The 70,863-nt window shown below is 42.4% G+C and overlaps 4 protein-coding genes across 4 annotated transcripts; 1 reads left to right on the top strand and 3 right to left on the bottom strand.

The window, feature by feature from the left end:
* The first annotated feature begins 41,832 nt into the window (after positions 1-41,832).
* Positions 41,833-48,748, top strand: MPHOSPH6 (M-phase phosphoprotein 6). Its single transcript, XM_088529066.1, has 5 exons — positions 41,833-41,967; positions 45,174-45,286; positions 46,827-46,917; positions 47,723-47,820; positions 48,276-48,748. The coding sequence occupies exons 1-5, from the start codon at positions 41,917-41,919 to the stop codon at positions 48,415-48,417; spliced, it is 495 nt and encodes a 164-aa protein (XP_088385192.1). The 5' UTR covers positions 41,833-41,916; the 3' UTR covers positions 48,418-48,748.
* Positions 48,749-54,831: 6,083 nt separating this feature from the next.
* LOC104567368 (arylamine N-acetyltransferase, pineal gland isozyme NAT-10) lies at positions 54,832-59,426 on the bottom strand. The gene is made up of 2 exons (XM_088529056.1): positions 58,871-59,426; positions 54,832-56,293 (listed from the first exon to the last, which is right to left on the bottom strand). Exon 2 carries the CDS (start codon positions 56,286-56,288, stop codon positions 55,416-55,418), a length of 873 nt encoding a protein of 290 aa, XP_088385182.1. The 5' UTR covers positions 56,289-56,293; positions 58,871-59,426; the 3' UTR covers positions 54,832-55,415.
* Positions 59,427-60,534: 1,108 nt separating this feature from the next.
* Positions 60,535-61,893, bottom strand: LOC104567369 (arylamine N-acetyltransferase, liver isozyme). The gene is made up of 2 exons (XM_010214178.2): positions 61,860-61,893; positions 60,535-61,444 (listed from the first exon to the last, which is right to left on the bottom strand). The coding sequence occupies exon 2, from the start codon at positions 61,437-61,439 to the stop codon at positions 60,555-60,557; it is 885 nt and encodes a 294-aa protein (XP_010212480.1). The 5' UTR covers positions 61,440-61,444; positions 61,860-61,893; the 3' UTR covers positions 60,535-60,554.
* Positions 61,894-65,420: 3,527 nt separating this feature from the next.
* LOC104567370 (arylamine N-acetyltransferase, pineal gland isozyme NAT-3) lies at positions 65,421-66,359 on the bottom strand. Its single transcript, XM_010214180.2, has one exon. The coding sequence runs from the start codon at positions 66,345-66,347 to the stop codon at positions 65,475-65,477; it is 873 nt and encodes a 290-aa protein (XP_010212482.2). The 5' UTR covers positions 66,348-66,359; the 3' UTR covers positions 65,421-65,474.
* Positions 66,360-70,863: the final 4,504 nt, after the last annotated feature.

Below are 70,863 nucleotides of genomic sequence, written 5' to 3'. Positions count from 1 at the left end.
GTGCAGTCTGTCCAAAAATGCTGTCCCTCATATTCACGCAAGACAGCAGTACTGCCCCAAGGATGGATTTGGCCCTTGGAGAGGAAATATTAGCACTGGACAAAGGCACTGATTTATTTTCCCCCTGTGCCAAAATTAGAGAACCCCCTAGCGCTAAATAATTTTGTTCCGCCTCGCTGTGAAAATTCCCAGTGTTCAATAGCCCTCTGCAAGTTCTCATTTTGTCCCCGTAGCGCAGTGCTCCTGCGGTTATATGTCAGCTGCAGGAGTGGTAAACATGTACACACTACTCATTTAAGACCTTTTAAAAGACTTCTTACTGTGCCTAGAAATTACACCTGTGCTTTCTTACTTACTCATGCTGTTGTCTTTGTTTCTGAGGCTATATTAAGTGAGGGGATTTTTTTTTTCCCCTCCTTTAAAAGAGTGGGAAAACATAAACATCTTTACGTCCTGGTTTTCTCTTTGTCAAAAAAACTTGTGCAGAGGGGTAAGAGCCAGTTAATCAAAGCAGGGAACAAACATATAGGTGCATTGCACTGGAGATGGCAGTGCCCTTCCTGAAGGTACTTGACTTTTCTGGAGTTTTCCTGATTCTAGCTGAAATCTCCAGCAGCTGCAGGCACTTGACTTCTCTGAGAAGGAGACCTGAGATATCCTTAATGTGTTTTCTGTATCCAGAAAGGATGAGGAGAACCGGAGCGTGTGGTATCTGGAGGAGCTGCTTTGGTGGAGGGGAAGGTACCTGGAGATGGCTCAGGAACAGGCTGTGATGAGACATTGGCTTCTTATCACCTTCTCCATTGCGGGAAGATCTTTATTTAGAAAAGATTATGTGATAGAAGTAAGAATGGGAGGAGATGGAATAAATAATGTAAAATACCAGGTGTAAAGGGCTGTTAGATTTGTTTGCCTTATACCCCAAGAACAAGGGAATCAAAAGTACTTCCCATAAACTAAAGAAATGCTCCTTTTTCTGGCTATCACTGTTTGGATATTTGGCTCAGAAAAAGTTTGAAGCACAGTAGGCAAGAAAGCTCCCAATCCAACCTAGAGCTTCACTGAGCTGATCTAATTCAGCTCACCTTAGTGGCTGTCCTGTACAAATACCTGTGAGTATTAACTGTCCATATTAACTGACTGCTCTCAGTCAGTTCAGGACAGGATCATAAGACTGTCATTTGCCATTGCTTTTAACATGTTTTTTGATGACCCAGCTTTTTCTCAATGCAACCCGTTTGTGAAGCCATTCTTACATTTTGCTGTTAAACATCTGCTTCTTCAACTCTGCTGAGAATTTAGTCCTAGTAGCTTGTCTAGTGTATTTGAAAATAACAGAACTCTTGACCTGTGTTTCCTAAATGTTAGAACCAAGCCTCAATGGCACCTGCAATAAGGATGTTTAAATCCTAAGGAATGCCTTATGAATGCCACCTTCACTGCAATTTCTGAACGTTCTCACTGATCACATCTGGGATGTATTAGCACGTCTCCTCTTGAGCCAAGACCCAGCCTCTCCACACAGGGATTGCAAATTATCCTTCAATTTGTGTTTCTCGTGGCCTAGCAGAGACAACACGTCCTCTGTCGCATCCCTGAGAGGCTCCTTCACGTTGCTCTGCAGTAGCGTGTCTGTGTTGAGTTCCCCCTTCTCTTCTGGTGCTTTCCCACATTCAATGGTCAGTCTTGCTTCCATGGGTAGCAGCCAGAGTCCTGCTACTCTGCAGGCTACAACAGGCAGGTCTAGCACAAGCAATGAGAGCAGAACCAGCTTGCTGCTTCTTGGCGTTGTCAAACTCCAGTAAGATCTTGGCCAATGGGAAATGCAAGAAGGATGCGAAGTAAGAAAAAAAAAGTTATTGAAGTGCTGCTGTTGCCAGTCCATTCGCATGATCAGAGAGCCAAGTTCATAGGAGCAGTGCAGCGGCTTGTCTGATACTAGACTGATGTTTAAATCAGGCACAAACTCAGCGATAACTCTGATTCCACCTGGGACTTGTGAGTGCAGGGCCGGGCAAACAAGTAATGATGTCTGTAGCAGTAGATAGAGATGCTGTTACTAACTTTGATAGAGCAATGTGAAGCACTGGGTGAAACATTACAACAGGCTGACAGATGAAAGATCTCATGGGCTTCAGAGACAAGAATAAAGCAATTATACCTGAAATGAACTTTCTTTGATAAAAGTAGCAGTGGCGAAGCTTCCAAACATCCTTAAAACCACTATATGGTTGACCGAACCCTGTGTACTTTATGGCAGAAATATGAACTGTAGCAATTGAGCTAAAGCTCCTAATTTTGATAAACCCGGATTTTTATGGATCTGGAATACTATAGAATCTGAATGCTTTGGGAAGAATAGTGCCAAGTTGTTGATCTTATGTTGACCCACTGCATACAGGGCCCTACATTTTGGGGACAATAGGTAGTCACAACTGTTTGTGGTAGCACCTCCTAATTACAGGCAAGACAAAGCTCCATCCATCAGTGCTTTGGAAAGGGAAGCAAAACACGGGGATGAGAGAGACACCAATGCAGGAAGGAAAATAGAGAAGAGCCACAAGGACTCGTTTTCTTCTGAGGTGCCTCCCTTCCTCATCTCTCTTTCCACACATTCCTTTGTATTTTTACCTCTGCCCATCCAGCATCTTTTCTACAAGAAGTGACCTTTTCTGTCAGTTCGACATCATTGTACATCTTGTTTTTTCCACTGGCCGCTTTTGCCTGTCCTTTTTAAGTGATTCCCACACTTTGCAAAGGGGGACACTGGTGTCTTCCCATCTTGAGAGATGATTTTGGTGTTTTTGATTTTGATGTGGCTGCTTACTTCCTTAGGAGCAGGACTTGCTACATAGCATATGCTCATTACCACTTCTTCCTGATGATTTGATGCTGATTTTGACACAACGTACACAGGTTTAAGTCAGAACTGAGTTATATCGAAATAACACTGGCTTGTGCTAGGGGAAGAAAACAGGTTTAGTTGGGCCTAAATCAATCCTTGCTTTAGTGAACATCAGTGCCCCTTCTCAGGGAGCAGGAATTCTCCAGGGCGTTAGCTGTTTTCTGTCGTGAATGAGATGTATTTGCTGCAAACTGTTACGTGTTTTTGGAGGCCTCTATCAAGAGGCTGGTTCACAAAATCGAGTGCAGGACAGTCTCCTTCCCCCACAGTATGTTAGGGTTGAACTTATAGAAATAAAACAGTTCTCAATAAACACTTGATGAGTCTACATAATTAAAAATCTTTCCTGCTGGGGGTTAATGATTTGGGTAGATTAACTTGATAATGTAATGTAAAAAGTCGAAATCAGGAGCATGCATCCAGAAATACTGGTACAGCTCTGCAGTAGGAGACAATTTTAAGTAAATAACCAGAGAAGCTATTTTGCAATTAAACATGTTTCCAAACTACTGTACTTGGCTATAAAAAAAACATCATCTTGAAAAGTCAAGTTTCATTTATTTTAATTAGCACTGTCATGAAGTATTCCATTTGGCATGCACTGACTAACGAGCCCTTTTCTAGACACAGATTTGAAGTGTATGTGCACAGAAACTGGTCACAGACTGTTTACCTGGTGTCTTGGGCCCAGTTCTCAGGTAGCTGAGCTTGGTCTTGCTCCTGATTTACATCAGGTAAAAATGAATCTCCTGAATATGCATTTTGGGGGGTGGCAAGTAGTCTGCTGACATCAGTTGGAAGGATCCTGTTGCCTTCAGGGTTCAAAGATGTGTGAGCTGGGCCTCAGTCTCCACTCTGTTTTGCTTTTCTTACATGCAAGTTATTTAACTGGAGTGGCATCAGTATCAAATTGATGGAAAGCCAAAGTGATCTTGATCCTCCTTTGAGACTTACCGTTGAATTGCATTATATATAAGCAGAGAAGCTTCTTTATTATTTATGGGTTAGAAAATCAGAACCATCAGGGAAAATGATATAAGTCCTATTAAGATGGATGAGTTGGAGTTAAGTCCATGTATTCATAACAGGATTATTCTTTGCAACTCCTGTAAAAGTGTATTATCCTCTCAGGAGGAAAAACTAGCCGGGGTGGGAGGAAGCCAGGACAAATGGCAGGACTTTCTCTTCCGAGGTTCTGCATCCCAGCCTGGTTTGTGGTTGTGCTGGCAATGCCCAGCCTGCGGGATGGCTCCCTTGGTTGGATGGGCAACTCCAGGTTGTGGTAAAGCAGCACATCCTCCCTGCTTTAGGATTTCTGCCCGAGTCCCCTTCTCTCTTGTCCAACTTGCTCTTGAATCTGCCGAGATCTGAAGTTTGCTCTGCAGGTCCAGTGACTTCACAGGCTTAAATCTCACTACTAAAAAAAGTTATACTGATAAACACCTACACGGGGAGCCTACTGAAGAAGGAAGTAGAGTGTATGAAGGGCACTATCAATTCAGTACTAATGCCTCTTATTTCGCACTGCTACAATCGCAGCCAGAGTGCTTAGTGCACTCACAGAGCCACACAAAAGCACTCTTTGTGCAGAAAGAGGTATCCTCTGGGGAGCAGCTATTCTGGGCTACCCCTTATTTGGATAAGCCCTCTCATAAGAGATCTGAGCATTTCGTCCTAGTGCCCATAGCTAAAACTCCCTGTTCCCCCTTAATTTACTCCTCCTCTGTGTTAACACCCTTCAAATATTTCTAGACTCTTTCCCCTTCCTTGCCATTTAGCTGAGCTTTAATTTTATTTATTCCTTCATCAGAAGTCCATCTCTCCTGCTCCTCAGCTTCTTGTGCAGCAGCTCCTCGGAGTCCTCCTTCCAGTTCTTGCATGTCCACTGATGAGGTGAGCAGGACCCAGCGTGGGAGCCTTGGGAGCTGCATGGAAGTCACTCAGGTGGGATCCTTCATGCCTGACCCCATGGTATCATGTTTTCATTTGCTGCCCACACCTGCACTTCTGTCACAGCCTAATGCAAAACCAAGGTCTGTTTTTCTCCTGCTGGCAGCGCTACCTATCTTTATCCTGTTACTATCATTTCAGGAAGTATATTGGCATTTTGGAATGGCTTTGTCTAGATAATAATACTTTTCATATCCCCGTTCAGGATCTCCTCTTATCTCCTGCCTGTGCGTAACTGATTGAGCGATAACAATGTTCCCTCTTTCCTCCTTACCTTATAATAAGCACCAGCAAATCTCTGCCAGTTCTGAACTCAGCAAGCGTGCACTCTGCACCTTCAAGTGGATCCTAATCCAAACATTATGTGAGCGAAAGCAGTTTAGTGTTTAATGGATCTATAACTTTTCTCTCCACTCCCCAGGCATAATGCTCGCAGACCTACCTTGCAGCAGCTCCATCCCTTGAATCTTGTTCCACAGCAGCATGACCTCTCAGTAGTCTCCATCTAAGCAGACTCCCTCATTTGATGTCCTCTCCATTGTTAATCTGAGGTCTTTGTAAAAATTATTACTATTAGGTTGTCTTTCGCTGTGTCATTCCCATGCTTGAATGCTTCTAACATTCTCAACAGCTTTCATCTTGGCACCCTAGAGACAGCTCTGTAGCCCCTTGACTTTCAACTATGCTCGTCCGTAAAATCCTCACTGAAAGGGTGTCTTTATCTGCCTAAGTGTTTGCATTCGCTGCGGGTGGTGGTTGAGCTGATGTCTGCTTGGCTGCCTTCACACACCCAGGAGGGAGCAAAGTGCTGGGTCTGGAGCTGGGAGGAAAGTGAGGATGGCACTCCTCGTGAGGATGGCAAGGTTTTGGTCAAGTTTATCCTCTTGCCTGAGCATTCAGAAAATGGGACAACATCTTTTTGTTATGTCATGGACTTAGCATCCAGACAAGAGATCTCTCCTGCCGTCTTTTTGTGGTACATTACAGTTGTGCCTTTTCATCCTCCTTTGAAAGTCTTCGTTCATTAAAGAGTGATTCATTCATTCCCTTCATTCATTAACAGAATTTATAGTGGAAGTTATGGAATATATGTTATGGGGTCTCCTCTGAATCCAACATCCACATTCTGATCATCTGCATTTACAGGAGGCTGATCATGATGATTATTCTGGTGTCTCCCAATCCTGTGTTTTTACCCTCTCTGTTTGATTTGCCTATGTTTTGCAATCACTGGGCTATTTTGAATATCTATTTTTTTTCCTACGCCCAGTTTCCCTCAATGGTACTTTCCTTTCATATTTTTACTATCTAGGAAGACCTGACCTTCACTTGAATATTTTCTACTGGTGGCTTCAACTTGCTTTGTCGCAGCCTTTCAGATGAGAATGCAGCTCCCCCTTATTCATAAGCATAATGCTATGTATGTTCTTCATCTGTTGAGAAGCCCCAAAACCGCTGTGTACCATATATGTCTTTTTTGTTGTTTTTTTTTTTCTTTTTTTTTGCCATGAAACCACTCATTTGACTTGGTGTTTCTGAAATTCCTCTGTCCTCGAAAAGCCCTTGTTTGCAGTGCCCTGCAGTGCAATGCTGAATCTCACATGTGTAATGAACTAGTTTTATTTTTAGTACCCCCTCTAACGTGCTCTGCCTGTTTAGACACACTGTGTTGCTGGTTGTTCCCTCTCTGGACCATGCTGAGCATGAGGACTGGGCTGCTCCCTGCTTGGCAGCTCCCCAGCAAATTTTTGAACCTCTCCTGCCTATACCCTGTTTTTCAAGCTGATAAAACCAGTGCAATAAAGTCAGCTCACTCGCCGGTTCATCTCGCATTCAGTTTAGTTTAATGAAATGAGAATCAGATGAAGTCAGAAACAATTACTGCAACTGATGTTTCCCCAGTTTCTCGCACAAATTTGAAAAATGTACTGGGTCAGATACTCATGCCCTACACTTAAAATGAGTTGTTTCTCAGTATGTATCTGTACTGTTCTCAATGCCGGGATGTCCGAAGCTGATTTCTTTTTTGGAGGAAGGATGGACTGTTCTGAACTATTCATGACGCTGTCAGAGATCAGAGGGAGGAGAGCTAAAATGATCATGAGAGCAGGAGCAGGGTAGTGGGAAGAAGGGTTAGCAATCAAAGAAATTGATGAGATGGGAGTGAGACGAGCTGTGATCTAAGCACTTTTCATACTTGCATTTATATATATATATATATATATATATATATATTCAAAAGATATTGCAGGCATGGAGAGTGTTTGTTCCTTTTTGGAGATCTGTTTCATCTTTACCCTGGCTGACAGCGATTAGGGAGAGCGAAACACTTTGGGTAGCCTCAAACAACTTGCTAAGTTCTTCCAGGTTGAAGCACAGCAATGTTTTTTTATAGCTGACACCAATCAAGGCGAGCAGACAAAAGTGAAAGTTTTGATTTGGAATCTATAAAATGAAGATGTGAAGCACGTTTTCACTCTCAGTACAGAGAAAGACATGGGCAAGACACAGGAAAGGGTTTATTCTATCAATACCATTTGTTTTGGCTTTTTCTAGGCAGTTCTGCACCCTCTGTAGAGCTGCTGTGGCACGATTGGTGTGTTTGGTACTGGCTCTGCTACTGGGATTTTGTGATGCAGCCAAGGTCAGGAAAAAGCGATGCTATGGAAGCAAAAAGGAAGAAACAGCAAAGCTGTCTATCATAAAAGATTGAACACTTATTACTCTGGCCCAAGAAGGATTAAATTATTGTGTGTTTGTTCTGAGATAGCACCTAAGGTCCCCAGCTAGATAGCCTTTGCCCCATCGTACTAAGTACCGTGCGATGAACGGTGTCACTAAGACACAACCCGCAGGTGAAGATAAATCCCTTGTCCTTTCAGTGGGGCTGATGTCACCTCTGAGCATCCTCACGTGGCACTAAGCAAGAGGAAAATAACACTCCTGTAATCAGCAATTGACCTCTGTGGAGAACCAGACAGCATCGTGTCACACCAGCTATTCAGCCAAAAGGCTTTTAGAGGCACCACGGAGCAGGGGGATTTTAAATAAGAGGTGGCAAACTGGAGCCGAGCTCAGTTACACCATGAATCTGCACTGCTGGGGAGCTCCCCCAGGCTGGCACTGGTGCAGCTGGCACGGGAGCTGGCCTGGCATCACGTGTGACACAACAAGGTGAGTTATCAGGACACTGGAGCAAATAGCCACGCTGGCTTAGCGGGGAGAGAAGCGAGAAATGTTTGCAGTGAGATGTGAAACTGCTTGAGATTCACAGTTTGTCACAGTCCACTGTGATTTCATGAACAGGCTTTTTTTTTTTTTTCCCAAAGGAAATTTTTGTGATGATATATTAAGGAAAAATAGGCCGCTTTCCATAAAAATTGCCTGCAAGCAAGCCTGCTTCAGTGCACGTACAGGAGAACAGGAGCCCATTTTCTGTGGCTTTGGCATTAAAAACACAGGGAAGTGAACGCTGCCCAAAGTTTGCACAGAAAATGGGCATGTTGTCAAAGCCACAAAAGAGTGACAATAGGAAAAACCTGGAGAAACACAGTAGATCCTCCTTTAGGAGAACATTATCTAAGCATTTGCTTAAGTGAGCGTGTGTGTTAAGCGCTGTGATATCGAAGGATGCGATCCAGATATCCCTGTGTTGTGGATGAAATTCCTGAGGACTACACCCAGGTGGAAATGAGATTCATTGCTCTGATTACATTTTAAGCCTTCTGTTACATAACACTTTGTTTGTGCCAACATACTCCACCTCTTTTCTTTTTCGCTCCTGTGGGAATTATAGCAGTAAAATCAAGTTGCCCACAAATCCCCACAGCAAAACCAAACAAGACTCATGTCCTAAGCTTGGTCTTATTAGGGTGATTTCAGTGCTGAGATTTGTTTGAAAGAAAGGATAAAAGGATTGTTTGAAAGAAAGGATTAAAAAAAAATCTTGCGTTGTTTTCCTGCTGCCCTACATTTCATTCTGGATATGAATAGCTTTGCCTCTGTGCTTTGAACATCACCCAACCCTTAAAAATAATAATAATAAAAAGAACTTTTGCCCTGCTCAGTTAACTGCAAAAGCATGATCCCTCCTTGATCCTGTTTGCTGCATCCATGTAGAGCATCCCTCAAAGTTTGGTGCATGGGAGCAGAGAGCTGGGGCAGAGCGGTGCGTTTCATGGTCTTCTCCTGATGTTTGTGTGACTTAATAGTGACATCCAGCGGTCACTGAGGTGCTGTCTGTCACAGGTATGATGGGGAGAACATGCAAAAGGTCCTTTTATCTAAAGGTAGTGCCATTTGTGTCCTTGGTGTGTTTGCAATGCTCGCTTGCTCATGAAACCCCCATGCAAGCTCAGCTATCATCTGGCTAAAAGGCACATTAGAGCAAGTCATGTAACTTTTGTTTCATATCTCAGAATATAAAATCTTAAAATCATCCTGATTTTTCTCAATTTTATAACCCTCATGTGTTTGCAGAATCATGAATATTATTCATAATTAAGCTGCTATAAATGTAAAAATAAATCAAAACCTTATTAAACATTAATGCACAGAAACTTCCTTCTACTAGTTATAACAGTAAACACAAAAATAAGCAGTTTTCATCTTAAGTTTAACATTACAGGCATATTTTTACATGATAATTTAGCTTTCAAAAAAAAAGTCTAACTGTGGAGTTTAATGATACCACATGAAGCAGCTTGTCAGTTCATATTTATATTCAAATCTGAATGTTCCCAGTTCCTAGTGTGTTTCTTTGGTATTTTACTGAAGATTTCCTGACAGTTTTTTTGCAAACTGTCTCCAGGAGAAGCAGCCTGCAAACCTGCACAGAAACAAAAAGCTTCCTACACTGCTGCCTCAGAGGTTCGATGCTTCAGAAGGGGACTTGTATTTCCTATGTGCACGCAAGGCTAAGGCTTGAAGGCTGCAATGCAGTACCCCAGGTGAGGGCTGGTTGGGCCAAATCCTCAAGATTTTCCTGAGAACTAGAGATGTTTGAGCTGAAGCCTGATCATGGGAACATGCAGCTGCCTGAGCACCTCTGGATCCTTCTTCCAGCTCAGGAACCAGTTTGGGGATCTCCTCTGATCCTGACCTCTCCTCCTGGTTGCAAACCCAGGTGGTCACACGTGTGCAAGGTAAGAGCTGTTATTTTCCAAGTGCTGCTCTCAGTGCTGCCCTGCCTGCCCCGAGACAGACGTGATCTGCAAGGAACCGCTGCGACCACTTGTGTTGGAGGATCGCCTCAATGCAGGTAGCCAAAGCATGAGAGATTATTCATCATCGGTTGCTCTAGAGTGAAAAATAGGGGTCACTTCTCTGCTGACAGGGTTTATGTCTTCCTCCTAGTCCTGTCCCAGCAGGAGCACTTCACCAGCCCCAGTCTGCCTGCCTGCCTTGTTTAGAGGATTTATGTCTGCAGTTCTCGTGTTCCCTTCACAAAAATGACACGTCGAGTAACTCCTCTGGTGCTCTTAAAACCCTTTTACTCATCAACAGATGTGGCAAAGAAAAGAGTAGATTACAAGCCTGGTGAAATTGGAGGATTTGCCCCAAATGACAGGAACATCTCCACCCATGACTGCGCAAGGCGCCATCCTGGCCAGGCAATTAGCTGCATGTAAGCAAAGCAGAAAGCTGGGCCTGAACCTCTGCCTCTCATAGTTGGATCCTTCTGCCCATTTCCAGTGTAAATTCAATGATGAAACCCTGCACTTGTCAGCAAGCTCAGCTGGCTGGGCCTTGTGACCTGCCTCTTTCTCATAAGCTCACCCCATGTCATGGGCTGCGCAAGTAACAGCACCACTGTCGATAGCTAGAAGACGTATTTCTTTTTAATATAAGACATAGAGGTTCTAAAATGACTTCAGCTGCTATCGCATGGAAAAATATGTATGCTGCCTTCAGCTTTTTGACATTAGATGTTCCAGCCTGTCTCCCCATAGGTGAAAACTGCATTGCATGGCCTTGTGTCCACTCAAGAATCAAGAGCAACCTTCTAGCTTCAGTAGCCCACGTTGCAGGACCCCTCTGATCTCTTGCAGCATCTCATGACTAGTGGGTGCTAATTTATGCTGCTCTTCCTCCTCTTTTCTCCAGGCTACTCGGGAGGACCCAGGGGACAAGGCAAGTGGCGTTTGGGTTGTTCCTTCTGCGTGACTTTGGGTAAGTCCTTTTTCTCTCTCTTGTCCTTCAGAAGTGATGTGAGAGTCCCAGGGGTGCAAGGTGAAGCCATGAGCGCCGTACGCCGGTCCCACTGCTTCCCAAAGCCCCGAGCGTGCGTCCTGCACACTAATTCCTTGATGCCTTTTAATGACTCCAAAGCCCTTTACTGAGTCAGACTAAAGCTAAATTTATCCCAAGGTTAGGGTGACACTTCTGTACAGAAATCTATTTAAAGTAAAAGCAAGAACTTTGGAATAACAAGTTGTCTTACAGCTCCAGAGAATAGACAGCTTCCCATATATTTTTTTTCGATGTAAGAGGTAACACGTTTTCATATTTAGTACATGCTAATTGTTGGGAGCACTGTCAGATGGTTCAGCAAATTAAAAATGACAACATCAGCCTGTTCAATCCATTAAAAGCTCTCCAGGATCATAAGGGACATTGTTAGCCAAGCGCTACTGGCATCCCTGTGGTAAAGCCATCTTGCTTCCTATTAATGCATGCCTTTACTGAGGAACAGATTTTCAGAGCAGGTACCATCCCATCACATTATTGTAAGGACAGTGTAGGAAAACCCAGAAGATAGAAGACCTCATGCAGAAAAGTCTCATGCAGACTTAATGAATAAAATTTAAATAGGTCCTAGGCCATGCAGCCAAGACAAAAGATTGGGAATGGATTTCTCCTTGTCCTAACACCACTGCAAGCACCAAGTGGTGCTGCATAAAAGGGCTATGGGACAATTCTGGAGCAAGCTTTTAAAGACAGAAGTAGTTCAGCAGCATTGTGAAAAACTCCAGAATCCTACCTGCAGAAGCTGAGAAACTAGCAATCCGAGCATTACTGTTGTTCATATTTTTTTTGGCATTTCAGAGAGTTGGACCTTAGCTCCTTTGTGCAGAAATATAAGCAAGCTCAAAAAGCTGTGGAGAGCTTAGTGAAGTGCTATGTCCAAGCCAATATACCTTAGCATTTATTATTGGTGGTATTTATTGTGTAGGCCATGCTATTTCCCCAAAGCAGAAAGCAGCTGTGTATTATTTCCAGACCATAATTTCCACCCAGATGGGAATGAAGGCAGAGAAAACTTGCATCTGTTTGCATCCGTTCTGATAGACACATGCAGAATCAGTTTGCTTTTGAAAAGGTTGCCATAAAGCTGTTAGTTCACTGAAAGGCTCTAGCTCTGAGCTTTTCAACCTATCCAAAAATTGAGTGTGAGAATTTTGGGTTCTTAACCAGCTCTTTCTGAGCATCCTTCTCAAAGGATGGTAGCACCTGCTGTGCTAGGAACTGCTGTAAAACAAACAATAGATCATTGTCCTACTCATCTGTAATACAAAAAAAAAAATTACTTCACTTCCCTGGTATTTTTGTTACTCTGTCTCTGCAACACTCTTCTGGGTATAAAAAATCTACTGGGATGGATTGCAGATGGAGAAACAGCATTAATATAAAACAGTGATAGAATAATGGCTACAATACAGGGGCAAATCATAGGGCTGTTCATGAAGTTAAAAGCCAAATTCCCATCATTTTCTATATTAGTGCTGTTGAACACATTGCAGGAATAGCAGTTTTCTTCCTTCAGTATCTCCAGCTGTTGTTCTGGGAACATCACGGGCTATTAGTATTTCTTTACCTTTCATTTACGCCGTCGTGTTTGCTCTCCTGGGCTGCTAGAAAGCAGGCTGACATTGCCAAAGAGATTTACTGCGTGTACTTTGTATACGCTTTAATTAGGTCTCCATTCATGTCTTTTACTTGACACTTACATAAGAAATCACTCATAAAGTGTTAGAACAGTATGGAAATCAATACAAGTCTTAAATTTGCAGTGACATGCAGGGTGAAATTAGGTGCTTTCAGTTACTCAAGAAGTGTCCTCCTCCACTTCATGGCATGGAGACATACGGTTTTGCATTGAGGGTTTTAATACTGCCAGGCTCAATGTGGTTTGATTAAATGGGTGCATGAGCTCCCCCAAGAGCAAGGGTCTTTGCACAGCTGAGATGGCAAATTTCCCATCTGTGCTGGTTTTGACACATCCAGCAGCTAAAGCCAAGGAGCTGTACAGAAATTAAAGCTTTAACAAGGAATTGTTTCGTTTTTGTCACTTCAATTTTGGCTTTATTAGACTTCCTGACAGCTCCAAGCTTCAGACATTTGGTGTCAATGGTGGCTGAAATATTGTACTATTATATTATTGTCACTTCAATTTTTGCTTGTGTTTCTAATAGAAATCTAAACGATTAGGTGTTTAACTTTCATGCTCTGTCAACACGAGGAGGAAAAGAATAAAACTGTCTGTCTTAAGGTTTAGCACTCTGGAAATGGCATTTTTGAGAGGGATTTTTCTTTTAACTATTGGATTATAGGACTTGGCCTCTTGCTGGTTGAGCAGGGCTTCCCATTAACCAGGCAGATTATCTCCAGAGAGGGAGTGAGGGACTACTGCTATTAACTCTGTGAAAAGACAACACCTGAGTGCCCCTGGGTGAGTTTTCAACCTCACACTTGCTTTTTTACTCAACCTGCTGGCTTTCATGCATAAAAGTTACAAGAAATGAGGCTTCCTAAATCTAACCACCCAAGCCATAAAGAGGAGAGCCTGTTACAGTCCTAATTTCCACACTGATGGGGAGACAGGGGTACAAACCTTTGAACACTTGGCAAGGCAGCCCTGGGGCTGTCTGCCTTCTGCAGAAAAGCACCCACTGCCACCAGCTTACAAGATACTGAGATATCTGCAGAGAGAGACCAATATCTGAAGTGTAATCAACTTCAGAACAATCATTTTCTTGTATACTGCATTCATATGGATACATTTTTAGTAAATCTTGGAAAAAACATATGGCCTGTCTAAACACATATTTGCAAAAATACAGCCATGTACATGACAGCTGCTATTTTTTTTTGTCTTTTTACTAATAAGGATTCAGTAGAACTCAGTATATTCAGTTATATTTCCCTAAAGGAAGACTAACAGGGTGTATATATCCCAACTTGCCAAGGAGGTATCGCTGGTCATTAAGTTATCTTTCATGCTCTCCATTTCCTTTTCATGCAGCCATTTCTTCATGGCATTCAAATCCTTAGCTGTTTCTCCTTCTTTGCCCTAGCACTTTGATAGAGTCACTTATAAGTTATAGTGCAAAAGTCTCCTTGTGAGAAGGGGAGAAATTTAATTAAAGTCATCCATTTACAGATGAGACTAAAGAAGGAGTTGAAAGCCCAATTTTTTTGGCTCCCTCTGCTTGGACCAAAAATCAAAACTCATTTTTGGCTGAAGAGGATGGCACATTTGAGTGTTCTGTACTTCTCAGAGAAGCCAGGCTATAAAACCTTTTCACCAAGCATATTTTATTATTTGATCTGAAGTAATTGTATTATAATCGATGGCATTGCTCCTTGCACAATATGACAAGTCTTACAAGCAGCAGCACTTGTATGAAAGATCAGAAAAGGAAGGTTAAGTTTCCTATATCTGGACATTCAAAACCTCAAAATTAGGTGCCAACTTTGAAAGTGTAAATCTCAAAATCAGGAGAATTTGGGGGGATCCCCATTTTGATAGTTCAGAGAAAAGAACACCTTGTATATACAAGCACATCCAGTACATAATCTCATGCTGGCAATTAATTGGTAGGCAGTGTAATAGTTCCATTAATAAGATTAATGCCAGGTGCAGCTCTATAGATTATTGAAAAGACAAAGAGGCTGGATCCATGCAATTAGAGTGAGATGCCTGCATTAATTAGGGCCCTCACCTGACAGCAACGGTTACTTCAAACAGCTCCACAAACTATACGCCCTCTTTGGCCTCATAATACTTTCTGGTTTGTTCTCTCAATAGTTTTGTTAGCTGTCTTATATTCTATGTATTAATGAAGAATAATAGTATTGTTCTAACATGCAAGTGCAGTTCTTTCTTCATCTTTGTTTTGATCAAAATGATACTCTAAAATTTAGCATCCGTTTGTTTATTTGAGTTGTTCACCTTATTTGAACACTGGCCACTTTTCCCCTCCTGATGAAAGTGGAAACCACAAGGGTAGGTTTTGTGACAGCGTCTGCACTCAACCTTCTGTTAATAAATGGCAGAGGCCAAATAATAGCTGAAGCTGGAGCTAATATACTTCCATAATTTGGAACCTATCCAAAATGTTATAAAATAAAACCAAATTAGTTATTGTGAAAGCTGAAGATGCAGGTCAGACCTGTATCATGCAGATGCTTGACCTGGTCCTGTCTGACCGCCAGCAGCCTCATGTTCTCTGGTGCATTGTGAGAGCTCCACATATTTCTGGATTTTGCTGCTGCAGAGCCAAAAGCACCAAGTCTGGACTGGCCCCCATGGTAAGTGTGTCCCCAGTACCCATCCCTTTCCGAGTTTCTTCTTCTGAGTTTGCAGTCATGCCTGGTCTTCATTTCCCCTATTCTGCAATGATAATATGAGGGCTTCCATTCTGCAGTGAAGTTAGGCATTAGAGTGAGACACATCACCCTAACAACCATCCTTGGAAAAGGAAATCACCCTGTTCTGCTCTGTTGTACTCATTCCCAATTACAAGCCAAGTATCTCAGTCATGAATGTCAAAACAGATACTATCTAGTTAAATGATACACGATAGGAGCAGTTAAGCCATAAGCTGTCATGCGCTGAGACGTGATTGACGGGAAAGCTGTCTCCTGATGGTACAAGAGAATTAGCTTAATACTTAAGGTGAAGCGATGTCTGCTTAGCAGAGCCCCTGTTGCTCCACACAAGGAGAAATCTGGCAGTGTTATTGTTACCACATTCTTTTTTTTAGAAATATTACCATGCAATTTTTATATTTTAAAAAATGTTTTGGACCCTCTAACCTGCTGTGATTAATTTTCAAAAACCAAAGCTACAATTTAGACTAAAGAAACGCCACATTTTATTTTTATCTCTGCACCACATTAAGTACATGCTGTTCAAAACCCCAGGTGCCCGTTGTGGGCCCGGTAGCCTGGGCTCCCTGGAACTGCGTGACCTACCGACGGCGCAAGGTTCCTCTCATTCCTTTCCACGCCGCGTTTTGGCCATCGCTCGTTACACCCAGCTGCGAGATAAACGTGTCACTCTTGTTATGTCAGAATTGCTGGCGTGCTGTTCTCATCGTTTTGCTGAGCTACGGGAGCTGCTGCATAGAGCTGGATACTCTCCAAGAGAGATGAAAGGAAATATCAGGCTTGCTAGAATTTGGGAATCTGCTTCAGATTTTGCTGCTGAAGCCCTTAAATTAACCTGGTTCATTTGCCTGGGCACTAAAATAATTTCTCCCTTGTTTCCTAGGATGAAGTTATTCCTGACAGCGAGCAGACTAGAGGGGTTTATCAGGTAAGCCAAAACCCATTTACCCAGCCAGTCACTCCAAGCCGTGATCTGCCAACTCGGTAGAGGATTTTCCCTAACCTACCTCCATGAGGGTTAAATCCTGCTCTGGATAGAGATCAGCGGGCATTTTGTATTCAAGGTAAAATTTGGCTTTTTGCTTTTGCAGGTCCTTGTGCACGCACTCCACGGAAATCACTTAGCGAGCAGTGGTGCTCCAGGAAAGCCCAAGCCTTTGCTGCAGCGCAGCATCCTGCTCCTCAAGCTTCATTTCATGGCACTTGAGCATCCTGAGCAATTCCCTAATAACGCCCGCTCTGGAGCTTCCCACACCAGCGCAGATGCGTATTGGGGAGCAGACGTATAATGTCAGGATTTTGTGATGCTTAAGCTTTTATGCTTCCCCAAGACATATTTGAACTCTGTCCATGGTGTTTGTAGAACACTGAGATATTTAGATAGCGTTAGTTTGCTGTGTTTGAAATGTTCTCACTCTGCATAAATTTGTTATGAGTGAAGATTACATTAAACGTCAGCTAGCAGAGCAAGATCACGCAGGCAGCCTTGCCTGCCCCCTGCACAGAGCACCCTTTTAGCCTGAGTTCATGACTCAGTGAACCAATCTGGAAGTGAAATTCCACTTTTGTAAGTGAGAGATGCTCCCATTTCACTGCCATATCTACAAAACTTCATCCTTTTCTTATTTCTCCTCCCCTGGTGTTTTGCCCTGATGTGGGCTTATTCTTCACTGCAAAGAATGATGCACTTGATGAAAGAAAATCTGTGGGCAGTCTAAAAAATATCCTAGGAAGTCTTGAATGTTGCCAGAAAGTTTCCAAAGAAACAACTTAGCTGGCAGATAAATTGGTGTAATAAGTGACCTGGCATTTCCTTTGTGTTTGACCACATTGCGCGGTTAAAATTGACAAAATATTCTTCCAGTTGAAAATGTTTTCTTCTGCTTGTCTAGTTGGTTAATCCTTAAAAAGATTCAGATTTTTCACCTCCTAGCAGAAGAGCTCAGCTGTAAATCTGTGCTCATTATTCCCTGCTGGCTGATATTAGATTGTTCTCTTTCTGGGCTATTGTTCTAGTTCACCTTATACTCATTACATTAAAAACATCTTTGTTTGAGAATGGCAATGGCACCATTTTCTGGGCAGTTGAGGACTCCAAAGCATGACAGCCAAATTGGCAGATGGAGTCAATCTGCAAAAGTCAGCTCAAAATCAATAAGATGATGCATATCAGGTGAGAAGATGCTGAATAGTTATTTTTAAATGCCTTGGGATTAGATAAAATGTACTTCCCATCCCATTCATGTATAATAAGTCATTGGCACTTTCTGCATGACTGAAATTCATTTTGCATCTGAGTTCACCTCCATTTGCCTCTTTTTTTTTTTTTTTTTTAAGTCCACAGACTTAAAACACAGAGGTGTTTTTAGAAATAAAACAATATCAGCACACAGAGGGCAATAGTTCTCTGGCATCTACTTGCTGTTGAAGACCTTTTCTTGTAAAGAGATTTCCTCAGGAGCTCTTTAGGGAGGATGGATGACCATCAGATGCCCCCCTGGGAGAGAGGAGCCGTGGGGGTTTGGTGGGGATGGAAGCATCCCTGCTGATGGAATAGTGGGATGCACCAGTCGTGCGGGATTTACAGGCCCCCGAATAGAAGGGATCGATTTTGGTAAAAAGTAATAGCAGCTCAGTCCAACAGCGTTAGTTAGGTCTGAGATTAATGATTAATGAAGGAAAGGTTAACAAGCTAAGTAAAGAGAAAATGCATGGACTTCTGTATTGAAGTTCCTTGCAGTCAGTTTGGGCACTATAAATGCACTGGATGCCAGGCAAGCTTCCAGCTGAAGTCAGTGGTGGTCTGGCCTTTGGCATGGCCAGTCCTGGAGTTGAACCTAGCACAGTCAGGATCTGTTTTAAGAAGCAAGGGCAATAGTGCTAAGGAAAAGGGTCTGCACAGCGGTCCAGGCTTGGATGGCTCTTAGATGGGCTTTGACCTGCTCAGGTAGAGGCACCTAGGGTGTGTGACCGACCTCCATGGTTGGTCCTCCACATCCCGGCACGGGAGGCTAACTGCTCCCGTCTGAATTCAGGGGATGGGGGAGATTCCCTATAACAACAGTATATTTGCAATCCTACCAGCTTTTCCAAACTCTCTGCTGTCTTGGGAAGCAGCCTTGATTTCCTTGTTTACAATCAGCTTTCATGTTTCCTCAACAAAAGGCAGCCCATGCCAAGCAACCTCCAGCACCTGTGCCTCACTCCCACACTTTTCCAAGGTGCCCTCCAATAAATCTGTCAGTCTCAGATCTTAGTATTAATTTCAGTGCATGTTTAGTATTATGGTGAGAGAAAAAAAAAATCTAGCATGAAGATATACATTTTGCCTCTAGTAGTTTTTCCATCTGTTGATAGGCCTAGCAGGGTGTGATGCTCAGTCTCTACAAATTTCAAATGAAAGGTTTGCCAAGACAGAGTTAAAGGCAAATCAAATATAGCAGCTTTAGGAAATTACAGCAACAGCTCCATTGTTTGATCTTGGCAATTTCTATTTCAAGCCTTCCAATTCTTAAGTAAAGCAAAATTCAGCTTATTATTTTAACAGTATGAAATTCAGGGCACTGATCACAGGTGGGACAACTTGTCCTTTGAGAGCAGAGACCCTGCCCTGCCCTGCTCAATGCCCAGTATATTTGTATATAATCAATAAGGTGAGCTCAAGTACTTTTTAACCAGCACTAAGATCCTGGGTATGGGAATTACGTATGATTTTTTCTTCCAGCTGATATGAGTAAATAGTAATAACGTAATTTGCACATTAATGAATATAGGGTGGAATAAGTTGTCTAAGAGTGATAAAGAGAAAGTAATGTCTTTTCCTACGTAGTTAATGACTCATGAAACAGCATATGGATAAATTAGTAGTCACAAACTTAGACGTAGGTGAGCGATTTCCTAAATATAGCATTGATTTTAAAGATTAACAACATTTTCAGAGTTTGCATACAGCCAAGAATTTTCACCAGATGTCCAAATACCTTGCTGTAGAGCTAGAATAAAGACTTAAATAAGAATCTGAGTTGAAATAAATGTCCTATTTCCTACTCTCTAATCCTGTTTGAAGCTCTGGGATTCCTGCTGTTTTCAACACCAGTTGGTAGTCAACAAGGAAATAAAGCCTATGTTGGATTAGTGGATTTTATCCACCCCTTAGGACCTTAACATTTTTCCTTTCTTTAACATTCAGACTGAAACACTTACTGCATAATAACAGCAACATGAGTCAGATGCAGGATGCATAACTGCAAAAAATATGTTCACTGCTTCCCATGCAGACTGCCAGTTTGGGAAGGTGAGACTTGGCTTACGCTCAAGGTTTGGGGATTGTGTTATAATTTTGAATGGAGCCCAGAATGCATCTGGAATGGGAAAGCCAAACAGCCAATTCAAAGTATTAAGGTCACTACTGGAGAAATATGAAATGGCCAAATAAAAAAGCAATTAGATGAAAGCTTTCAGTTGTCCATGTGAGCTCCTTGAAAGATGGACCATGCTGTCCTCTTTGTATAGTACTAATGAGCTAATGCCAGTTGTGTTCATTTCGTTGCATTACCTCACTCAGTGGATCACCAGAGACTTCAGCTACGCAGGGGTATGAAGTTGGTAGAATTGAGCCTATAGCCCCTCTTTTAATCTTCTTTCTTATGTATTGCAGACCTTCCTCATATGAAAATGCTCCCCAGCTTGGATCAGCCTGTCCAAAGACATCACCTGGGTTTGCACCTGGGAGGTGACTGACAGGAGAAAATGCTTCAGTACGGGGGTCTGTGGTGCTTCAAACCATGCTCATCTTGACAGCAAGTCTGCAGTTCTAAAATAAACGTCCCTGCATCTCTATTGTATAGGAAATAATTACAGATATATGCAACCATATAATGGAGACATGCACAGATCAGCATATATTAATGCAGACCAGGCCTTTACATTGACACTGGAGGAAGGCTCATCAGTTCCTCCTTCCTCAGCATCTTGTTTCCATGTGGCTGAGGAAAGAGTATTAAACAGGCAAGAGCTGGTGATATTTTCCACGTGTAAACTCATGATCCCCTTGCAATCTGTCATCACATGGAGTGGAAATGGAGCTGGTCAACATAGAAGCTGAAGGAATGGCAGGCTCAGAGTCTCCCCTTCAGGGAATTTTTTTTTTTTTTGTGACCGAATGCTCCAGACTGCTCCTGTTTTACCTTGCCAAGGAAAGAAGACTGTTGGTGGTTTTTTCCTACTGGCAATGAAAGGCCAAAATTCTGCTATTCATGCTAATGTGGCATCCCAGCTCTAAAGCAAACTCTAAAAGTAGTAGATCTGTAGAAGTAGCTCTCTATGGCCATGGCAGAGATCTTGCAGCTCTTCACTGATTGATCTCCAGGCAGATGCATGTCTTTCTTCACCTGGCACATGAATCTCACCCCTCTCGCTTCTTCTGCAGAGCATGATCCACTATTTTATAATTCTGGACCCAGACATCCTATTCCAGCATTTTGGTTATTTCACAACTCGTAGGTGTTGAGCTCTCCTCAGTGAAGCATCACACCGAGGGTGTCATCCTTGGGTACCATCACTTCTGCTGTCCTGCTGAGAGAGGAACGACGTCTCTCTCGTGTTTCTGTACTGCAGAGTCAGTTCTGAAAGTCACACTACTGCAATTGCTAAAAGAGGAAGAGGATTTCCTTTGGCTATTTTTGAAGAAAGAAATAACATCTGAACCATGGCTATTCTCTGATCAGGCTCTGATCTCTAAGAGTGGTTTGATGTTCAGATCTTCAAAATAGCCTTTACTCAGTAACTCTACTTGTATGGTTTGTGCTGCTTTGCTCCTCAGTTTTGTGCATCTTCCCAGTGAGTTCCTTGGTAGATTTTGAGACTGCCTGTTATAGAAGCCAGGAAAATTTGGCACAACAATCTACCTCTTTTTTAAATTTTTCTGAAGACAACCCCACTCCACGTGTACAGCCTGCCAACATCTCCTCTCATCGTTCTCTTTGTTAAACAGTCTTGAATGGCATCCTTCTCATTCCAGGAAGAGCAACCTCTTCCCTGGATCACAGTTCTTTGGTCTTGAAGTTATTTTCCTATCCCGTGCACAGTGCTGCTCTACTTGCAGGGACAGATTCAAGAAATAGATTGGTTTGGGTTAACATATTTTGCCTTATATATACACTGACCAAATAATATGGTTGGCCCAGCTCATTCTGCTGGTGCACAGGGACCTTTTTCCCATTTTAGAGATGACGAAATGAAGACATCTGCATAACTTGGTTCATAAATGAGATATTCTGCTTCCATTTCTTCCTGATTTCTCCAAAAGGAGGGGTTATACAGTGCTGTCCTCACATATTCCAATCTCTGTGTGCAGAAAACAGTAAGAAGGAGGAAATGTGGAAATGATAAACAAGAATTCCAGCCCTAACATAGGGAATGGCCTTAGGTGATGCCAAGAAACAGATTTACTCATCATCTTTACCACCAGAGGTGGATCCCAGGAAATTTCTGAGATTTTGTTCTCTTTCCTGTAGAGCTTTTGAGATTCGCTGCCTTCCATTCAGGCAGTGAAGGAATGACAGTGCAAGCCAGGTACCGTAGGGAGATCCAGCCCCGCCGTGAGGGTGAGCACGTTCCCCAGGGAGCCCCAGCTTTACTCCCTGCTTCAGTTCTGAGCAGTTCCAGGGACACATCAGCCGAGGCATTACAGACTTCCCCTGGTTTCCTTCCTCTATGCCATTCCTTAGGGATTGCCTGAGTGCAGTCTAAAGCCATGCAACTTCTCCTGTGCTACCTAAAGAACAGATCTGAAGTGCTCCTGATGGCCAGTATATATTTTTTTTCCTTTACACATGCCTGCCTGTTATATCCTCCATGGGGCTGTTTTATTTGATCTCAGCTTTTCCAGCTGTGCAAATTTTTCTCCATTATGTTCCTATTCCTCCCCGCTTCTGATGGGTCAGCAGCACTTTATAATGATAATGCTGGCCTGTCATTGAGTTTTCAAAGTGCTGCAGTCAGCAGGTTGCTCCAGCTGAAACCTCTTTTCCTCCCCACTGAGCAGAACTGCCCCAAAGCTTGAACCAGCCTTTGAATATGAGAGACATGAGGATCCTACGGCTGGACTTTAGCCCAAGTCCCTTCAATAACAGCACAGCATGAGACACGATGAGCTGTCAAGCTGCGTGATGATACTGTTTTAAATTCACAATAATATATTTTTCTAATTTAATCTCTGGAATGGAAGTGCACATTTCAGCTCATGATTTCCAACTTATCTGCTGTTTCCTTTCAGCTTTTCAATGTTTCTGAAATGCCTTATGCTACAGGCAAAACACACTGATTATGATGGGGCTTTTCTTTTAGCAGCTGCCACCGAGCGGTGTCGCACATGGAGAAAATGGAAAGTTGTCTCTGCCCAGTTGTGTCAAGCATTTAAAAAGCAGCAGAAGAAAAAAATGTATGGGAAGAAACAGGTGGCAACTGTTGCTGCTGAATCCACCTTGAAGGAAGTGTGTGAAGGGGTTTTTTTAAAGAATTTAAACACAGTGACTCTCCACAAGGTGAGCAAGCTAATAAAAATCAGCCCATCAAAAATGCACAGTAAGTTGAACACAACAATTAACTGAGCTTTGTCTTTATGGCATTAAGATAAATGCGTCTGTATATCTTCAAGGAAGGGGAAGACAGGAAGAAATTAATTTCCATAATCAGTCTGAAAGCAATGTAGCCAAATTCTTCTTTATCTAAATGTAGCAAACGTCACCCCCTCAACAATAGGGACATGTTTTTTTCTGGCCCAGAGCACGAATGGCACAGTAGGAGTTTGGTTCTGAAATTAAAATAAGCTCGTGTGCTTGCCTACTTGTGCAGTGTAGCCTTCAAAAATACTGATATAGAAACGTCCCGATGTACATATCTGCTGACAGTCGCTGTTGGTAGGATTGCTGGCAGAGGGATGGGGTTAATAATCATGTAAAGCGTATCGTGCAGCTCTGCAGGAGACCGGCTTGTTCCATTCTGTGCATCCTCTGCCTGTACACGTAGAAGATGATGTGTTTGTACCCAAACTGGGAAAGAATGCAGTGAGACATGTTGTTACTTGTTACCTTCAAATAATAGCTGCTCGGAAGCACCGGTGTCTGACTGTGAGCTGTGGCGGGATGTTGCCTTCTGGGAGGGCAACCTCGGTCAGGAGGAGCCGGTGGTGGCAGCAAGGAGAACGTTGCTACAAGATCGTGGGTCCCACCTTGGTGTTTGAGATGGTTCTGCCTTCATTTCTGAACATAACCTGCTATGAACCTTTGCTTTGTGCTCTCACCTCCCTGTTGGATTAAATCATTCCCCCTTCGTAGGAGTCCAAGCCCTGGGCTAAGCAGCCGGGAAAGCAGGAGTCATCCAACCTGCATCTGCGGGTGACTTTTTTCTTGCAACAATTTTGTTGCTGATAGGGGGCATTGATTTTGAACAGATTTATTACCCCAAGCCCACCTGGGAGCAGAGAGCAGGAATTTCTTGGTCTAGCCATGTGCCAAGAGGTTTTCTCTGCTCTGAAGGAAGGAACTGTCCATGCAGCTGGGAGTACCCCATAAGAAAACACTGGTGGAGAAAGCAGAAATGGGGAGAAGCCCTAAATCCCTGAAACAAAATATTTGCTGCAGAGCACTGGCACGCAGACACGGCTGGGGAGGCACCTGGCTATTGACCATAGAGTTATAACTGTTTTAATGAGTAAAGAGGCTGGGGAGCAGCAATTCCAGTGCATGTCCCATCGATGTTCCCAGAGGCCTGGGCCAGGCTGGGAGCAGCAATATGTCCCCGCTCAGGCCCAGGGGACATCAGTACGTGCGCGTCGTACCTGCGAGCAAGGCCGGAGGCTTTCCAGCCCGCGCAGCACCCATGGGCTGGCACGGCACGGGCACAGCTGCTTCCCAGGGCTGCTCCTGCTGCTCTTGGAGGTCACATCCATTCCATGCACTCTGAAAATGCGAGGGATTCACTTAGTCCCTTGAAATATCCCTACCTTTTAAAGCACCCAGAGTGAGCGTGGTGCTCGTTCTGTGCTCTGCAAAGAGGTTTTAATGCTTGCTGAGGTAAGCAGGGGTTGTTTTTATCCAGAGCAAGCAAGAAAGGTGCATCTGATGCACAGCCACCAAAAGATGCAATAAAAAACATAGCACTGGAGAGGTAAGGAGGGGGATGAAGGAGCACTCGTAGAGAATGGCTCTCAATTAGGTGCCCTGTTTTGGGAGCCATTTTAATCTAAGCTGCTTTGTACGTGTATGGTGATGGCACAGGACAGGTGAGGACGCTCAGACCTCCACATGGAAGCGAAGGGTAGAGAGATACATTTGGAGAAGTGTTAAAATAATAAAAGCAGGTGAAGATGTCTGTTAATGGCTGGCAGGGATTTGCTGCATCTGCTTTGCTGGTAGATCTGCACTTTCAGCTTAGGTTCCCAGCGCAGGAGACATTCATCGTGTGCGTTGCTCTTCCAGCTGACAGAGCAGGGATACAGGCTGCCCTTACATTAGCAAGAGCTGGGAACTCTGCCTTTTGCCTCTGCTCAGTAGCTGGCACAGATTTTAGTGTGGGTTTGGCCTATAGAGTGATATTTAAGATCCTATTCTTACAAACCTGGTGGAAATCCTACCTGCCATTCCCTGGTAGAATTAATACATTTGCTGAGTTGTTGAAGACAGTTCTGAAGTCTGCAAATACATTCCTTATGAGCTGTTTTCCATGGTTTCTTTAATACAGAATTTCTTTGGATAAAATTTCTATCGTGAACAGCTGCCACCATGGCTAGATGGTTTGTTAGGGTATACCATGATCCTTGTTGCTCATATCACTCCCAAGCTCATCACCTTGCTGATTACAGCAGTCTAATATGGCAATTTACCCTGACAAGATGTCCCAGGGAAAGCCTTAGAGATGCAGAACAGATGTTCTGTTAAGAACAGATCTTTGGGCTTGGTTCAGGGCCAGCAAAGAGGCCAGGTAGCCTCTTTAAAGAGCTGAAAGGACTGATGTCAGGTGAGAATCACAGGAAAGAGGCCACTCAGTGAAACTTGGGTGATGGGAACGAGCCAACACGAGGTGTTCTCCAGAAGAGAATACAGAAATGCCAAGTGGTTCATAATCCCTGTTTATGAAACCCTAGCAAAAATGTCCAAAACTTCCAGAATGTACAATATTGTGCAAAGCATCAGAAGATATCCAGGAACGCTATACATTCCTACCTTCAGACTCTGGGAATTCAACTCAAGCCTTAATTTTTCTGTGCTTCAGGTTTCTGCTTGCAAAAAGTTACACACTAGGAAATGTAATCATAAAGAAAACTTAGCATTGAATAGATTATTTAGGCAGCTGTGGGAATCTCCATCTCTGAGTGGCTCAAGAACAAACTAGACCTAATCAGGAATGCTTTTGGCACAGCCAGTCTCACCATGGTGCATGGGGGTGGATGAGTTGTCTTCTTGAATTATTTCAACTCTGTTTTCTCTGAAAATGTGTCAGCAGCCAACCATTTGGCAGCCTAAAATGGGGCTGCAAAGGAATAGGTAATGTGTATATAAAGAGCAGCAGGAGAGCCTTGCTTAAAGAGAATATGTCCCAGAAACTATTATATTTGTTCTCACCCAATTCTTGGACTTGACCTGCTGCATGTCATTGAATTCTGTGATTTCCTTACAAACAGCAGAGAGAAAAGCAGGGAGAGCAGAAACAGGCGGGTCAGGAGAATTGGATCCATTTAGAGGCAGACACTTCCCTGGCAGAGCTGCTGCTCCTAATACCTGACATTTATATTAGCTCCGCTCAGGCACGGCGCTCAGAGGATGGGACTCCCCTTCCCTAACTGTAAATGTCTCCGGTGATTCGTCTCTTCCCAGAGTTGCTCAGATGAATTATACTTTAGCAGCAACTCCTTCTCCCAATTTTCTGCAGAGGGAGTCGAGACAAGCGGCTCACAGCAGCGCCCTGGAAGACACATTAGGTTAGGCAAGATGAGTCCCTGCCGCCGATTGCATCTCTTCTGTTGCGGAAGGCTCTGGCCCGTGCAATGAGTTCCTCTGAATAAAATTACATTTCCATAAGAGATATAAAAGCAGCTAACTTCAAGACTGCATAAATCCCTGTGTGAGCAGCAGAACCCATAAAAACTAGTTCCCAGTGTCATTTTGCCTTGAAATTGAACCCTTACGTGAATTTTCGGTGTCTAATAAGATCTAAACTAACACTGCAGTGATTTTTGCCAGGAAGCCTGTATAAAATCTGTAGAAACTAGGACTGTACCCCTCAGCCAAATGTGGTTGCAATCAGCCACTGGGCTCAAAATGTACCCGCATACAGTTGTGTTGGTTTGATTTCTAATAAAACCAAGCTGGAATGAGATTCCGACTCTGCAGAAGTCAATCACATCTGTACGTCCACGAGATTCCTCAGAGCAAACCTGAAGTGATTTCTTTCCATGTTGCCAGCTAAGCCCTTTGCAAATGCAAACGCCTTCCCCCCATGCTTTATTTTCCCTTTATCTGGAGTGCCCATAAACATATTGCCTTAATTTTAATAAGTTTTCAGAGTTCAGTATAAATACCTTTTATTCATCGCGCCATTAGAAGAGAAACAGTAACACCTTAATTATCTCTATGCAGAAACTAATTATATCTTTCTGAATTCCTAATCAATACTTTCAAGCTGTTCTAGCTCAGAGAGCGGTTTGTCAATATTTTATATACTCTTAATAATTCATATAATCAGACAGGTCTCTCACTCCAGAAGGTCTCAGCACAGGAGAAAACAGCAGGGAAAAAAAAAATGACATGGAAGAATGCAGAAGCTCCAGGTACTAAGTGAGCAGAAGATTGACAGCCAGTTGTGCATGCACCGCTCCATCAGTCTGCTCTTCAAGCCTCAGCTGTAAGGGTGAGTTCATGTTCATACGAAAGAAGAGTTGGTTAGAAGACAGAAAGAATATGCCATGAATCCACATTGAAAAAATCAGCTGTAAAGCAGATTGGCATTTTGCTGTGTTGTTTCAATGAAAACGGCTGCAGTTTAGTGTTTCCAGCGGGAATGCTCATTTGGGAGTGGGGCAAAGAAGGGAGCAGGACTGTCCCTTTTCAGTGGCAACCAGCAGTGTATTGGTTCAGCTGTTTCTCCAGCTCTACCAAAAATATGCAAAGAGGCAAGATTAAACCAGCAAGTGTCCTTTCTCAAGAGCACTCCTTTTCTAACTCGGACACTTGCTACTGCAGTACTGCAGGTGTGGCCTCCTTGGTCCATATGCGTGACACTGAACCTCCCAAGCCGATGGTCAGTGGTGAAATGTTGTTCATGAGTAACTTCCACAGTGGTCAGCTCAAAGATGCCTGCAATCCATGAAACACAGCAAAGCACCATTTCTCAGACAGGAGAAAAAAGTGGAAGGAGATGATGATTTATGATAATCTAGTGACTACCTTTTGAAGAGGAGAACCCCAAGGAAACATAGGAAATGTGTAAACCCCAGGTCAGCCTGACGTTTGTCATCCCATGCATGGGGAAGCATTTTCTTTTGAGAAGAAGATGTTGGAGTTACGAGCACTTGGAAGCAGGCTGGGGAGAGGAAAGTGTTGGCTGTGATTCCAGGCACGCAGGGGTAGTGCTGGTGCTGATACTGCTGGCATCACAGGAGAGCAGGGGGACACGTCGGAGATGCAGCCTCCTCAACTCCAAGCAGATCCATGGGGAAGGATGGCCTCTGCCTCCCCCGTGCAGCAGGGAAATCAAGCCATAGCAACATTCCTTACCAAAGAGAAACCCCAGTTTGCACGGGCAGTGTGCAACTCTCCTCCCCAAGACACAAAATCATCCTTTCTGTCAGGTTTTTTTTTACCTTAATGAGTGCAGAATGAGAGTGCTCCCTCTTTTTTCTCTCCTTCAGAATTTGTATTGCATTTCATTAGGAACAGATTTTGTATGTCTGTAGTACCATCCTGGACAAAGTGGTTCTCGCTGCGTACTTGTCATTTTTTGATTATGTTATTCTTTTTATACCATTATCAACTTCTATAAGTGTCTATAAAAATAGGTGTAGGAAAGAAAAAGTCTTCAAAGTAAATGGACATTGTGCTAAATGAGTTATGTCTTTGGTGCTATTATCTGTAAATCAGCATAGATTATTCAGACTAGAGGCTTTTAGAATCGTAAGTGGTTGAGATCATTTCTCAGTTCATCATCCCATTACCCATAATGAGAAAATACTTCTAAATATGAAGATAACTCTTCCAAAGATCCCTTGTGAACGATTCCCCAGGCGCTAACAACATTTATTAACTCTTTTCTTTCTGCATGGAAAGGACTGAGAGAAACTACAAGTCCTGTGGGACTACCTTGAAACTCTGAATTTCATATTCCTCCCCTGGGACACCTTTGGTTCTGCACTCCAGTCTCTCGCAGTGTTCTCATAGTTTCCACCTCCGTGGCTGCTTTTTTGCAGTATGTAAATTCAGCTGCTGGTGGTGAACCTGGAATGCGATAAAGCCTTTTAAAACTTCATTTCATTATTTTTGACTGGTTCTATTTATGCCGATTTTACGTTTCCATTTCATCAAGCCCACACTTTATTGTTTTCCCAGCCAGCGATTTCTGCTTGCAAGCCTGATAACACGCAGGCCCCCTTCCCTGCCTGAAGTGGGGAAGATCGTCAGCAGACGAGTGATTAAGCTTCCTTGTCCTGCCTTTATTTTTCTGTGCTGTCACTGACTCGTTTTTTCCTTGCATGCATAGAATTATCAGGCTGCATATTTCCAGGAATCTTTAATGTGTAATTTCATTAGACTGTTTTCGTGGAATATACGCTTCATATTTCAGCTCTCGTGTCAATGATTTTAGTTTGTGTTCCATTGAAAGTTGCTTTCTTCTTCTGTAAGGCAAGGAGAGAGTTGTAGCACACTGACCATCCTATGCCTTTGGAAAGACAATTTCTGCTATTGTGGAGTTTGGTGTCAGGAGATTTCTTGGGAATAAGTTTGGTTCTATGGTTAAAAGGGCAAGTAGGTGGCAAAGGCCTTCTGCACATCCCTTCCTACATCACTTAATATCTGCTTCTGCTAACTGTAATTACCTATAATAGCCACTGACTCAGGTAGTATTAATAAGAACAGCCGCAATAAGGGCAAATTCTGGCTTAGCTGTAAATGATTGGGCATCACAGAGGAGGTTTGGCAAGCCCTTATGTAATATAAGCAGAGGCTGCTGTGCAACGCTGAGCACTTCCCAAATTACCATGCTAATGTTTATCACATTGGTGCAGCAATTTCATTTGGGTAAAACTGTGCTTATGTGAACCAAACAGGAAATCGCTTTCCCTTTTAGAGCAGTGGATGAAAGAAATGCAGATGTGTGTCGTGTTCTCTGCGACCCGTTAGACTTTGCATGTAACACATACAAAGAGCAATTACGGCTTCCCCGCTTTGGCTAGCTTTGCTATCATTTTATAACTCTTTCTTTTAATGAAATGCTATCTCGGTTGGTCTAATTATTTGCTGTAATTTGCTTGGTGGCGTTTTTGGGTTTTTTTTTTTCAGTGAGAGATAGAGCTGCAAGAAGCACGCAGTATTTGCCAGGGTGTTATTTCAGAGTCGCTTGAACGGCCTTAGAGCAAATGTCAGTCTGACTGTTGAAAAACCACTTTTTGGTGACAGTTTTGGTGATGGTGACAGTTTGTTTGAAACTTTTTATCACATTAATGATAGTGGAATGAGTCTCTTGTTCACCGCAAGCCTGAGGATTACCTGTTGTAATCATTTACTCATATAAAAATTGGGAAGGACGCGGAGACCTAATGTGAAGGGTGAATTATTTTACAGATGCCTGCTGCATGATCTTTACACTTCCATCTGCAGTATTTCATTCTGGCTGCTGGCAAGGACAACGTATTGCAGTAGGTGTCCTCACATCTAAGGCACTACAGCAAACTGTAGGGTCTGAAGTGTAACGGGCACATCATAAAAAATACATACCTGCCATTTGGCCAATGTTGCATCGTGAGATAATTTTTCATTATTCTCCAAATGTAACTCCTTAATTACAGATGGGGCAAACTATAGACAGTCCAAATTTAGGAAATCATCACTGGAGCTATCGGTTTATCAGAAGATCTGATAGTAGCCTTGAACACACACAGGGAGAAGGTTAAGTGTGATTAAATTTAGTTTAACACGAAATTTGGAAAGGATTAATGCATCTGTTCTATTTCATACTACCATTCTCCTTTGAGTCTTTGAAATTCTATGTGATGTTATCCCATAGTTTTTCTTCTTTAGGCAGAGATGGACACAGTAACCTGAGTAAAGGCAGGGCCACACATATTGACTCTCTTTGCGATACTCATGCTCATGATATTGCAATCGTTATTGTTGTTATTAACTTCTGAGCAGGCAAGAAACACCACGTTGACTTTGCACTCATCAGAACTGCTAATGATACGATGCTAATCGATGCTAATTTACATAGCTACTGCTCATGGTAAGTGCAAAGAAAAGATCTTCCAGAGGTACCAAAGAGTACAGTTATGTCCCGGCAAAGAACACTTTCAAACTCATTAATCTAAACTGGAGTTTTGCCTTCCAAGCTGAATTTTCTTCTGAATTTTCTTCTGATTTAGTATTGGTTTCTAAATAATATATGTCAGCCACTTCCAGTTGCAGACAGCACTATCTCACTTTTCCTGTGTCATCACCCTCTCCCCAATAAAGCACATAACTTTTCATTAAAAAAAAAAAAATAGAAAGAATGACCCAACAATCTCTTTTTCCAGAAGAGATGAATTTCAAAATGGCATGCCTGTCAAGTGATCATTATCTGGCCACTTAACAGAAGGTCTTCCAGCAAAGATATCTTCGTCATAAAGAAGATTTTAAATTGATTTTCTACTTTTATTGTTTAAGATTCAGTGAAAGAAAAGCAAAGGCTGCTTTTCAGTGCATATATGCTCCCAAACATGTACAGTCAAAGCCTGTAATTGTCATTCTTTCAGGGGGAATAGAAATGTTTATATATTATCGAAATTAGGTTCCAAAATGAGCTACAGTATCTATAAAAAAAAGGGATAATATTATTTTAGAGAAACTAATTGGAAACTTGTTTTTGGCTAAAGCAGTTATTATTTCCATTATGGCAAGCTGGAGGTAGATGAAATTCACCTTTATCTTTCCCAGCCTGGTGTCTTACATTATTTATTCAGAATGAAATTAAAACCTGACAAAACCCCAGTGAGGCATTTCATACCAGTTAAAGATTACTCTTCCGGAAAAGAACTTTTGTTCAAAAATTTCATTACGTTGTTACAAATGTATTTATTATAAAAGCGCAATGCAGAAACCAAAAGCTACCCGTTCTTTTATATATGCTCCTCTCCTTCCCCTCCCAAAGCAAGTGGCCTAAGAGTCTCCTTTTCCCAAGAAAGTGAAGTTCTGAGAGGGAATAAGTGAGAACAGCCGATGCTCTCCAAGCTGCCGAGTGCCAGGGGACAAACAAAAGGAGGGAATTTTAAGCTTGTGGATTAAGCGGCTGAAACCAGCACAAATGAAGCAGTTTGTTGTAATATCTCCCCTGGGGCAATGCACATAGGGGTTGTTATTGAGCAAATTTCCAAATTTCCCCAGGCCAGCACAAAGCAGAGCAAATGAGCGAGGTGCGCGGCCCGGCGATAGCGTCGCGCGAGCAGGAGCTGCATACGAAAGCAATGGGGTGAAAAATTGTTTCCTGCTCTAATAACTAAAGGATATTAAGAGGGATGGGTTCACAGGGGTGTGGGCTATTTTTCATGTTTGGGTGAAATTTTCCAGAAGTGTAAAATGATAATTGCATGGGGGAAAGGGTGGTTAATAATTTTCCTTGTTAATTCAAAAGCACAAAAGTTAATTGCAGCTTGGCAGTCTGAGATATACAAATTAAGAGAGTTTAATTCAGCTAATCCTCACTTTAAGTTGCAGGGTATTGAATACAAATACGATCAGCTCACAAAGGGACAAATCCTGCCTGCTCTGAAGCCAGGAGGAACTTTGCCATGGACTTCAGAAGCAGCAGGATCCAGTCCAAGATGACTGCATTAGCTGGGCTTGCCTGAGCAAACTGGCTCAGAGAAAGGGATCCCCAATGCATTTTTCCCTCAAAACATGGGCCAAAAATTCTGCAGAGATTTTGGAAAACTTTGGAAAATTTCCCCAGCCTCACTACTGTGCTCATCTTATGCAGCTCTCTATCTTCTGGCTTCCCAAAAGTGTGAGAGAGATAGGCTTTTCCATGATGTTCCACTTCCCATTCCACTGTCTTATTAAATAAATGCCAAAACACCCTTTAAAAAAAAAAAAGAGGTGGAGGAAGTAATGATGTAATACAAGCAATTCCTCATTTCCTAGAGGAATTTCTTTTTGAGAGATCGAACTTCAGCCTTTGAACTCCTCTAAACTGAGAATATTGTAAAGCATTTTCATATCTGAAAGACTGTAGAGTTGCACAGTGTAATATGAGGTTGATTGAGTGAACAGGACTTTATCTCTTGCAGGCTGATATATTTGGGCCAAGCACTTTGGCATCATTTATTTTGAATTCCTGTGTACCAATGACATTAGATAAATAGTATGAAGATCAGTCCAATCAGAAATGGATAGTGCTTGAAATACTGCAAGAAAATCAATTCAGTATCTCAGTGGAATTGAGTAAGTATCTAAGCTACCAAAGGCATCTGATGTGAGCCAAGTCTCCTCCTTTTGAGTTTAGTTATCGTTGACATTTCTGCTATTATTCATCAATTTAGGAGGAAAAGCTGAACCCAGATCATTTGCAAAACCTGTATGGTATTTCCAAACATTTCTTCTGCCTTCACAGTGATAATTATTATCTGCTGCTCTAATTAAACAGATAAATGTATATCTCCCATCATGAGAGGATAGCAGTACCAACTCAGATTTATCGCTCTGGATTCCTTCCCTCAGCCATTGCTCACAATTTGGAGGCTGCGACAGTATTTTCCCTTTGGACCTTCAAAAATGCAGAAGCAGAGATGCTCTGCAATTCCAAATGAAATAATTTTAATGTCACAAGAAATGTCATTAAAACTGCTGCAGTCTTTTAATAACCTTCTCCTTGGGAAAAAGGATTTTCAGCCTCTTTGCATCAATGTTCCTTAGAATAACTACAGTGAAGCTTTGTGCCTGTGTCCCTAACACAAAATCTGTTTCTCAAGGGCTTATAATTATTACATGCCCATAAAAATTTGCTCTAGTCTGAAACTGAGGATACAGTTTCTAAGACAGGGAGGAAATATGGCTTGCTGAACTTGGTTTAAATCAATTTTAAGTTTCAAGAATCCAAAAAATAATAAGTTCTGCAGTTTTTATATGCCTTTTCTGTGGTTCTATAACTCAGAAAGAAATCACTTTGTAGAATAAAGTGTCACGTTTGTTTATAAAGCAGAGCGGGAGAAGGAACAACACAGATAAAAGTTCAGACTTTTTATAGTGGCTACTGGAAATTCTATGAAAATAACTTTCACAAAGAATTTCCCTACAGAGTCTTCATGCACAAATCCTGTCTTTAATGGAAATCACTATCCGTGTCCCAGGAACCTGGTGGCGTTTGCAGAACGGCAGAACTATAGCAGCAGACAGGTAAGGGATGGCGTTGCCTATATCTAATGTTAGCCTGCTCCTTCCCTATAGCCAGGACAGCAGAAGAAAATCATGGAGATGAGTTAAGACATAGAAACCACCCTGCTACTGTCTTCAAACCTGTTTACATCATGATTGTGGCTGTCCACACCGCAGGGTTGCTCTGAGTCACAGGCATCTCACAGGAGCTACGGGAATATCCTATTTTCCTCAATTCCACTTTACAGCAGCGAGATGGAAGAGTGGATCCCTATTACGTGCCATAACAGGGATTGCTAATAGAAACATCCCTAACTGGACCTCAAGCAACTGAGAGTTGCTGTTCATGCTGGCATCACCAATTCTAATAATATTTAGCCTTTGGGTTCTACCAGTAAAGAAAAAAATATGCTGCTGCTAAACTGAAATATTGATGACACAAGCAAAGCCCAGCAAACACAGGCAAAGAGAGAAAAGCAACCCTATAAATCTTTGTGCAATATTTTTAATTTCATTTGGAATTCACAGTCAAGTCAGATTTATCCAATTAAGCATTATTCATTCTGTCTTTGTCAGCTCTTCCCTATTGGACAAAATGTTCCATTTTTCAATAGCCTACTTCTGCATCAAATTGGCAGGGTCATTTTTCAGTGAAAAAGCAAGCAGGGATTAAGGTGATGATATTAAACCATTATGCATGGAACACTGAAAATCATGCTTCAACAAAAAAACAGGCATTTTCTTTTTTTGGTGTTATTTACAGTGCCTTTTCTAGCTTGTTTGGTGAGCTCTTGAATTCCCCAAATCTTACAAAAACACCTATTTGTCATTGGTGAGCTTTTTTCTTCCTTTTTTTCTAGGAAGGGTGACAAGGGGGAGTGGTTTTAATTACTTCAGCTTTTCTTTTTCTATTTATGCTTAACTCTATGACTTCTTTGAAGTCAACCTTAAAGAGGATTTTTTTTTTGAGGTGTTATTCACACCGTGCAATGTATCAGGTATTTTATTTTCCCGAAATGACTGAACAAATGATCAAAAATAACCTTGTCAAGGAACACAGTTGTAAGTGCATTTCATTCTTCCTTCAGGCTTTTAGTATTACTGATTCAGATCCCATATGTAAAGAAATATATTGAGTATGTAGGAGAGGAAGCATGCCTGTCTTCCAGAGCTGGAAATCCAAATGTATCCCTAAATCCTGAAGTGATTCTGCCCATGAGTCATCCTCATAGTGCAGAGACACTTGTTAACAAACTTTTCTGCAAGGTTTACCCCCATTTAATGGTTGTTTGGGATTAAGACTTTGTGCAAGTGGTGCTCTCTGGTTCCATATGCCATTACAGAGGAGCTTTCACTCTAAATTTGGCCTGAAATCAACCATCAGGGCTCCCAGTTACAACAATCTGCATTGTCAGAAAAAAAGACACAGGAACCAATGTCACAAAACTGGCCACTTGGTAGAGTCCCATGGCATGGTGTGCTAGCCTGTGAACAGAAATGTCCCTGTTCACTTATCATCTCTCTTCTTGTCAACATGCTCCTTTTAAGCATCAAGGAAAGCTAAGTAGTTTGATTTTTTTTTTCTCAGCAAGTTTTTAAAATCCACTTTTCTCCCATAAGAGAAAATTTGTCACCATCATTTCTGTGTTTCTTCTGTAGTTTAGTTGTCAAAGCAAAATAGATATTCACCTGTATAAACACAGTGCTAGGCAATGGCCTGTTTCCTTCCTCAGAGATGTTCTGAAAGAGTGAACTCCATTGCATGAAAAAGAATACTAAAGCAGGCAAATTCAGGGCAAAATCTAGAGTGGCATCAATGAGAATTGCAAGCTAGTTCCTTCAAAAATTGATCCATGTCCTTAGCCCATGCGCCAAAATTTGTACTCAGACTTTCCAACTTTGGTGTCTGTAGCCTTAGCAGAGTCTAACACAAATATCTAAATTACTTGGCTAATTTCTTTTCCTATGCAATTACTTATAACAAAATATGTGAATGTTCAACTTGCCAAAAATCAGCCAACACGGTCAAGAGCCAAAGTGGGGGTTTAAGGGCTATTGATTGTGCATCTGTATAGGCTCACAGAAAAGTGCTTCACTTGGGGATGTAAATTAAATATTTTCTTTATTTTCAGTCACAGAAAGCAAGGTTCTTGTGGCCCTTCATTTTGAATCCATTAGAGTTTTCAATAATTTATTCACATGCAGAGTTTCTGTCGCAGTGGGTTTGCATTTGTCACAACACCTCAATTTTTCTAATGAGTTGCTAATGAGAGGTCAATTACTTATGCAAATCAGGAAAACATTCGTTGAGAAACTGTACTGAGATTGTGTGCTACCTCATAATGTTATGATATAAATCATTTCAGCTTTAATGAATGTTTTATGCTTTTTCATGTTACAGCTTATTTCCTACTAGATAATATGGCCTCAAGATGATTTTGAAATGAAAATGTCTTAACTCCTCTAAAAAATCCATCATATTGTGTGTTTACTAATAATTGCAGAAGAATACATATTTTCTGCTGTCGTTATTAAAAGTTTGCTCATATCTCACCATCTTGCAGTGAAATCTTCAGCTGATTGGGAACGAGGGTGTTAGAAACCCAAGGTTTCCACCTTTCTTGACCCATCTTTGCTTCTCCATAAGCACCGGGTGAAGGTCATCACCACCATCAGGACAACAGGAAAACAGGCACAGTTTTCCATACTGGTTGCCTCTGTCTTCTTGGTGAAAGACCATTGGGAAACCCCAGCAGGTAAGAACCCTAACTGTTAATTTTGCAGTTCACCCTCTTCCTTTGCCGTTTTTTAACATATGTAAAGGTTTGGAAATGAATGGTACAGAGAAATAGGGAAACGGGCAAAAAGAATGGAAGAAACTCAGATGAACTTGGAGTAAGTTGCAGAATCATGCCCTTAAATTGGGAGGCAAGGGATATAATTCACTGCTGAAACTGAGCTGAGCACTGCCCTGTGTTTCAGAGCACAAGTTGTAATGGCCAAAGAGGCAAGGGGGTACAAGCAGACAAACAACCAGACTTTACCAATACCATGAGATTCCTGCTGCTAATTACCATTCAGGGTCTAACCAGGGTGACAATGCAGTGAAATGATCTTAAGATCTTCCTTACCCTGCTCATTATTTCATTTCATTCAGCCTCACCCTGAGCACGTTTTCCGTGTCAGCCCCAGTCGTTTCAGTTTACTGTCTGCAGTGCTGGCTTAAATTGGAGAAGGAAAGAGAATAATAAGATCTTGAAACCATGCAGCTCTTTACAGAGAAGAAAAGCAGCAGCAAAGTAAATGAACGCATCGCATGGGCGCGATTTTCTCAGTATCAAAAGAATTAGTAGGTCTCTGTCCCTTCCACCTGGAACTGGGCACAGTCTGGGTGGTGGTAAAAACCTTGGTGATGTTTGACCTACAACATCAGGAGGAGTGTTAAGAGCTCATCACTCCGGTGCAAAGGAATCCACTGTGCTTACTATGGGCTAAATCAGCCTGTCCAAAGCACAGTTCTGTCATTTACACTTAATATTGTCTTGGTGAGCACTCACATTTACATCTTTAATTCCTTCAGGGATACATACTTTCTATATCTTAGTAACTATCTCTTAAATATAGACACCCATAAATACAGATACCATTCCCTATGGAAGGATAAGCATGCTAACAACCAGGAGGTGTCCAAATACTAATCAGAAGCCATATAATACAAGACAGATCAGGTCTATGATGAAATAAAGAAGTGACTTTGAATCCATGTACCTTCTCTTTATTATCATAGCCTCTATATTGTTTTCAGGAGGTTTTTTTCTTAGGCAGTGATGAAAGGCTGAGAACAAAGTGAGGAAAATTTCCTTTTACTGCTTAAAAATTCTCAGCTGGTTTTCTGTATCAAAAAGCTGTCTCTTTAAACAAATCACACGGTTAAAAATGCCAAGTTATAATTCAGCGACTAACAAAAAATGACAATTTAATCAATCAGAACCAACCCTTCTGAAAAAAAAGGAAAAAAAATCAAAAAAAGACCTTCAACCTTTCATGAAATGTGACTGGCTGCAACTATAAAAAGGTTCAATCACTGTAGAACAAGCCTGCAGCATCAATGTGTATTAAAGTCAAGGGAGTCATTTATTGACCTGGGAAATAACAAAGTACTGCCAGCCCTGCTGGATTGCATTTTTATGGTTAACAAATGGAAGGGGGTATCTTCCTATTCTCTTTTAATCGTGATTCCATCAAATCCAAAAAGTTGAGAACCTCTCCATTTTTAAAAGAAAGCAAAGAGAAGCTGCTCAACTGTTCTTTAGGCACAATCTGTGCTCCGACTCCTGGCATTGGGATGTATCAAATCACTGCAACATAGGATCAAATTTTTAGGCTTGTCCAGAGAATAACAGACTGGTATCTGTTATCCACTTCACTTGAGGTGATGGTAGAAGATAGGGAGCTACCACTATGAAACTTGTGCTTTTTGTAATCAAAAAGGAATTACTATATTTACTCACATAAAGGTCACCCTGCCATCAGGATAGCCAAAAGCACTTAAAATGAATTGTCTTCTCCCAAACTGACAACAGGCACTTTCTTCAGATAAAAATATTTCTTATTCTAGAGGGCTTGTAACTCTCTTTTGCTGTAAACACAGTTGTAAGTCATGCCTTTTTACACTGAGTTATTTGTTACACTGTAGAAGGCTGTTAAGAGGGAAAACATGAGCAACATGGGTCTATGGCACCCAAAGTATATGAGCTTAGCTCCTTCTTCAGGCTTTGTATGGAGTTCCCCAAGCAAGGGAGCTCTTGGGAGCAAGGAGGATTTAAAATACTCTGCGTGTGTCAGTGCAGTAACCTGAACTGGTGCCAAATTTTAAGAAGGAGACTTCAAAAGCTCCATGGATGAGTGAGTACGCTCCAAGCTGGCATGCCCCTCTGAGGATGAGAGCTTTAAGTCCATGTCCTCTGCGGGCAATGCACGTGGGCCGCAGGTGATATGTGGATGCATTAAGAGCCCATGAATTTTAGAACAAATCCCGCTCACCCAGGACCTTCAGAGTTGCCAATATGCTGCGTACATTAGTGGCACAGAACTTCGTGGGAGCAATAGGGAGAAAAAATAGGTCCTGCACTTTGAAACGTGGATCTGCAGCACTTGGAGAATTTCGCACTATTTCTGCACAGAGCACAAAATTGTGCATTTCTGATTCCATTGTGCCAGATTTGGCAAAAAGCACCTTGCATGATGCTTTCAGGTTTGCAAACAAACCTCCAGGAGCTCTTTTTCTCCTTTGCTTTTGCTCAAACACATAATAGTCTCATTTAAAAAACTGGAGGAGTTCAACCTGAATGAATGACTAACCTGTCATGCTATAGGATTTTGATCCCTATGGGGGAAAAATGGCTTTAAGTATTTTGAGAAGTGTAAAACGATGCTTCATACTCAAAGACTGTTAATAAGACTTCTACTCAACTGGTGGCTGATGTAAGGTTTGAGACCTGGTTTGTGCTAGAATCACAGTAATGCAAGAACATGAAGAAATGAAAGGTTACAGAAAAAGGAATAAGCAAGTTCCCTCAGATTAGAGCCCATTGGTAGGAAACTAGCACACACTTGTAACTTGTGTTGCTTAAAGAAAGAAAGATAGGTGTTTAAATAACGCTAACCACAACTTTGATTTGACTTCTGAAATTACTGGCGGGAGATGGACTGCATTTCCTAGGAAGGAAAATCTTTTATCTGCTTGTTTACTGTGCAGTCTTTGATGTGTGGGAGCATCTTTCCCCTGAGCTATTTTCCTGAGTATTTTTGTTTCTAAGAAATAACCAAATTTTCCAGCTAGGAGCAGAGTTGCCACACAGCTGTCAGGGCTGCGAAAAGCCTCTGTCTGTCACTGCAGGTGACCCCAGCATCTTCTCTCAACAGAGCATCCTTCCCAACTTGCCTCCATCCCAGAAGCAGCAGTATTTTCCAGGCTAGAGTCTGCTCTCACCTACCCACTACCACGAGTAAATCACAAAGATTTCTGCTCTCATCAGTGGCATGTCTTCAGATTTACCAGACAGTATAATCCGGTCCATGAGACAGCTGACTGTTATCTATAACCTCCCCATCCACTTCGAGCGATGGGAGATGTAATCCAAAAATTTCCCTTCGACTTTTTTATGGCTGAAATACATCAAACCATGTGGCAGCCCGTTTACGATCTCCACTTCTCTAAATAAACCTTACAGAGCCTGTGCTACATTTACTGCTGCATTCTGCTACCTTCAGGTCTGGACACCCCCAGGCAGAGTGTCAGGCTGCGGTCCTGCACCAAGACCCTGCCAGATCCTGGGATGCAGCCGTGGATTCGGAGCTAAAAATGTGCTAAAACTGGGAGGAGTAGAAATAACCTTTGTGTGTAGACAAGCTCAAAATCCCTCTCTCCAACCCCCTTGCAGGAAGGCACTTATTCTCCTGTTTAACGCTGGAAATTATTAGCACCCAAAGATTAAAGAGTCACTGTGAACACGCTCCTTAACTTCAAAGGTATCAGGCAACCGATACGGGCAGCATACAAAAATAAAAAGTTGCAGAGTTTCCTCAAGGAATGGGCTGCAAGAACAGGGAAGACGTAGTGCAAAGGGCCTTGAACAACTCCTGGCCAAGCAGCGGCACAAAGGCTGCCAAAGCACTGACAGATGCACAGCAGAATATTGAGAGGAATCGTTTGGAGAACATTCCTGGACTTAAGTGGACTGAAACTCTTCAGGAAAAAAAAAATGTCAGGAGTGACATTGAAGCTGGGCAATTAAACGCAGGCTTCAAATGCACAGCGGCCATCAACACAGCATTTTTCGTATTCACAGCACATTGAAAATAACACCCAAAATAGTACGATAACGGATGTACTCTGCCATTATATTAATTAATAGCACTTGGCGTATTCTGGCCATTTGCTAAGGCAAAAATATTAATTCTTTGATGTGTATTTGTAAAACTGAGAACAACTGCAAGCTGATAAATGATAAAGCAAAAAAAAAAGAAGTGTCTGAGCCCAAGTAGGTGAAATGGGGTGGTAGCTGTGCGCCCCGCTCACAGCAAGACTTGCCGACGGGGCCTGTAATTTTGGGAACGTTAAGCGCTTTCTGTGCATTTTCAGGCCCTAGGAAATGAGGGTGATCCGCATATATGAGAATTACTTAAATGCAATTTTATCACTGTCCTAAAAGCGGCCGTGGCTCAGTGTTTCAATCATTTTAACCTACGGAGCTTAACTGTGTAATAAAGACGCCTGGATATTGGTAATTCTCCCTCTCCTTTCCCTGAAGGTTTTGCCCTTCATTACATGTGGATTTTTTTTTTCTCTCACTCTGCCAATGCATAAATCTTTACACATGTTTTTCAAGCTCACTTTGACCTACATTTATTTTCCCTAGGCTTCCAGGCCTTTTACCTGATTTTTCGGGATGAATATACGGGAATTGCAGCACCTGCTTGTGATGGAGGAGTCAGGCAGAAATCCCACGCAAGGATTCCCAAACTACCTGACACCAAAGGCCACGACTTGGGGCGATTAAGCCGCTGGGCGTTTTTTTAATAATAACTTCCAATTCGGTTGTTTCCCGGTTTTAACCACAGGACCAACGTTGCAATTCCCCCCGCTGAAGTAAAACCCGGCGCTTATTTTTCAGGAACCGGAGACCCGGGGCAGCAGCGGGCCCCGGGGCCGCCCCGCGCGGCCAGGGCGCAGCCGCGGCGCCCTCCCCTCGCTCCCGCCTCCTCCTGCGGCGGCGGCACCACGCGAGGGCGGGGATCGGCCGCGGCCTGCGGGGCGCTGCGGCCGCCATGGCCGCCGAGGTGAAGGCCAAGCTCTCCAAGAACCTGCTGCGCATGAAGGTGCGGCGGCCTCGAGGGCACCGGGACGGGCACGGGCACGGGGACGGGGACGGGGACGAGCGGCAGGGAAGGAGGCGGGCGGAGCGGAGCGGATCGGCGGCCGGAGCTCCCCGCCGCGTGCTTGCGCTCCTCCCTCCTTGTTCCTTATCCTTAAAGCGTTAATGCTACCTGCCGCATTTGAGGGAGACTTTTTGTCTGAGGCTTCTTTGCTTTGTACTATGTTTTTTTTTTCTTTTTGTACTTATTATTTATTTTTATTAATTTTTTTCAATGTATGCATCTGTTTTAATTGGCTGCGGTGGCCGGTGTGGGGTGAGGTGCAGCCAGTCCCCCTCGTGCCTGGTTCACGTGGAGGCCTGGAGCAGGCCTGGGGTGCTGCTGATGGCCCTCACCTGCACAGCGACCAGCACTTGGGTTGACATTACTATTTTTAATATTAATTAAGCATTTATGAGTAGCTAGGCTGCTGTGTTTTATTTACACCACCACTCCCTGCTTTGTTTTTCCCTTTTTCCACTTTATTTGTGGCCATAGTGCGTGTTTTTCTCAAGACACCCGGGAAAGGATTTGGCTGGCACAGTTCGACCTGTCACATAACGTGGACTCTGCTGCAGAGCGGTGGTGGAATATTTACCACAACTAGCAGATTTTGCTCACAAAAGGCTAAAATTGGCACATGGGCACCAAACATGACTTTCCACGTCTTTTAAAGCATGTGGATGTTGCTCTCAGTTAGCCAGCAGCCCATGGCAGAGCAGGGCTCCCTTAACCTGGATTGCAGCATTAGTGATGCTAATGTAATGTTTTCTTTTTAGGTGAAATTTCCGCTACTGCTTTTGCAAGTTTATTAAGCCCTGGTTTAGCAAACCAGTTCTAGGTGCCTTCCTTGGAGGGGTGGAGAACAGGCATTGAGTGCCATGCCATGACATTGCTGGGCTAGTCCATGCAGTAGAAGAGATGAGTAGATCTTGGAAAGGTCATACATAACTCTCATATTTAGCATCTTCCTTCTGCAGATCTCCTTGTTTACCAGCGTTTTATTTAATTGCTTGATAGCTGTAGGGATAAGAGGAACAAGCACGGATCCATGGACACAGAGGTGCATGGTCAGAGGCAGTGCTGCCAAAGCCCTGGCATTAATTGCCCCAATCCACATATTCCCTCTTGGTGTCCAAGCATTGCTCCTGCTTTGAATTCTTGCACCATTTCATTCAGGTGCCATTATTTGAGTAAATGATCCAAAAAACAGCTCTGCTAATGACTTGCATATTCCGTGTCTTCCACAGTTGGCTTTTTTTTTTAATTCATTCATGCATGTTTACATTTTAGATAAATATGATCACCTTTTTTTTTTAATCTAGTTGTTCCCTCTGGTAATGCTTAGGAACATAATCTTTAAAATGTAATGTAAAATGATTATTTAATTGGGTGCTTGTAACAAAATTCCTCCTATTCAGACTTCTGACTGGCTAACCAATTTCCATGAGCAATATGGTTTTCCACATGATAGATTCCCTCAATTTCCTCAGGTAGATACTGTAATTTTAATTGGAAAGCTCTGACACATTTTGGGACGACTCAGAAAACAAAAGTCAATTTTTCTTTCATTAACTTGTACACATGGATGCAAATAGAAATATAAATGGGAAAGACGACACTAGCACTGTATTGGCTTTTCCTTAGGGGTTTCTTGTTTCATTTTCCTGTGGGCATTTTGTAAAGACTGTAAAGGGAAGTATTATTATTATTATTATTTTTTAAGTAAGCTCAACGATGTGGGAGTCCCATTTAAGGAATGCATTTAGGGACCCCTTGGGCTTTATCCCCAAGTTCTAGCTGGGACCAAAAGTGCATCTGGGTCTCCGCTAACGTTCCAGATACAGATGTGCCCCACTGGCTTGTTATCTGTCAGCCTGCAGGCTTATCCAAGCACAGGAGTGGGGCTGCTTTAAACGAGAGGGGTAGAATTAGTTTACATGAAATTCTTCTGCAGTGTTGCACAGGTAAGCTTTGATGGCCACATAGCAATTTTTATATGGGAATGTGTATCAAATTTACTGATAGAATAGCCTCTTGCTGGGAGTTGTATGGGGATAAATGCATACCCCTGGCAGATGAGGTTATTCAGAGGCTTTTTGTAGGCTCAAAGGGAGGTCCCTGCTCCTAGAGAATATAAGTGAGAATATAAGGGTTATTACTGTAAAGTTGTGAAGAGTTCTCTCTAGCATGCTTGGTGAAACGAGTTAACACCGCTGATGCTTAAATTGGCAGTCAGCTCCAGTGCTTGAGTGGGTACCACTGGAAATACAAGGGATGCTTCTCATATCTCGGATCCTTAGGTTGCTCCCTCAGCAATCTGCCGTGGGCCTGGACAGATGCCCTCATCTACTCCCAGCTGGGAAAGAGGTTCCTGCTCCTCGCTGTCTATTCCCAGGCTCTGCCCAAGGTGATAGCCAAGGGAGCAGCTCTGAGGAATGTCCTTATATTAGGCAAAATGATCTATCTTGCCCTAACTATTTCCATTTTAAACTCACTGTATTGGCATACTTTCCCTGACGTGATGCATCTGGATTGATGGGTCTTTGATGAGAAGTTAGTTTGAGTAGCAGCTTCCTTTTGCACAGCTTCATGCCAAGGGCTGCTCCTTCCCATAGCCTCGCTTACCCTTTGCACTTTCCAGTGTTCATTATTATAACCTTCTGCATTGACCTGCCTGTAAAATAACTACTGAACCTTTAGGAAACAAGAGAAAGATGGTTGAAAGAACAGACGTTTCCAAAAGGTGCTAACCTAGAACATCAGAACATCCATTTGTGTGGCTGATGTTTGTTTCTAATATTAAATTTTCTCCAACCTCTGCTGAAATACAAGAATTTTAGCAAAGTTGAGGGTTTGTGGGATGTAACAATTCAGAACCATCAAAAATAACCAGGGCATGACTCTGCATCTAAGGATAGATGTGGTTGACTGCTAGCTTGCTATACATAGCTGTAGATCAGCAGCTATTTATTTTTACACTGTCTATTGCTCTAATTCAGACAAAACCCAGAGAAAAACACAAAAAGCATTTACTTGTTATATCAACTGTTAAATGTTGCTTAATGGATAATTGTTATCAGGTAATTATCCTGGGTATTTAGAACGTACCCAGGAATTAATGTGCTGTAGAAAAAAACCTAGCTGTTTGCTTATGTCTGTCTTTCTAGTTCATGCAAAGGAGCTTGGATTCACAAACTAAAAAACAACTAGAAGAGGAAGAAAAGAAGATAATTAGTGAAGAACATTGGTATCTTGATTTACCAGATCTTAAGGAAAAAGAGTAAGCTTATTCACTTTGATAGCTCTTATCATTGTATTGCTGTGGAGTGGGAATAGAATCTTGGTTTTTTTAATAACGAATCAGCACAAGCAGCAATAATGACAGACTGGTGTTTCAGCTTTGTATTTTAAAGGACGTTCTCAAGGTTGCCTAGTCCAGAGTTTGACCTACTTTCATTTCTTGTGCGTTTTGTTTTCTTTCACACTGTTTCTTCTAGATGCATGCAAAGAGTTTCTTTCAGGGACCAATTCAGTGCTGGTTGTTGTTGTTTTCTTTCAAATGAAGAGGAAAAAGTAGTTTGAAACCTGTTAGAAGGTTGAGCTCCAGTCATGTTGTTTAGTCTATTCAGGGCAATTCTGTCTTCTGGAGTCAAGCTCATTTCAAATCCCGTTTTTGAAATAGGAGAGAGAATAGGCAAAGCAGAAAATAAAGGAATCCTAAGTTAGTAACAAAGCAAATGCCCATTCCTGCTCTTTAGAATGGTGCTGTAAACGGTGCTGACTGCTTTAAAAATACTTGGATTTTTATCCTGTCAGAAGAGGACAAAAATTCCATTGAGGGGAGAAAATATATAATTTTCAAGCAGCTGGGATCTGGGGAATTAACCGTAGTTGAATAAGGTTTTGATAAGTTATTTTCCATGACGGTAGTGGTTATGACAGAAAGTTAACTGAGCTTCAAGTGCAGCAAGGAGGGTTCCAGTTGGATCTTGGGGATTTTTTCCTAACAATAAGGCTAGTGAAGCACTGGAAAAATTGCCTAGGGAGATTATGGAGTCTTCATCATCGGAAGTCTTTTGAGAGCAGGTTTGACAGACCTCTGCTCTTCACGGTGGGTGTTCAGCTGAGCCTGCCTTGAGGCAGGAGAATGAACTTGGTGATCTGTTCAGTGTTGTTATTCTGTGATTTTAGGAGTTCATTTTACATGAGAGATGAAAAGTTGAAAGAGAGCTGCACATGTGTGAGATGACGAGCAGGATGGAGCAATTCAAGGAAATACTTTTATCTAATGTGTATTATGAACTTGTCAGGATCATGCTTCTTTCCTTGCTCCGTGCTCATTAAAAGAGGAAAAAAGAAGGGGAAGAGGGGAAATCTTTCTAAGATGAGTGGAGAATTACAGTGTTTTATATCCTGGTAGACTCAACTAACGCCAGGTCTAACATCACAATGAAAAATTAATTAGAAGCTTTTGCCGGTATAGTAATACCACCTGGAGAGTGATATTTATGTGGTATTTTTATTCTGGCAAAAGCGCTAATGTAGGTGGAACAGCGGAGAGTGCCTTTGTCAGGAGAGTTAATTTTGCTTGTGGAACTGGCACAGCTATCCTGGCAAAAAGTAATCCTTTGCGCTCCAAGCTCCTTGTGCTGAAAGATTTATCAGAGCAATTAAGCTTCAGACAGTAGTTGATGGGATAAAATGTGCCATGGTTTTGTTTGTTTGTGTGGGGGAAGACAGCAAATGCTTTTTGCATTTGTTTAATTTGATTATATCAAAATGCACTGTTTGACAAATGCTGGTTTTGGACTTTCATGCAGGAGCTTTATAATAGAAGAGAGGAGCTTTATGCCGTGTGAGGATCTACTTTATGGCAGAATGTCCTTTAAGGGATTCAATCCAGAAATTGAGGTACTGTTTTAAATGCTCTGTTTTGAGGTGGTCCCACGTTAGAACTGAAGCTCTTTGGGCCGTGGATTTTAATGTTTGCACTGCCTGCTGTTTGCCACTCACAGCACCTTCCATAAATTCGCCCATGTACTTCAACCTGGGAAAACTGTGATTCGAAGGAAGTGTTGGTGATCAATGAGCGTCTGATAAATAGAAGCTTTTCATCTCCTTGTGTTGATGGCCAGTAATTGCACGACTCCTGCAGGTTTTCCCTCCCTGGGGTGAGGAAACTGTCCCACATGCTGCTCATCAAAACAACAGACCAAGCTCGCTTTTTTACCACCTGCCATTTAATTTAGAGCCCAATCCTTTGAGCATTCAGCCCAGTTTATTCAGCACTTAGTCCTCTAAGTGAGGACTTGAAGTTTCAAAGTTTAAATTCTTCTGGGCAGGAAAGTCTTCAGTTTGTTTCTGGTGTGATTCATGCTGATGACAGTATATTAAAATAGAAATAAAAGTGTTGCCACTGAACTGAAGCAAGAGTTGAAGTACAAAGCCTGAGAGGTATGAAAAAAGGTTGTGCAAGGTGATTTTCTGGAAAATTTTGGGTTTTTTTGAACTTGTTCTCAGTTTGACCTGGCATATTGCTGCTTCCTGATTTGTTTTTTGTAACACCGTGCTCTAGCCTGAGTATGATACAGCAAATGAGGGAAAATTTCATTAAAATTGATTCCACCTTTTGTTAGTTTCTTTTACCGGTGAATATCAACATAGCTGACATTATGTGAGAATTACATATTCAAGCTATTTCTTGCTTCATTTTCAGAAGTTAATGGTACAAATGAACTCTAAGTCCAAGAAAGAAGAAGTCGAAGTGGATGATAAAATGGAGGCTGATGTGTCAGATGAAGAAATGGCCAGAAGGTAAGTTGTATTTTGTGACACAGTCAGTATTAGTCAGAAAGATGGTATTCTACAGCATTGTGTGTGTGCAGGGGGGAACCCTCCCCAAAACAAAACAAGCAAACACACCTTTGACTTTGATATGTCATAAACTCATTTTTTTTCCAAAATTTCTGCTTTGTGTTCAGTAGAACCTCTGTCATTTTGGGGAGTAAAGGAACTTGTAGTTCATTTCATCCCTTTGATACCCACATATTCCACACAGATTTTGTCAGGACTCCAGATTGCCAGTTGACCAAAACTGTCAGAACAAATAATAATGTAGTGTTTATACTTCTTATGCTCTTGTGTGAGGAGGGCTTCTTTGACTCTTTTTTTTAACTCTAATTAAACTGTTGATTAGATTTCTGATTTGTTGCAATTAGGCTTTCTTTAGTCTCTACTAAGAGCTGTCATTTTTTAATTTTTCTTTGCAGATATGAAACATTAGTGGGAACAATAGGGAATAAATTCTTGAAAAAAAGAGACCAGCGTGTGCTCCAGGATGAAGATGAAGATGAGAATAGTAACACAAGACCTAGCAAAGCTAAGAAAATGTTCTTAAAACCCCAGGATTAATGTGAACTGCAGAACTGGAGTTAATAGAATCGTTATCTACCAAATACAGTACCATGAACTGGAGATTGTTTGGATTTTTTACTGTGTAATATAAAGGGTAGGTTTGTAAATCTGAGCCTGTTTGCATTGAAATTTCTGCCGTCCACCCAACAAACATTTTTCAAAGTGGATGTGTTTGTAATGGATGTCATACATCCTTTCTGAGCAACTTCTAGTGGGCATGGGGCATTAAGCCCATTGGCCATTTTTAATGCTGTATATCAATAGGATGAGCATCATATGCCATTGAGAGCAACAGTATTTACATTTTATGATCCTATCTGAAAAGAAATGTGTGGAGTAAAGATGACCTCTGTCCTATCCAGTAAGACAATTCAGCTTTCACTGCTTTGTATTATGCAGTGAAAAACTTCACACTCATCAAAATGGAAAAAACATTATTTTTATTATTTTTTACCATCCTAAAAAGGACCTGGGAAAAGAAGAGAGGAGTAAAGTCCTTTTTGTTGAATTTATTTTTATAAAGCTTATTTAAAGCATATATCAGCATAATATCAGCATAATATCAGCAAGTTTGCTGATGATACCAAACTGGGAGGAGTAGCCGATACCCCATAGGGCTGTGCTGCCATCCAGAGGGACCTGGACAGACTGGACAACTGGGCGGTGAAAAACCTCATGCAATTCAACAAGGCCAAGTGCAAGGTCCTGCACCTGGGGAGGAATAACCCCAGACACCAGTACAGGCTGGGGACCGACCTTGTGGAGAGCAGCTCTGCGGAGAAAGACCTGGGTGTCATGGTGGATGATAAGTTGACCATGAGGCAGCAGTGTGCCCTCGTGGCCAAAAAGGCCAATGGGATCCTGGGCTGCATTAAGAAGAGCGTCTCCAGCAGGTCGAGGGAGGTGATCCTGCCCCTCTACTCAGCCCTGGTGAGGCCGCATCTGGAGTATTGTGTCCAGTTCTGGGCTCCACAGTACAAGAGGGATGTGGAGCTGCTGGAGAGAGTCCAGCGCAGGGCTACGAGGATGATCAGGGGCCTGGAACATCTGCCCTACGAGGAGAGGCTGAGGGAGCTGGGCCTGTTCAGCCTGGAGAAGAGAAGGCTGAGAGGGGATCTAATTAGTGTATATAAATACCTCAAGGGAGGGAGTGCAGAGGACAGTCATGGTCTCTTTTCAGTGGTGGCCACTGATAGGACTAGAGGAAATGGCCGGAAACTGAAACATCAAAAATTCCATAGGAACTTAAGGAAAAATTTCTTAACAGTGAGGGTGACAGAGCACTGGAACAGGCTGCCCAGAGAGGTTGTGGAGTCTCCTTCTCTGGAGATCTTCAAAACCCGCTTGGATGCAGTCCTGTGCCACGTGCTTTAGGTGTCCCTGCGTATGCAGGGGGGTTGGACTAGATGATCTCTAGAGGTCCCTTCCAACCCTAAGCATTCTATGATTCTATGATTCTATGATTCTAAAAACAAGGGCTTTTTAGCAAAACTTTTTTTCCTAAAGCAAACCAAATATTGGGCAACGTTTACAGTTTGACACTTGAGCAGATTGTGAGTCTTAATTTCTGTCTTCCAAAAGAAGTTTGCTAATCCTGTCTCTTTTTCAGCCAAAAAATTCCAATCTTATAATTATCTAGGTCTTGTCATAGAAGCATAATAACTGCTTCAGAAACATGTTTGAAAGCTGAATAAAAACTGATTCTTTGTGGTTAATTATTGTGGGTTAGCTAATGTAATGTAAAATATTGTGCTTAATACAATAAGATATAAGAAATGATTCTGTTTGGTGCTTGCCACAGATGTCCCCAAGTATTAGTTGATTGCACTGGCTCTTTGTTAAGCATTTAGTGAAGCCCTCTGAAACACTTCTAGGATAGAAACATTAGGGCCTTTGGTCAGTCAGCATTAGGCAGAGTGAGAATGTCAATATGGGTTTCATCTCAGATTGGGTTTGTCTCAAATTTTAGCTGTTTTCTTTGTATCCAAGCCTTCAACAGGAAATACTTCTTTCTGTTATTTCATTTCTTCACTTAGATGTCTGAATTACTGAATTACTTACATCCTTAGTGTTGACTTGCTGAAGAAAGAAGAATTTTCTATGTCAAAGCAGGTAGTGGCCATCATGGACATAAGAGGTGACTTAGTGAAGCAAGAGGTGAAGCTCAGTTAATTATATAAAGAAAGGTTGTGTGTCTGTAGTTTGCGTGTATGATATATGAGCTATAATCCATATATCAAAAGCACCTAATTAGATATTCAAGATGGATCATGGGTGGAAATGAAATATACTTCTAACCTAGTAAGGGAACCTCAAACAGGTAGAAAATCTGTGATTCATGATCTGAAATAGTTTTTCGGAGCTAATTAAATGCTACTGGTTCAATTACTTAAAACCTGACCATATATTATCACCAGCTGAAAAGAAGTTAATGATCACAAGACATTTTTCATCCTATGGATGATGTGACCAGGGCTAAGAAATGATTTATTGTTAGTCCTCACTAGAAAAACTCAGAATATATCCCATTATTCTTTTATGCTTATTACTAGGAAAATGATGTATGTGAATACATTTCTTCACTGGAGAGGGCATTTCTGAATGGTTTTGCTAGATAGTTGGTAATGAGGGAAGAAATGTGTCCTAGTGAACCACGAGCTACCACGAGATGTCACTGTTATTGCACTTCCCTGAAAGGGAATTTGGCACCGTTCCACTGACATTATGTAAAGGAGTTTTGGGGGGTAATTTTGTTAATTGCTTGTGGCTAAAACAAACTACGTGAAGTCCTTTGTGGAGGCTCCACGCAGAGGATTCTTCCACATTGCAAAGTTCTGTTCGAGTCCGACATGGGGTAACTTTGTGGTTTAATTGCCTTCTGCCATACAGTGGTCCCCAGTTTAATTCCCTGGAGAATGGCTGTGCCTAAATATGTATGAGATTGTACCTGGGTCAGGGCATGTGCTGAGCAAGCTCTTTATCTATCCTTCTAGGAGTTTGGGGAGGAGAAAGGGTGATTCTGCTATTTCCTAAACAGGCCCAACACCAACTATAAAGAAATGACAGATGTTGGTTTATTGTCTACAAATCTGCATGCCTGAGTTCTGATTAGGTGACAGGTGAGCTGGTGAAATGCTACTCTGAGACCCAACTACCAAGTTTCAACACAATCCCTTTTTGCTTATGGAGTTTGTAAAATGCAGTTCTAAAAGCATCCTTCAAAGTATGTTATTGTGAGCAAGACAAAACTAAAAATCTGTCTACATTACATTTTTAAAGGTATCTTTAAAAGCAAGTGTTCAGGTAAGTGATAGGACCTTCTGAAATACCCACTTATATCTCCAACCATATAACTGCATGCTTACATATATATATATATACATATATATATATATATATATGATATATTTTAAGTCTGGCTCTCGTATCCTAGAAGAAACGTACAAGGTAGGAAGACAGAAATGTTCATTTGTATAAAGTCTGTACTGTAACCAGGCTACGAGTGTATCAGTGAAATATTTATAATGCAAGCCTTAACTCAAGCTTTCTTGGCTCTGATGTAGTCTCAAATGCCATTTTCATGGACAACTTCCCAAGCTGTAGAATTATAAATCCTGCATAGCCATGTTTCTAAATCAAAAGCATTACTTCCTTGAGAATAGAAGTGAATTGGACTAAGTAGTCAGCATTTTCCCTAAATAAATTGGCTACCTTGAGAATTTATTGGTTAAAGTTAAGCATCTGGCACCAGAAGTGTTTGTGCCTGTTATATTGCTGTATCCCTTAGACTGAACGAAGATAGGTGTGTGTTGTAGTCACTGTAGTTCAATGTTACAGGTAAGTGTGTCTCTTGTCAGGAGTTTTGTTCCTTCTTTTGACAGGCACAAGGTTCTTTTTTTTTTGTTCTTGTAAGTCCTAGTGTTGGGAATGTGCAAATATTAAACACCTTCATCTTTCCTGTTGATTTTTCTTGTTATTTCCATTCATCTTAGTTTTGGATCTTAAAAACCACAGGAGCGAAGTCCAACTGAAGTGAGCCAACCCCTATCCTCCCTTTAGTAATGCATGAGCTAATTAAACTTTGGTTCTTTTAGTGGGGGAGAAATGTGTAGTACCATGGAGTTTGAACCGTGTTTCTTTTGCTGTCTCTTTCTTAATAAGATACTCATTATACAATTTAACAATTTGTTTAACAAAAGCAAATGGCTCTCATTTTCCACTGGGCATTGCCTCTGTGTGTGTTTGTAATGGGCAGTTAGTGTGGGATTATGCAAAGCCATCAATGGGATCTGAACATCCATTTGCTATTAAAACTAATGCAATCTAATCCAGAATTCAGAATTAAAAGGAAATTGTCTTTCTCTGTTTTAATTAGAATAGCAAGCTTTTAAATTGCATTTGGAATTACAAAAGTCCTAGGTCAGGGGTTCAAATTGTTTGTTTTTCTCCATTTGAGTAACAGTCTGCAACTAAAACAGCACAATAGTTCAGGATCTCATTTCTTGGAGAGAGATGTGATGAGAGGCTGTGATGCCTCTTCTTTTTATTTGTTTGTTTTTACATCATTTCTGTCTCTACCTTTGAGACGTTTTGGGCCTAGCATTCACACCTTAGCAACTTTTGCTTTTATCAGCTTTTGGGGAGGCTTAGCTGAACTGTGAAACTTCCCATCTGTATGTGTTGACGTTCCTTCGTGTGGTCTCATGCTGCGCAGTGAAGGACCTGGTTATATTTGTTACGTCTAGAGGAAAAATCTCTTCAGAAAGTGATTATGAAAGATTGACTTAGAGAAGAGTTGAAGCTTGAATCATCTCCAGCTCTTTAGATTTATAGTAAGAGCTGAATACTAGAAGGGGGTATCCGGTGTCTTTGCTGTCACGGATAATAATGCCAACATGAACCTGTAGACCTCTCCCCAAGAAGTCCTCAGCACCACAGCCCCAGCATCCCCAGGCAAGCATGGACACAAAGGAACTGCTCTGTTGGTGTTTGGCCTGAGTGCTAGGGGTGGTCGCGCCACAAAGCAACGCGTAGAAGAGATTCGCTGACCTGGGAGAACACAGGTGGGAATTTCTGCCAGCTAAAGTGGACACGATGGGTGTTTCTGAAGTCCTAATGTTTCTGAAGTCCTAATGTTCCTCACGGTCTTGGGGAACACTTCATTGTGTCAACGATTTAGAAAGTAGAAACCTTTCTGAGGCCTTAATATGAGACAGTGGTAGCACAACTTACAAAGCCAGGTTCCTTAGTTCCACTGACAGAAGAACTTGGTTCTTACTCCAGGAAGCTCTTTCCTCCTCGTGTCCCTCATAGTTCCCCCTCAGCTCCTGTGTCCCAGGACACACGTGTGCTCCCCACCATAACCAGCTGCCCCCACAGCAGCTTCAGCTCCTGCCCTCGCTCTTGGGGCTTGCCCGACCGCAGCGTGCCCACGTTGGGCTCTCACCATATAGAAATGAGAGCTACGAGGGATCCTCATCCCCAGCCATCCTCTTCCTCAGCCCATGAGCTGCTGTAACCCGTAGGAACTTATCTCCAACATTTCCATTGGACTTGCATCACACCAGCCTGTTCAGCCCAAGAATTTCACGGTGAGGAGGGCTGCCCGGTCGATCAGGCTGCTCAATTGCACAGCCCTTACTTATGTAGCAAACCAAGCGTGCCAGGATTGTGCCATTATGGGAAGTTCTGTATTTACAGCAGTTCTTATGGGTTTACTTTTTATTTTCAAATACACGTTTACAGCATTTGTGAGATTTCTGATCAGATCATGTCTTTGAACAAAAAGCTACACTGATCAGTGGGATAAATTTTTAACCACACTCAGGGTTAGAGTAGATGGAAAAGAAGAAAAGAAGAAGAAAATAAAGTGTGTTTTTCAGTGTTTCTGCCTTTATTTTTTTTTACATGCTTTGAGAATGCTTCTGCTTTTTCAGTGGTTTCTTTGCTTGAGCATTTTGCAGAGAAGCGTGGAAGGATGTGATGACAATTTGGTTAAGATGGGGAACTGTGATTGTGAAATAATTGGAAAGAAAAAGATTGCTTTCAATTTGACTGGCTTCTTAAAAACGAAGAAATTTATTTGTGACCCTAAAGCTGCTGCGCTTCCCAGGATTCGTGTGCAGTATCCATATAGAATTCCAAATTTGTTATACACAAAGAGATGGCAGTGTAGCAGTTAAGGGTATAGTTGGCTTAGTGTTATTATTCCACCTTCGTTATATGTACAATAACTTGCAGCATACATGCAATAACTTGCAACAGTAAAAATATGAAATTCCCACCCCATTTGGGATAGAAATAAATTTGAGCCGTTTGAGACTCACATTTAAGCAGTGTATTCTGATTCACTCTGGAATAGGATGATTTTCTTTTGTAGGATGGCTGCAGTTTGCATCTTAGAAAAAATACATACATACCAAAAGTTACTTAGTTTGCTATGGTAATAACAAAGGGATGGACACGCAAATAATCTTTTCCCGACGTGTTTTGGTTGAGGAGCTCTGTGCCTCCTGAAATGTGATGTTCAAAGGTGACAGTATTGTTATACCCACTTGAAAGATAGGGAAATGAGATGAGTGGCTAGATGTTGTGAAAAGTGAAATTTTAAATGTGTATGTTGTTGTCTAAATGCTCACAGATTTTTTTTCTCATAATAACCATAAAAAATGTTGGCAGCATATCAAAATTAATAATTCTTACTCTTTATATGTGCTATAGGCACTCCAGAATTCCCCAGACATGTTTCTTGCCCGAGTTTATGACCAGATACAAATCAATGTCTACTTTTCTGCCAAAAATTGAACTTCAGTCATTTCACAGCAAATAATTCTGTCTACCTGGCAGAAGAGTGTGATATCCCTGATTTCTTCACTTTAATCTGGCATTAATGTATTTTTCCTTCAATTGCCTGCAAGGGAATCCTGTAATCTTGCAGTAGTGATTGGGCAAACCATGGAAAATACTGTAAATTAGCATAGGTTTTTTCCAGTAATCTAAATTGTGTAATATCCTTTGACATTAATTGGCACAAGCTTTTTATCTAGAGTTACATTGAATTTCTCTTTCAGTGTCTTTTCCACCTCTTCGTCCTCAAGCATTACGAATTCCACCAGATCCGTATTTTCCTTGTAATTGTACGTGGTCTCAGTGAGCGTCCACCCAATTAGCGCTCGGAAGCCCTCGGTGGTCTGGAGGGTGCAGATGGACTTCCTTGTGAACAGGGAGTCGGGAGACGTCTGAAGGTACGTGCACTGGAAACGGAAATCTTCCACCGTCCGTGGCTCAAGACTGAACATATAAACCTTCCGACACTCTTTTTTCTCTAAAAGGTCAGAACTAGAGAAATGTTGATCGGGGATATATTGTTTCCGTCGCACTTTTTCCAGGTACCAGATGGCGTTTTTTTCCGTGAAGCGAAAGACGCCAGGAGCCTGGGGCTGGTCTTTCCCAGACATGAGCTCCATCGGCTGCCACATCTGATAGGACACACCAAAGCCTCCGTCAACAATATAGGCCTTGCCATCAATCACTACCTTTACGAGCAGGTGGGTCATGATGTTGGCATACGTGTTTTGGTGTGGATTGAATACATATGCTCCCAGAAAACTGGCATCATATCCCAGGCTCTTCAGGACCCAGCCCAAGAGCTGGTTGTTTTCCATGCACCAGCCACCACGCTTCTTCCTCACAATTTTGTTATAAACGTGCTCCAGCTCCAAAGTAATTTTCTCCCCGCAGTGGATGCTGAGGTTTTCAAATGGAACAGCGCGGATGTGGTGCTGGAATATATCAGTTAAGGTTTCCAAATCTTGTTTTTCAAGGGAACCGTTATAACCAGTTCTCGCAAAATACTCTTCAAGGTTCATGTTTCCTGTAAAGGAAAGAAATGTTTTTTTGATTTTGTTTCTTTACATCAATGATTTATGATACTGGGAAGAACTGCCCAGGATATTGCCAGCAGAGACGCTTCAACTTACTGAACCTCATCAGAGCAGTTTTTAAAAGCAACAAATATTCATATCAAACAGTTCTAAGAGCAAAGAAGAGTAGTGCATGTGAGGGTTTGCTTTTTACCTTAGAGTCATCCCGATGGCAAACAGTTGATGCAACTGCCGCTTGATATGCAAGGTCTGTGTAACAGGGATTTGCTGTATTTGCATTGTAACTGCAGGCTTAGGAAGAAATATAAGATCTCACTAGGGAATGCTCAGAAGCTTTCATGAAAAAAAAGGCTAAATCCACTTTTCAATGAAAGGTGTAGCTGTGCAGGGAGCAGGGTTGTCTAGCAGCTGGAGGGAGAATAATTTGAGCCAGGATTCACATGTTCCTTTCATGAGTCTGCCACTGATCTATGTGATCATAAATGAATGGTTCATTCCCTACATGTCTCTGTTACTTCTCTTACAAAAAGTAGAAAATGGTACTCCCTGCACATTTTGTGATGTGTTAAGTTTTATTCAGATATTTATAACTGAAAGAGGAAAAACCACTGACCTTTGCAAAAGTCACCCACCGCTGAGGCCCTCGTCTGCTCTGAGTGTTACCCTAACTCATTTTGGTGTTGCAATAATTATTCTGCATGAATCGTTACTCACGATTCATATAAGATGAGTAATCTAAAAGACAAAAAGAATGTCTCTATTTCAGGTGCTCTACAAGAGGGAAGGGGATGGTTTACTGCTCTCTGCTCTGGGTCTTTCATAAAACCTCATTTACTCCTGCCGAAGCAGGCTCTGAGAACAACCTTGTTCAGTGGCTTCATGGTCTTCCCCCCTGCTAGCAATGCCCATCTCTGCTGGGAACACAGCTCCTGGGCCAGATGGCTACCTGAGGAGCTAGTCAACTTATTTTTCTGCCTCTCAATGTCAATGGAAATCTTGGCTTTCCCAGAAGTGTCTACATTTCCCAGAGATCTATCAGGGTGTTGGCCATCCCTGCAGGCTGTATGATCCATAGGGCTCTGCATAGATCCTGTTGTAAATGTTTACTGTAGATTGCCTGCTAGGATAGGGAGCTTGACATGACGTGTTTTGAACACTTGGACCTTTGTGAAGACAGCAGTAACCATTTCAGCGGTTCAGAGTTACTGCAAATATTTAACTTCTTGACAATTCAGAAAGCTACTTGGAAATCTTTTGTGCATACAGCAAGCTAAGCTTCAGACGCTTGGTATTAGCGACTCGGGAAGTCGATTGTGTTCAAATAAATTCAGCACTGAAATGCTGAATGTTTCCTTCCAGCCAGGGTTTCTCGGGATGATTTTCAGTGATGGATTTGTGATGTGCGTATGTGCGTTCCAGAAGCAGCTGCCCAAAGTCAATGGAGAGCTCATCAAATATGGTATGTTATCTTCTATGAGACTATCGTGTTCAGTGTTATTTAGGTGTGTTGGTGGATATTCTAAGGTAATATTTGTTAGGAAGAAAATAAGCTTCCAGCATTCCACGGAATGCTTTTTTTTTTTTTTCCCAAAAAAAGATTGGCCAAAATTAAAACCTTTTGTCCATGGTGACACCCAACTTTGATGAGTTGGATAAGATGGAACAAAATATCCTTCTCCCTCTCCTTTTTGGTTTGCAGGGTCTAATTCTACCCAAAGCTACCTGGCCACGTTCTGCATGGTAAAAAGTAAGGCCTGATCATACCAGCATAATGTAAGTTCTTGATTTTATATTGCTTGTGGTTTCTCTCTACAGCTCCGTAACATGATCAGCATTAGATCTTAACTGCTAGGAGATGAAAGCTACCGTTCTTTTGAATTGTGAACAGATCAGATGAAAAGCTAGATACTGAAAAGATAATTCCACAGATGCGACTATGATTTACACAGGGAAAGGCAGCATCAGCAGAACCTTCAAGGCCTGTTTCTAAATGTACAAATAAAGATGTTTGTTAATGCAAAAAATATTTACCGCTAGCACCTCCATACCATGACTGTACACACAATCAGCAATTCTATTAAAAATATATATATCTATTCTATCCTAACGCAGCTAGTACACAGGCTTTGTGGAGCAGGCAAAACACAGTCTACTAGCTTCATTTTTAAGTTGCTTTTGACTGTAAAGAAAGCAAAATGTACTGATTATTTTTTTTTCTCTTTGCTTCCTTTGCATTTGCAATACTTTTAAATAAAGTTAAAGATATATTTACAAAATACTTCCTAGAACAGGCTGTAGTTCCAAATTTACACGCGCCGGTAAATCTAAATAAATGCATCTCTCTGCTGGACAAGTGAATTGCCTTCTGAAGAGCAGGTAGACAGAAGAATTGAAATTGTATTGTTATTGTTTTGCCTTCTTTAAGAGCCCATATTTAGCAGTCATTATTTTAGTTCTATCCCCCACTTATTTTTATAATATCTTTCCCTAAATGAAATTTTGCTCAGATTTATTCCCCATAAATAAACCAATTTGTTATCTTTATTTTTTTAATCAAAGAAACTTACCTCTCAATGGACCTTTATTAATTTATGTATTCAGCTGTTGGATTGTTTATTTCTGGGATTACAGGCAGTAGATATAACTTGCAAGCTCTGTCTTCCTCTTGAATTCTGTCTTCCCGTCCTGCACTCCTGAAACTTAAGTTACAAGAAAGGGCAGAGTCCACCCAAAATGCATGCACATTTTTTTTTCGGGCTTCACTGATCCATGAGCAAATTAAACTTTGTTTCTTCTCAATTAAGCAAGGTTTGTGTCTTTTGCTGGTTAAGACCAGATTGCACTGGTTTTCTCTGTAAAATAATTTCAGCAGATCTTCAAAAAATGGCTCAGCAGTTTTCATGAATAATTTAATGTTATTTGATGACCGGGACGTTGCAGTGGAGGTTGGTGTTTTCTTTGCTTGGGGGTGCCCTGTGTTGCCTAGGTGTTGCAGGCTACTTTTGCTCCCCCAACTTTTCAGTCTTCTCAAAGCTTCCACTGCACCAGCTGGTCATTTTGTCATGTTCTCATATAATGAATGCCATGCTAACTATTTATTTGTACAGTGTTGCATATGAAATGAAGCAAATAATGTGTTTCCTCTCTAAAACTTGGTCTTTGACATATTGGATCTCTCCCTTTCAAGTTTTACAGTCTTTGTTGGAGATGGAAAGCAAGAGGGTCAGGTCCCGTTGAGGAGGTGAAGGGCAAGTTGGGCTGCATCTGGGAAGCACTGGAGTTTTAGGTGCATCAACCATCTCCACAGTGAGCATGACTGATTCACACACACTTCAAATAAGGGCCAGTGTTGGTCCCTCTGCAAGATCCATCCCCATGGCATGGCCGGGTTTCCAATGCAGGGCTCACTTCCAAGCCCCGAGCCAGGCTGACTGGAGGGGGGCACAAATGCAAAGGCTCTGCTTTTCATGACTGAAAGTCTCCACGTGCTGAAATCATGCTGGCAGTATGTCCTAACTGCTCAGGTTTTCTCTTGCATCACTCCTTGTAGCCTTTGTAATAAGCTTTTTGTCTGCAATGTTGCCATCTGAGGAAATAAGGCCTTGAAATGTCTAGACTACACATTTTCAAAGGTTGGTCTAATTTTGTTTGTTCACATTTTTGATTCTAAATCCATGATTTTTTTAAGAACTGTTGAAGAGCTTCATGTCTTGTTGGCTTTGTTTATATTTCAGAGAAACAGAAAAACACACTGAAAGTAACTAAAATTGAGCACTCTTAAGAGCATTTTTTTTGTAAGTGCCATTGCATGACTAGCTCATTTTAAGTTGGTTTGAAATTGGGTGTTAAAACTCAACTCATTCAACTTTTTTTCAATATAATCTAAACAGCACCTACATAGTGGTTTGTTTTAAGAAAGACTTGCCCTCTTTCATTTCCTATGGTTTATTTAGAGGTCAAAATCATTTGCAAACTGTTGAAGAAAGTAAATAATTTGTAAAACTATGTTGAGAAGGTGGGAAATAATGCAAGAAACTTCAGAGATCTCTTATGCAAAATGGTAATACAGCTTCTCCTAACAAGTTTAAGAAAAAAAAATGAAACGGACATAGCCAAATGATTAAGGAAATACTTAAATTTACCATCTGAACAGCTCAACTTTAGAATCAGCTTAATATATTATTAATGTTATTTTTAGAATTTTTTATATTGAGTATTTAAGGATCCATCTTGTACAGGGTTGGTGTTAGATCACACCATATCAGCTAAATTAGGTGGCAAGCCACGAATGTTTACTGGTTTAAGTTTATTCTCTAAGATTATATTGAATGTGTCTTTCAGCGTCTTCTCGACCTCTTCGTCTGTAAGAGTAGTGATCTTCACCATGTCCATGTCCTCCATGTAGTTGTACTTCACCTCAGTGAAGGTCCATCCAACTAGGTTACAAACCCCATCAGTGGTCTGGAGAGTGCAGATTGACTTTTTATGAAGTAAGTTATCAGATGTCTGTAGGATCCAGTTTAGCTCCTGGAAGTCATTCATATCTCGTGGCTCAAGAGTGAATGAATGCATTTTTCTAATCTCCTTCATTCCTGGATTATCAGCTGAAGGGTCACTTTGATCTGTAATGCAATGCTTCCTTTTTATTTTCTCCAAGTACCAGGTACCGTTGTCCTCCGTCAAGCGGAAGATGCCAGGAACCTGAGGCTGATCCTGCCCAGAAACCAGCAGCACTGGCTGCCACATTTGATAGGTACCACCAAAACCACTGTCTACAATGTAGGACTTGCCATCGATCACTACCTTTAGCAGGACATGATCCATGTCAGCCTTATATGTTCTCTCTGCTGGATTGTAACTGTTGCCTCCAAGAATACAGACATCGTACCCTATTCTTTGCAAAGCCCAAAATAAAAGGTAGTTGTTTTCCAGGCACCATCCACCCCGTTTCTTTCTCACGATCTTATTGTATGTACGCTCTAAATCCAGATAAATGCTCTCTCCGCAGTGCATGCTGAGGTTTTCAAAGGGAATCGCGCGGATGTGGTGCTGGAAGATGGCTGTTAAGGTTTTCAAGTCTGCATCCTTATGGGACCCATCATAAGAAATTCTTGAAAAATATTCTTGAATGTTCATTTTGCCTGTGTGAGCAGAAAAAGAGCAGGTTACTGTGAAGGCTCTCGAGGGACTCCTTCCTATTTCTGCAGCACCGGTTAACCGGCCTGCAAAGATACCTTGTGCTTTTGCCTTGTATTTGAAAGAAACCTCTGCCCTTGATAGGGGGTGAAAATAGTTTAGAGCTGACAGTATCATCTGTATTTGTTATTTTTAAAAAAGAGAGAGAGAGAAGGAGCAGGTGAGAATACTGCCTTATCTCTCCAAAAATTTCTTCAGCCCAAGTCACTGTCTGTGTTGCAGGCACCAGTAGCACTTGGCACAGCAGATTTTGTTTTTGGTGTGACGACCAGTGACAAAATAATTATAAAGGTGACAAACAACAGGTCTATGGACAAGTTGTTAGACTGTCCTGTGATAGAAGTTGCAACAATTTCTTACTGTTTGTCCTTAGAGTAACAGGGCAGCAATTCTTCACTTATCACATATAATTTAACTAGAAGGGTTTATATGCACGGCTTTAGCTAACGGGGATTAACTCCTCTGTGTGTCATCGTTTCAGACAAGCTCTCGTGTGAAGTAGATTGTTGTTTTATTAATCTCTTTAGTTTCCCTGTTGAGTTTGCACGGTACTTTGACCTTGGCTGTTGGTGTAGAAGGGGAAGATTGTTAATTTTTCTAATTCAAGGGTCATAAAAACTGATAATTATAAAGAACATATTCAAGGCGTATTATGTGGTTTTCTGCTTTGTCTTTCACAAAGCAAAGGTTGCAGTTGGAGCTCAGATTGGGTGTATTTTGTGTTATACCCCTTCTCATGTGTCTTCATGAGCAGAAAGTAACTCACCTTTGCTACAGATTGTGTGGCCCAGATGCAAAAGGCACCCGATACCATTTCTAATCATGTGGTATCTGTGATTATTTGTTTTGCCCTTAATATAGATTTAATTTGGCATTTTTTCCACACAAAGATTTCTTTTTTTTTTTATTTCTCAGAACCGCTCACAATCTGCTAAAGTCTGTATTAATTTCTGAAAAGCCTGAGGATTTCTTGCTCCTTGAAACTGATTCCATGTCCCCTGGGAGGATTTTCTGAAAAGTGCCTGGCGCAGATTATGTGGGAGAAATGAGTTTCCCGCTCGGCGCCTCAGCATGGGCCCAGCTGCTCCAGCGGGATCACCCGGGAATTCAGCTGGATCCGGTGCCGGCCGCTGCGCCAGCGGGGAAGCTTTCCTGGAACAGAGGGGTGGAAACACCCACCCTGGCCTGTCAGAGGACCCAATCTCTAGACTTTCACCCCAAAAGTCAGGCCGTAACTCACTTGCTCTTGCTGACGGGAACAGGATTCAGGCTGCATGATGCAAAAAATGCAGCAAAAATGTAACCCAATGGAGGGCTGTCCCACTAAGAGAATCAGAAATAAGCATCTAGGCTTCAAAAGAACCAAAGGGACCCACATTAATGAGTCTTTGATTCTGCATTTTGTGCTTTTCTTTCCCCCGTCTCTTTCGGGACAGGCAGGGTCTCCCCGGTAACGGTGCTGGCAGGAAGCCTTCCCTCCCACGTCCCCTCGCTCCCCTTGGCAGGAATTCTGCACGACGGGATGGACACGTCTCCCTCCCGCGGCCGTGCCCAGCTGGACTCCGACATCCCAAGCTCCATGACGCCTCTTTTCACTCACACAGTTTTGCCCAGCTCTCATGCACGTTCCCAGGCTCAGCGCGGTGGTACTGAGACACAGATATTAGTTCTGCCTGTCTGCAGTCGTCCCTGGGGTATCGGCGTCTCCTCGTAACGAGGATGAGTAGCAGAAAGGGCTCCTCGCTGTGAGGATTCTCCAGGGACGCCCAGGAAAGGCTTCCCTCCAACGCGCCTGTGCAATTTGTTTGATTTTTAACCTGTGTTGCACCTGAGGCACGAGTCAGGTTTTCCATACATCCTGGCTCAGCGGAATCGGGATAGTATAAGTCTCGGGCAGTTGCTCTTTGCACCTGGACATTGTCCTCGTGCTGCAGCCCGAGGCACTGACCCTGGCGCGGTCATTCCTCCCTTGCAAACACGGGCTGAGCACTGGCGATGCAGGGGAATGTCACAGGGTCCTCCAAGCCACCTCTCGCCCTTTTAGCAAGAGGGATCCAAAAACCAGGCCCTTGGGCACTTACCCTGCAGGCAGTGAGCATCCGACTTTGTGTGCTGGGCTGCTCCGAAGTTCCCAGGAATGCTTGCACTGGGAACTCTGCTCTTAAAGCTCCAGGCTCCCTTTTCCTGCCTGGCAAAGGAGGCTCAGCCTCCAGCAGAGACAGAAAGAAGAGGTATTTTCCTCTTTTACAGACTTTTCTGTTGTGATGGCTTGATTATTTTATTTGTAACAGCATCATGTATGGAAAAAAGAAAGAAATAGGAATGCAATTCATCGTGTTAGTGCTGTAAAAAGAGCTGGAAGATGAGCCCGTCCCCAAAGAGCCTGGAGTATTGAGTGGGCTGAAGCCTCCCATCGTGCTGAGGGAGAACCAAAACCCTTCAGGGGGACAAGAGAGAAATGCAGTTTGGGGAGCAACTTTTGAGAGTGGCTACAGCCCTGTCCTCAGCAGGTCCCTGGAGCAACAAGGGTCACCACTACCAGTTCATTTCGTCCTGTCCTCAGCTTTAAGTGACTATTGTCCATGCAGTTAAGCACATAGGGGTGTGTTTGGTGCCAGGAGGAGGGGGATTAGGGGGACTTATCTCAGGGAAATACATTCTGAGCAGGCAGAATAGCAGCACCTTTTGTTAACTAGCACGTAAATTGCTTCTTATAGAAAGCCACGTACATTGCATAACAAAATAAAAAAGGGACAGTGTGGCTATTGTATTTTTAAAAGCCTTATCTACAAAACATAATCAGGACAACTGCAGTGATTAATGAAGAATCGTTGTGAATTTTTACTTTGGAAGAAATTGTAGTTTGGGGGAAAAAAAAACAGATGAATACTTATAGTTCACAATACTTGATTTTTTTATTGGATTGTAATTTACTTAATTATAAGTAAGTGCATAGTTGTAATGCTTCTGTGATTTGTACATAAAGCAACACCAAGCATCATCTCAAAGGGCAATATGATTACATTTGAGTAATTTCTTGTACTAAAAATGTTAGCCTTTAGGTATCTGATTAAGATTTATCCTTTCTCCTTATATCAATATAATTAGCATCACTGCAAACACATATTCATTAGAAGGCATGTGTTTTGGAAAAAAAAAAATCCTTCTGTGCATGAATTTGAATTCAGCCCCAGTAAAATTAATGTGCAGCAATATTCAGAGCAGCAAGAGCACCCCGTGAGCGGAGGATGTATTCCCAGCTGCCTGCTGCTGGATTGAGCAAGCGAACTGTGTGGGAGATGCTTCGGATCCAAAGAGAGCCCCAGAATTGATGCTTTTTGGATACATCACGGAGAGAACGGGAGTGATGTTACGTCAGAAATGAGACTGAATTTTCTCCTAATGTTTCCAACCATCAGTTTTAGGCCATAAATACCCACGCTGTAGGTATTCACCATGCATGTCCCAAGCACGGAGCTGCGTGCTTACTGCATGGAGGGATGCAAAACACCAAAAGAGGACAGACTTGGGCTTGCAGTGGCAAAGTGAGCACTGAACATCTTTGTTTTTCCAGCTATTAAATTCCAAAAAGAATATGGTAGTCATTTAAGATGCAGATATGATTTTCCTCAAGTGGCAGTGCAAAGTAATAAGGAAAGAGATATGTTGCCCCACCAGCGCTAGTGGGGAAGGCCCTTAAGCGATGGAAGGGAAAGGGAGCAGGCAAAGCCCCCTTCCAGCTATGCTGGAGCAGAACAGGAGCAATTTGATTGAGCAGGAGGAAATTATCTGTTCCTGAACTAGGGAGACATACAGGAACGCTTATGAAAATCAATTTCTTTTCTAGATTCATGCTAATATGTTCTGCCTTACGCTGGCATAGATGGAAAGGGGAAGCCTAACCTTTAGCATTTGTCAAAAATAGGGGAAAGATGGTATTTAGTATCACTGTATTGAATTAAATCGGGCAGTGTGTTAAAACAGAGACAACTTGCTAGTATTGACGGCTACAAGTTTCTTATCTAGCGTTATGTTGAATTTCTCTTTGAGTGTTTTCTCTATTTCTTCATCCGTAAGGATTCTGATTTCCACCAGATCCATGTTATCCTTATAGTTGTATGTCATCTCCGTGAGTTTACACCCGACCAACGCGCGGATGCCATCGGTGGTCTGCAGGCTGCAGATGGACTTGGTGACGAAGAGGGAATCCGGCGCCGTCTGCAGGTGCTCGTTGCGGGGTCTGAACTCCTCGATGTCTCGTGGCTGCAGGGTGAAGAGATAAACCCGCCGGCAAATTTCTTCATCCACGTTGTGAGAAGTCGCAACGCTTTGGTTGGGGACATACTGCTTCCTTTTCACCTTCTCCAGGTACCAGATCCCATCTTCCTCCACAAAGCGAAAGATGCCGGGCATCTGAGGCTGGTCCTTGCCTGCAATGAGCTCCATGGGCTGCCAGAGCTGGTAGGACATCCCAAAACCACCATCCACGATGTAGGACTTGCCTTGAAGGACCACTTTGAGGAGAAGGTGGTCGATTTCATCAGCGTACGTGTTATTCTCAGGGACATAAACTTTCGATCCCAACAGGGTGACATCGTAGCCGAGGGTCTTCAGGGCCCAAGACAAGAGGTGGTTGTTTTCCATGCACCAGCCCCCGCGGTTCTTCCGCACGATCTTGTGGTACACTGGCTCCAGGTCCAGCTCCACGTGCTCCCCGCAGTGGATGCTGAGGTTCTCAAAAGGCACCGCACGGATGTGGTGCTGGAATATCGCCGTTAAGGTATCCAGGTCTGGCTTGTCATAGGCACCCCGGTAGGAAATTCTGGCAAAATATTCTTTGATGTCCATATTCCCTCTGAAAAAAAAGGTGGAAAATATATACATATATATATCTATAGCAGCTTGTGTTGGAAGTGACAGAAGGACCTTGCTCAGAAGGACCTTCCTCATCTGTAAATTATCCATATAGTGCAAATGGCCTGCACCAAATTGCCTGGGAATTTTGCACAGATGCTTGCAGTATGTATCAAAAGCAACAAAAATGCAAAAGTTCCCTCCGTGCCATTTCCGGGCAGCAGCACAAAGTGTTGCCAGTTTCTGCACGCTTCCCAAACGTGCAGAAATCGGCAGTGATTGCCCCAGGGCCACAAACACATCTGCACTTTGCAGCCCGCCAGCTGCTTCACTGGGGTTTTGCTTCACTCGCCTTTTGGCAGCCCTCCAAGCTTCTCCCCACAGCAGCAGAACCACAACTTTATCTATTTTTATCGGTGGTTTTTCTTTTGAGACGCACTGGCCCTTATCCCGTGAGACTTTAAACCAGCCTCACCCGACATGACCTCTTTCCTTGTAGGGTGGAAAAATATGTATTTATTCCTTCTTAAAGGCAGAGCCTTGTTGGTGCAGGGTTTTTTCGTCTGCCCATCCACCTCTTACAGTGGTTTTGTAGGCTCTCCCAAGCAGCAGTATCTGAAATGTCAGCTGCCACCCAAGCCAGACCTGCTGGGGACTGATAACCTGGCATTAACCCAGCAGATCTGCTGCACCCAGCACCTGCCTTGCTCTGCTCTTAGGCAATCAAGCCATTTTCCGCAGCGTTTCGCCTTAGCACGAGTTCAGCTTCCTCTTTAGGAAGGGCACAGCTATCAGAAACGCTGCCTTTAAGAAAGGATCTTACCTGCAGATCGGTTCAACAGCAAGTGTCTCCCCTGGGTTTGTGTGAGGTTTGTTTTTTTAGGCTAAAGCGAGCAGCATGGGTGCTGTCCAGGGACCAGGAGCTGCTCTCCAGCTCGGTATCTTCTCGGGAATGACTTTTCCCTCAACTTGCTTTCGCTTTCCTCTGTCAGATTGCAAAAGCTGAAAGGGAAAAAAAAAAAAAAAAGGGTGGAGCGAGCACACCCGGGAGTGAGCCAGCAAAACCCTCCTCACGGCAGCACCGTCCGGAGCGAATGCTTCCTGCAGCGGCAAAAAGGGCCTTTTCCATTTCCATAGCTAGCTGTGTGCATAAAGATAACAGGTATTTTTCCAAGGTATTTGGTTCTTGGTTGTTGGGGAATGCAGGAAATCTTGCAAGGCATTTAAATGGGAGCAGGATTTTCCCACTTTCTCCAGGAGGCAGCGGGATTTCTGCGCAGCCACGTGGAAACCTGCACCCCCGGGCCCCAGCAGCAGGCACAGGATCCGCAGCACTGCTGCCTTTGCCTGGTTTGCTCCAGGGAATTCACGTGCATTTCTTTGCTACCCCAAGTTGCACAAAATCGGAGAGAAAAATGAGACAACAGCGTGTCATCTTTGATCTTTGCCCAGAAATCCCCCAGAAATAGGATGCCACTGGCTTGAAGACGCTGGCCAAGAGGTAGTGCCTGTGCAGCGTGAATATGAAGGGCTCTGCAAACTTTGCTTTTTCCCAAGCTTAGTCTCATTCATTCTTATATATATACTGGAATACATATATATACTTATATATATACTTATATATATATACTGGAACGCTGGATTCTTTCGTATTAGTAATAATTAAGTAGGTTTCATTCAAATGCTGATTTGTGATGGTTTATTTGCTTTTACTAAATCTGATGGCATCCTCTATCTCCCAAATGCAAGAAGAAATGGCAGGTCTGGTTTAATGACGTTGCATCTCAGCTCTGCAGACTGTATTGCTGCAACCCCAGGTAGTTTTGGAGCCGTTCGCTCTGAGTTGGAGCTCTCGGCGGCCAGCAGCATTTAATTTTGCACTGAGTCCTTCTCTCATCCACCTTCAGAGGCAGAGCTGCTTCTGGCTAACAGCGATTCTTGGGAAAATCCAAGCTTTGGAGCTTCTGCCATGTTCTGAAGTCTGAGCAACCGGAAAGGAAGGATAGGGCAGGCTCTGTCCTACCGTCGCTAAAGGGCTTTTAATAGAGGAAAGCTGATCTCAGGCAAGTAAGAGCAGTAAATAATATTCATAGCCTATAAACATCTTCATAATAGTGGGGCTTTCTCATGCTTTATATGAATTGGCCTCTTTGTGTAATTATACCTGTGAGCTGTAGCTGTGGCCACGTATCTTTGCGATTTCTATCTAACACATCAGTCACTTGTGCTCCCCTTCGCCTGCTAAAGGATGACATGGGGACTTTTGCCTGCAGGATTATAGAAGGGATTTTTCTGCTGGATTTTTCTTGGGCTTTTCTTCAGTGAGGAAGAGACCAAGTCTCAATTTTAGTGACTTCAGCATCCGAGGAATATTCCTTAGGACTAGTGAGAGTCAAAAATTACATCCTTGGCTTATCTACAGCCAGTGCCAATAGGAGGTTTTCACACAAGCCAGAGCAAAGTATATTAATGCAGGCCTAGGAGACAGCTTTGGTCTTCTGGGCCTTTCAGTCCTGCGGGTTTCGACATAAATCTTTTAAATATAAGTGGTCATAATTCATTTAAATCCCATTACAAGGGGAACAATCGGCTTTTCTACCTGAATGGATATATCTTGCAGAAGGATTGAAGCAAAAAAAAAAAAATCCTAGGTAAGTGCTTTGATGAAAAATACATTCATACATCCAGCTTTATTTTGCTGTGTATCATGACTTCTGAAGTGAGAAGCATCAGGGCATGATCAAGGGAGGAGGCCTGGGTGCCCTCATGCTTCTGCCACCCCTGGGTGACACTGTGGGACTTGCATTAAGAAGCAGGTATCCTGCCTCAGAGGAGACCTGGGCCAGTGCTGGGGATTGTGCACAAAACACGAAGCATTTAATAATTCTGCTGAATTTCACCCTGCTTTCACTGTTATTGGCAGCTGCTCTGAAATGAGGCAGTTCACTTCCCCATGCAGGGAAGGAAAGTGCCCTTTTGTTGAGCTCCTTGCAAAACTTGACATGAAACATCCTTTATTAGCCAATAATTTGCCTTTCATCTGAAAAAAATATGTGCTTTTGATAGATAAATATACAAAATATCTTGAGAACTTGGCACACGTAGTTCTACCAATTTATATCTGACCTGCATAGAGAGGAGGAGGAATTCAACGGTCTCTGTCACTATCATCAATATGACTAGCAAGAATTTTTAAAATAATTTTTAAAATATTCCCAGAAAAGCAACCAGTGTACAGGCTAAGGGAGAGGCATAGATGTGCATGCTTACTGCAGGGAAAAATGGAGCTTCATTTAACCCTCTCCAGTTCCTTGGGTGAGCTCACATCTGGGAGAGTAGAGAGGTACTTATTAAACACTTGCAATTTTTCTGGGCCTGGGATATAAAGCAGGATAAAAAATATTTCAAAGGGATGATGGATCTCAAAGGGATGACGCATCTCAAAGGGATGACACACAATAACTTAAGAATAAAAATCTTTGTGCAGGGGCCTAAAGCAGCAGCAGCAACAGCCATTCGTTAGCAGCTGCCCTTTACTTTCCAGTGATGAAAACTCCAGGATTAAAATGTTAAATTGTGCTAATTCCCTGGGGGATCAGAGAGTGATGCTACTTCCATGGGCTGCACTTTGGGCCTGGTGCAGGCTCTTCCAAAATAAAATCGCAGTTTCAGTGAAGAGGCTTCCCTGGCCTTCGGTGGGAATTAGGATGAGCTCTGACTCAGGCAGTCAGCCTAGAAACATGCAACATGAGGAAGTAATTACACGAGTCCTGTCATTCCCTCTACTTGGATTTTTTTTTTCTGTAGGGAAGTGGGAGGGAAACCTTTTATCTCAGTGAAGAGTAAGAAACGGAGCGTTACAGTGACAGAAAGGGAAAGAAAAAAGAAAGAAAAGAAAAAAACGACGACGGCTTCAGACAACACGTATTCATTATAGTGCAGCAACAGGCATCACAGGAATAATATACATTGGAGATGACAATGTGTTCCCTCCACACAGCTCAGGAGTGCCAGTCGGGAAAAGAAACGGAAAAAACGGAGCATGGAGCCATGTCTGGATGCAAAGAGCTCCCGCTCCCCGCAGACTTACCTTCCTCTGGATGTGCCGGAGTGGGTCTGAAGTTGCAGGAAGGCTCAGAACATGAAAATGCTCCTGTAACGATCCTCTTCGTTGATTCTTGGTAATCAGTAGCCACACCATGAACCCAATCCGCCCTTGTCACATGCCCGGAGCTGCGTGTTTGTAGCAGGAAAGGGTTTCCTGATGGAGAAGTGCAAGGCGGTCGAGCAAGGGTTACTGTGGCAACCCGGACTCCGGATCGCTCGGCTTTCCTCCCCGGCACGCCGAGGAGCAGCGCAGCCGGCATCGAGGACACGGGTGTGATTCTGAAGTAGCGCCACGGAGAATAGTGGAACCTCATCCAATGCCTGGAAAAACACATCTGAGAGTAAAGCAAAGCAGGGAATGGGCAACATACAGCTCCATAGGGAAAAAATAAAGAATTTTTTC

This window comes from Tinamus guttatus, unplaced genomic scaffold (genome assembly GCF_059628265.1).
Source record: "Tinamus guttatus ecotype Peru unplaced genomic scaffold, ASM5962826v1 Tinamus_guttatus_pri_ptg000323l, whole genome shotgun sequence".
Classification (NCBI taxonomy): domain Eukaryota; kingdom Metazoa; phylum Chordata; class Aves; order Tinamiformes; family Tinamidae; genus Tinamus; species Tinamus guttatus.
This window is presented reverse-complemented; position numbering and strand designations above follow the sequence as displayed.

Coding starts and splice junctions, on each gene's coding strand:
- LOC104567369 (XM_010214178.2), bottom strand. CDS start 61,439: ATGAACATTCAAGAATATTTTTCAAGAATTTCTTATGATGGGTCCCAT.
- MPHOSPH6 (XM_088529066.1), top strand. CDS start 41,917: ATGGCCGCCGAGGTGAAGGCCAAGCTCTCCAAGAACCTGCTGCGCATG. Junction 45,287..46,826: donor CCAGATCTTAAGGAAAAAGA/GTAAGCTTATTC, acceptor ACTTTCATGCAG/GAGCTTTATAATAGAAGAGA. Junction 47,821..48,275: donor GATGAAGAAATGGCCAGAAG/GTAAGTTGTATT, acceptor TTTTCTTTGCAG/ATATGAAACATTAGTGGGAA.
- LOC104567368 (XM_088529056.1), bottom strand. CDS start 56,288: ATGAACCTTGAAGAGTATTTTGCGAGAACTGGTTATAACGGTTCCCTT.
- LOC104567370 (XM_010214180.2), bottom strand. CDS start 66,347: ATGGACATCAAAGAATATTTTGCCAGAATTTCCTACCGGGGTGCCTAT.